The 72,089-nt window shown below is 34.7% G+C and overlaps 1 protein-coding gene across 1 annotated transcript; it reads right to left on the bottom strand.

The window, feature by feature from the left end:
* Positions 1 to 19,661: 19,661 nt before the first annotated feature.
* On the bottom strand, positions 19,662 to 65,499 carry LOC128559266 (uncharacterized). The gene is made up of 5 exons (XM_053550522.1): positions 65,452 to 65,499; positions 64,126 to 64,336; positions 63,520 to 63,764; positions 62,319 to 62,502; positions 19,662 to 20,502 (listed from the first exon to the last, which is right to left on the bottom strand). The coding sequence occupies exons 1-5, from the start codon at positions 65,497 to 65,499 to the stop codon at positions 20,258 to 20,260; spliced, it is 933 nt and encodes a 310-aa protein (XP_053406497.1). The 3' UTR covers positions 19,662 to 20,257.
* Between the last annotated feature and the right edge of the window lie 6,590 nt (positions 65,500 to 72,089).

Here is a 72,089-nt window from a genome sequence, read left to right as displayed (position 1 = left end):
AAAATACATTTCAGTAATCGGAAACAAATGCATTCTTTTAGTATCATTTCGCATTCTTAAAGAAATGATAACTTGACCATGATGGCTCATATTTAACACTCTGTACTTGTTTAAAATTTGAGAAATTTAAACATATCATTACAGCGGTGTACCACACCCTATTACCTGATGTCCACCACGCCGAGGGATGCGGCTGCCACAGAGGTCAGAAATCAATAACGATGAGTAGTGGTGTTAGTTTTTTGAGCTGTATTTTTTCATTTCGACTTTCCATGAAAATATTCTGGTGCAAGCATACGTGTAAATGCCTTAACATATTATATAATTAATCCTGGTCGCCAACTTTGCGAAATAAAGAAGTATTCAGCTGTTTAAATTGGACGTTTATTAAAATTGATGCGAAAATCATATTCAACGGCCCAATTCGAAGTGTTTACAAAATATTTTGATCGAATTTACCTCACAAGTCAAACGATCAATCATCTGGGGATAATCCTGGCAAGTTTCAAGTCTGTCCGTACGTCTACACCGACGTTATTACCCTCCAAGGGACCGGGTATAGTTACGTATGATAAACTTTACCGCAGAGGGCATTTTAAAATGATGCCCATCCCACCGAGGAGTAAAAATATAGGATACCGTTTACGGCAGAGGGAAATTTGGTGTAAAAACGTCTATTTTGGCTGTTTGTTTCGCTTTTAAGTCTTGGGAGGTCATGGAATCATTTGCAGTATGCATTGTTTATATACTTATGTTTAATAATGGGCGATTTTCAATGGCGAACACCGCTGTAACACTGTTAATCAGTCTAGATTGTATTTCTATCTCCGACATTGCATACTATCTGCTACATGTATAGATTGGTTCTGCTGCTGTAAATGTTCATTTTGTAAATTCATTTTTGTTTCAATTTCTTTTATGATGAAATATACAGAAATAATGATATCTTAAGTCCTGATACTTGCGTTCTTGCAGGATTCTGTGTTGAAGTTACGGTTAATATTAGGTATTAAATCGTTTTTGCATTTATTATATACAGCTTTCATTTAAATACACATCAGATCATATAGTTAAACACAGTTTGTCGAGTAGTATATTTAAGCATATATATTTGAAATGGATGAGAATTGTTTTAAAAAAGCTAAGACACTGATTTGCAGCTTACGCTAGAGTGATTGACCATTTAAGTAAATGGAACTGGAATAAGATGAAAACATTTGGAATGCTGGATATAGGACAGAAAACATATACCGACGTGATTCCAAATGAAGGTGAAATATTCATTTCTAGTGACCAGCGTGTGGGCATGTATCGAAGTTACAGGGAAAAATATCAAAATTGAATACATCTTTAAAGTTTTCAAGAGAGATCGATCAGAATGAAATCTTCATTTCAGATAGTAACTCGGTAATAACAGATGGTTTAGTTATTTCCATTGCATTTTGATAGATCTCTCTTGACATGACAATTAACTAAATGGTCAATCACTCCAGTGTTAACTTCAAAATCATTGTTACAGTAATAACACGTGTATGCCTTCATCTTTGGTTCTGAAATTGAATACAAAATAAATTGTTTAGAACATTTCTGTAAACGATTAATGAATAACAGCTTTATTTAGAACCGATCACTTGACTTATGCCACTGACAACAAATATATTTAAATTTTCTAGCCTAACGGATCTTTTATGTAGAACTATGTTACTATCAGTAGCCTCTTAGTACGAAAGCTTGATAATGCAAAACAATTTGATACTTGATATTAACCTATATTCAACACTGAATCCAGCAAGAACGCAAGTACCAGGACTTAGGATTTCATTGCTGGCAGCAAATGTCTGTATATTATGATAAAAAAGAAACAAAAATGATTTTACAAAACGAAGACTTTCAGTGGCAAAACAACTCTATACATGTACAGTATCAGATTGTATGCAATGTAGGAGATATATATATATACAATCTAGACTAGTTGCAAAACGATTTATCATGTAATATAAACCGTAAATTCAACACTGAATCCAGCAAGAACGCAAGGACTTACGATATCATTATTTCTGTATATTTCATGATAAAAGAAATTGAAACAAAATTGAGTTTACAAAACGAAGACTTATAGTAGCAAAACAACGTCGGAGATAGATAGAAGTTCAATCTAGACTGATTACCACCGTGTTACAGCGGTGTTCGCCATTGAAAATCGCCCATTATTAAACACAAGTATAAACAATGCATACTGCAAATAATTCCATGACCTCCCAGGTCTCAAAAGCAAAACAAACAGCCAAAATAGACATTTTTACACAAAATTTCCCTCTGTCGTAAACGATATCCTATATTTTGACTCCTCGGTGGGATGGGCATCATTTAAAAATGCCCTCTGCGGTAAAGTTTATCATAGTGACTGTACCCGGGTCCTTTGGAGGGTCATAACGTCGATGTAGACGTACGGACAGACTGAAACTTGCCAGGATTATCCCCAGATGATTGATCGTTTACGTGTGAGGTAAACCGATCAAATTATTTTGTAAACACTTCGAATTGGGCCGTTGAATATGATTTTCGCATCAATTTTAATAAACGTCAATTTAAACAGCTGAATACTTCTTTATTTCGCAAAGTTGGCGACCAGGATTAATTATATAATATGTTTAGGCATTTACACATATGCCTGCACCAGAATATTTTCATGGAAAGTCGAAATGAAAAAATACAGCTAAAAAAACTAACACCACTTTTCACCGTTATTGATTTCCTACCTCTGTGGCAGCCGCATCCCTCGGCGTGGTGGACATCAGGTAATAGGGTGTGTGTACGTTTTGGTCCAAATTTTGTTTCATAACCTTATCATCTATCAAAAGCATGACATCTTCATTTCAGCACTATCAAATTTAAAGACTTGTTCGTATTGCAGTTAAATACATTTGTAGTTAAAATCCCGTGCCAAAATAACTCCGATTGCTAAAATGCATAGGTTCACTAAAACTCATTATGACAACTCAGCTGATCAAAAGTTTAATTTTGATGCAACCCCGATTATTTACCAGAGTATACTGCTTATCACAGATATATGAACCCAAAGACAGTATTTGCACGTTTGTTAACGACAATTAAAACAGCTTATATTTATTTATTCAGAATTAGGTTCGACAAAATGAAAAAATGATACGAACAAGATTCTAAATAGAAAAATTTCTAATTGTTTTATGTGCGAGGACGATGTGTAAATAACAGAAATCGTGTCACATATTCTTTTCTTCCAAGTCGGAATCACCCTAATGTAGGCTGTTAAAATGCATAAAACTTTCATGAAAACGGTTTTTATTATACATTTTTGTTGTACATTTGTCATTATATTTAAGTGCATATTAAGTTAATATCTGACTTATGGTAATGAATGAATATGTTTGTTCTGCACAAATTGTTTTTGCATGATTTAGAGTCACATCGACATAATTTAGGTCATATAGTAACATTTCCCAGCTTCTGGTGGGGGAGGAAGCACCTATGAGCATTATTTCAGGCAAAGTTAGGCACCGTAGAAATCCACGGACTTTTCGCTAGCTGGTGTATGGTTTTTTAGGTGGCGATATTCGCCAGACTATTATAAACCATAAACAGGTGCTGAGACTGACAACAAAATATAATTTCATGCGCAATTCAAATAGTCCGCCACGTTTATCAGTTTTGCCATAGAATTGTATAAAGATTTTTAAAAATTACCTGATTCAATAGATCTATTTGCTCAAACATGTTGTAATAAGTTTTATTTTCTAACGGTAATATTGAAAGATAACATTAGAAAATATTACATAATGACGGTAAATTATTTCGCCTCTATGAATGAAATGTCCGTATGAATGGAACTTTTTCGTAACTCAACGTTGACCACTTCGTTATAGATTAAGACCCCGGTTTATATGTAGCTAATTAATATGAGTTATACTGCGCATTATTCGACGACCTGACATAACGTGGAAAATAAGTATTATGAAATATCAATAAAAATGAACTATTAGTGATATGAGTTATGTCAGGTCTTATATTTAGGATTTCAGTTTTAAGAATCTATTCTTTCAGATCGATCATTTGCTATAGGTAAATTTATGTTCTCTTATGAAATAAATTGTTTTAATTTTGGTGGGTATCGTCTTGTCAAACTTCACGCCTCACTGCTAATCCGCACCTGTATTTGTATTTATAGTCGTATCAGTTCAAATACTAGTCTGACAAGTTTTAATCCCACGGGATTTTCATGGACAAATTTAGTGCAGTGACAAGTACATTCTTTATCAGAAATCCGTAGAGGACAGATCGTTTACAAAAATTTAAAGAAGATTACGACGGAAAACTGCAGCGCTACTGTTTTGAGAATTCACAATTGAGATGAATATACATTATATATTTTCTTTAGATGTCTGCGCTTATAATTTTGATTGCTGAACTTTCTGTTTATACGGCATTTGAATATGTCCTCTGGAAAGTAATGGAGACACGTGTTCATCGTACAATCAGCAAGATATTGGTTATTCGGTTTTATTCAATCACTGACTGAATCAGTCTGAAGTGAATTTTAGTTATTAAAAAAAATAATAATAATAAATAAATAAAATTAACAGACATAGTGAGCTGACAAACACTCACAGGTAAAACATCGAGCGTTTTTTTTTGTTTGCATGTACATGCGCAAAAATGCAGTACGTTAGTTCCTGTACATTATTCTCGGTCATTATTATTTATGAACTTTAATCATATGTACAATATGCATAGGTTTATGCATTTCTAACGTACATTGTTGCGGAAATATTTTGTAACGTTATTAGTATCGCTGGGATTAATCAAAGAATTTTGCTTTGTAGCCTAATATAATTTCAAAAAAAAAAAAAAAAAAAAAAAAAAAGATTACAAACTATTTTGTCATTAAATCAAATAGAAATATACATTTGGTTGTTTCTTACCAATTGTCAAAATTATACTTTAAATATCTTGCTTCAAATGATAAAAAGCATGCTGCATAGTCTAGTTACAGCTTAACAGATCCGATGAGAAAGGAGCGACATACAATTAATTGGTTCCATGCCGTTTTCAACAGTATTTCAGTCAGATGGTTGAAGTGTTCGTAGAGACTGCACATAAGAAAATTGGTATGTAATAAGAACTGTTAAACAATATAATGCGGACATGTTCGAAGTAAGACTCAGTTCTAGCCTGTACGCTTTGATGCGGATAATCCATTACGTCAGCAACTGTAACACCAGCACTAACACGGTCAATCTCTGGTATAAGGGGCTGCAGAAAACTAATGTCGTCAACCGGCTATTCTCCTATGTCTTTAAAACGTTTAGCTATAGCAGCGGCGTGGCATGGTCGGGATCGGCAGCTATTGGGGCACCTTGTGTTGAAAGGTAACTGCTGTACCTGGTTAATTTATTAGATCCAATTTTATCTAGGTCGTTGCATGCATTACTTAACTGCTGCATGTAAAAGAATAGTTATAAAATGCATTGATATGGAAAACGAAATATAATCAAAGAAAATATCGAAAATAGGTGTTTAAAAACAGAATTGAATCAATTATGAGAATAATGTTAATTATAATAATAATAATTATAATAACAATATTGATTGAGAAATAATTTCAATAATATGAATGCAAAGAAGACGTCACAGGAAACTGTTCAAGCATATTCAGTTTATGACGTAACAAGTCTGTGGCAGTAAAAACTCTTCTAATTGAAAGTCTTATGGCTATTGGTTTCCTATTCGTCGCCCGTCGTCCGTTCGTCTGATGTTCGTTCAAAATAAATAGATAATACATTTTGACTGAAACCTCAGCAAAGGTTTCATGATGACCCTGGCTTATAGTAATCGAACTATTGGATAATATGTACATGTCCCTGAATGACATTGTAACATTTAAAGATATAAAATTTATGTAAAATATGCAGCGAGTTTCATAGATTTTGATACATCTTAAAAATTAAGGTACATAGCAAAAGGTAATTTCTAGCTCTAGACTTTAACTGTTTGTCAATGACCGCGTGTACCTATTGAGTAAACGTGTATTCACTGCATACCTCGTTTTGGCGAATTTTATTTCATAAAATGTTGAGTGGCCCTCAATACACGTAATGTGCATTTCGGTACGGCATATTGTAAATTTTATTAGTACTAAAATCTAAAATGCATTACATTCGTTGAAATCTATAGTTATCATCTTATATCATAGAGATCGGTGAGAGCATCTTTGCCTCGTTTCTCATTAGTGCGAAGTACTAGAACCTACAATTTCCTATTAGGTCTGGTATGTTCTGCTCTTATTATTAGTCCCCTACTGGTTGAAAACCAGTTTTGGGGACTATAGGAATGCTCTTTTCCGTCATTCCGTCTTTCCGTCATTCCGTCATTCTGTCATTCCGTCATTCCGTCCGTCCGCAATTTCGTGTCCGGTCCATAACTCTGTCATCCATGAAGGGATTTTAATATTACTTGGCACAAATGTTCCCCATGATGAGAGGACGTGTCATGCGCAAAACCGGCCCTAGCTCAAAGGTCAAGGTAACAATAGGAGGTCAAAGGTCAACAGGGCTTTTTTCCTGTCGGTCCACAACTCTCCATCCTTGAAGGGATTTTTAGTATTACTTGGCACAAATGTTCCCATGATGAGATGATGTGTCATGTGCAAATCCGGACCCTAGCTCAAAGGTCAAGGTCACAATTGGAGGTCAAATGTCAACAGGGCTTTTTTCCTGTCCGGTCCATAACTCTCCATCCATGAAGAGATTTTAATATTACTTGGCACAAATGTTCCCATGAGGAGACGACGTGTAATGCGCAAAACCTGGACCCCTAGCTTAAAGGTCAAGGTCACAATTGGAGGTCAAAGGCCCAACAAGGCTTTTTTCCTGTCCGGTCCATAACTCTCCATCTATGAAGGGATTTTAATTTTTACTTGGCACAAATGTCCCTCATAATAAGACGATGTGTCATGCACAACTTTCAGCCCCCTAGCTCAAAGGTCAAGGTCACACTTAGCAGTCAAATGTTAACATAGCATGAACAGGGTCTGTTTCGTGTCGGTCCATAACTCTGACATTCATTAAGGGATTTTAATATCACTTAGCACAAGTGTTCCCATGATGAGACGACGTGTCATGCGCAAATCCGGACCCCTAGCTCAAAGGTCAAGGTCACAATTGGGGGTCAAAGGTAACAGAGTTTTTTTTCCTTTCCCGTCCATAACTCTGCCATCCATGAAGGGATTTTAATATTATTGGCACAAATGTTTCCATGTGAGAGACGTGTTGCGCGCAAACACAGTACCTAGTTTAAAACGGTCAAGGTCACACTTTGAGATCAAAGGTCAAGAGGATTTTTTTTTCCCGTCCGGTCTATAACTTTGTCATGCAAAGCAGGATTTAGATATCAGTTGGCACAAATATTCCCTGGATGAGACAACATGTCATGCGCAAGAATCAGGTCCCTAGGTCTAAGGTCAAGGTCATATTTAGAGGTCAAAGGTCAAATTCAAGAATGACTTTGTACGGAACATTTCTTCTTCATGCATGGAGGGATTTTGATGTAACTTGGACCAAATGTTCATCACCATGAGGCACCCTTGTTTTTAGAATAACGTCCCTTTGTTGTTACTATAAATAGATTTTATTGTAACTTTTTTATTACTGGCGGTAGAGAAAAATCGAGACCACTTTTCTGTGGTACAGCATGCATGTTACATCCAATTTTTAGGTGTATTTTGACCTATCTCTACCTGGTAAAGAGTTTCTTGTGGACTTATATTTTTTTTTTTTTTTTAAAGATTAATTTCCCTTTGTTGTTACTATAAATAACTTACATGATAACATTTTTATAATCAGCCAAAAAAAATCAATATGAAAACAACTGTGGGTTTTTATATATGCACATTTTAATCCAAGTGTGTTGTTATAATGTTATAACATATGTATATGTTAGTACAATATTGTTTATACATCATTGACAGATATCAGTTCATTATGTTATATGCAGTAGAAAAAATTAGGTGCCTTCAGTAGGGGACTTTGTATTGCATGGCAATAATTCATTCACTTGTTTTCATAGTTTTCTGCACCTTCGCGCTGCTATGTTGCTTCCAGGCATTTTAGCTGGAGCTTTGTCTTTCATATTTTTTTCATCATTTTCATTTTATACCATGCTATATATTTACAATATGCCATAATTTTCATTTTGAAAATTTACAATAAAGTCACGGCCTTATCCCACATAATTTTGTTTTGTTTTTGCTATATTACTTGGTACATTCACCTTTGTCTTAGAACCGATGAACTCCCCTTTTGCAGTCAGACCCGTACTGTAGACAGCCTCCATAAATATAACCCGCTTACTATGGTCACACGTCACCTGTCTTGAGAAAATATATGTTTTCACAAATACCGGCATTTTTCAGTCCCCAAGGGAGGTTCTGCAGCCGGGTTTGACTGTAATATTATATAATACCCTAGCACCCACCCATAAATTAAGTAAATTTATGTTTCTTATGAAATAATTGTTTTAATTTTGGGGGGGTATCGTCTGTCAACTTCACGCTCACTGCTAATCCGCACCTGTATTTGTATTTATAGCCGTATCAGTTCAAATACTAGTTGACAAGTTTTAATCCCACGGGATTTTCATGGGCAAATTTAGTGCAGTGACAAGTACATTCTTTATCAGAAATCCGTAGAGGACAGATCGTTTACAAAATTCCCTCCCACCTTCCCATTACAGTAACTTTGTTGTTTTTTTAACATATTTCTGCCCTCAAGTTTAATCTGTTTCAGGGTCACAATGGTGAATCATTACTGCTGAACCCTGCCATAAAATGTACTGCTGAACCAAACATGTCACGCCATTCTGTAATCTATGGTATATTAGAGAACAAATCTTTACAGTGTGTGTGTTTTAAACTCAATTTTGCTAGTATGCTTCTGTTGGTACTTTTAATCATCATGGAACAATACGGTGAATGAAACCAGCTTGATTTTTAACTGCATGTTCATTTATAAACATTCCGAATGTTACTATCTTTTCTTTTTGGTCTTTGTTTGTTGTATTTTGTTAAATTTGGTTTGAATTTAAGCACGAAGATATCATGAATTAGTGCGGGTTTACTACACAAAGCGATAGCATGCAGGTTCGCCAAATTCTGACATTGTATTTGCAGAAATATTAGGAGATGGTCTTTATGTCATTTATTCTGTGAAAAACAAAAAACAAACATAATTGAAATATTTTTGTAGGACATCGTTTTGTACATCGATTTATAATTCGATGACAGCCCATGAACATTACCCAGTTTTTCGTGTTGTTTTTGTACTGTTTGGCACATTTATTTTATCACTAGAAACATTGATGATTTGTAAATACACGGACAGCAGGGGGTGGAGAGAGCCTTTTCGCTGGTCAGAGCCTCGGATTCTCCTACCTCCCCCTCTTATATAAAAATATCATAAAAAATAGAAAAGAGTTAGGGTTGGGGCAGCCGGCTCGCAGCATACGATTAACCTGTCTTTCTGGGTAGTTTTTAGATGAAATTTAAAACAAAAAAATAATATTAATAATAATATAATGCGTAATTATTAAGATAACATGACAAGTATTTGTCATATTACATATGAATTGTCTATTCTGTATTCTGTCTTACTGCATATGTTCATAAATAGTCCGGTATATTTATGTTTCTTTCGGCATATTGGTTGCTTAAGTACATACATATTTGGAAAGAATTATGATATTTCTGTCTATATATATTTCAAAGGCGTTCTATTGATGCATTGTGTTATTTGGATATTGATTGTTATATGAACAGTAGTTTACCACCATCTTTAAAACCAGTTTAAGTTGTTTGTTTGGTATTAGTTATATAGTAAAGGAAAGAAATAAAGGGGTGTATGCGTATATAAACTTGATTTTATTAGTAAACTATACATTATTTGCATTGATCTGATTTCATCAATTTAGAATTATTTTATTTTCGTGACTTAAATGGCGCTTACAAATTGTAATCTTTATTCGGGGTACAGTAAAGATATCCTTCTTTATTAAAATGTTTGGGACAAGTCAATTCTAATTTCATTTTAATTTTTATCCGTGTTGTGAGCATATTTTAGTGATCACAAAATATTTTATTCTTGTATACTACGGCAGTATCAAAATAAAAGCTCACTTGTCTAGGTTGACCTTCTCGTATCTGCAACCTCGCGCTCGGTTGGTCATCTCTTATTATTGGTGTTATTGGGGCGGGGGCTCTTTTAACCGTTAGAGGGGGCCTTGTACCATGTGGTCGGCCATTCACCTGGTCCATGGATTGACTGTGTCTTATATAACAGGGTTGTTCAACTTATCGGCCATACGATTATTAGTGATCAGTCGAAAGTTGCATTTGATTATGTACGTGTAGGTCCGTACCTATTTTTTTAATTTGTGGATCACTTTGCTACAAACCTCTAACACGTGGGTTATGTTGAAACAGACATGTAAATCCCCCCTGTTTTCTTACGTTTCCAGTCTGCTGGTTAGCTCAGTCAATCTGCTTGGATGGATTATATTATTATTGTAGCATAGTTTGCTATAACCATTCCCTCGCACCCGGTCCGTTTGTTCATATATGACATTGAAACAATTTTTTCAATATTTAATATTTTTGTGCGTTTGTTTGCTGAAGACTTTCTTGACTTACATCAGATTTTATTTTGATCTTGGTGTTATGTTTCATTTCGCATTTACTTAAACTAGGAAGAATATTTTGTTGATATATCATCTCATGTCATAGAGATCTCTGAGAGCATCTTTGCTCGTTTCTCATTAGTGCGAAGTATTTGAAATAAAATTTTCCCTTTGGGTTTCGGGTTGTTTGCGTTTTTTTCGTAGTTTTCTGCACCTTGCGCGGGTTTATTTTTCCCTTTCCAGGCATTTTAGTGGAGCTTTGCCCTTTCTATTTTTCATATTTTCTTTTTTCCAGTTTATATTTAAAATATGCCAAAATTTTTCTTTTTGAAAATTTTACAGAAAGGGTCACGGCCTTACCCCACTTTAATTTTGTTTTTTTTTTGCTTTATTTTTTTTGGTTTCTTCCCCTTTGTCTTAAAACCCGTTGAACTCCCTTATGCTTTCGGAACCCGTACTTTTGACAGCCTCCAAAAAATAAAACCTGTTTATATGGTCACACGTCCCCGGCCCTTGGGGAAAAATATTGTTTTCCCCAAAAAACGGAAATTTTCCCCCCCAAAGGGAGGTTCTACACCCGGGTTTGTTGTTTTTAAATTTTTTAAAATACCCTGCACCCACCGATTTTTTTTAAGTATTTGGGAGTAATCGTGGGGAAAATTTGGAAATTGTACGTGGAAGAAAAAAATTTGCCCAAATTATCCCTTTTTTTAAAAGGAAATTTTTTTTACTGAATTTTTTTAAAAAACTTTCTGTAAAATTTACTGAAAGATTAGTTTTTAAAATTTGCTTTTTTCACCAATTTGTTTTAAGGGAGTGGGGCGTAGATGTAGCGAGTTTTTTTTTAAACAACGTTTTAAAGTTTTCAGGTTATTTTTAAGTTAGTGGACCAGTATCTTTTTGGTAATGTTTTACAGTTGCACAAATTTTGTTTAGGGCCTAAAGTTAACTTTATTTTGAAACTGTCGTTCACCCTTTAAACGACTTTTACTTTGTAGTTTTTGGGGGTTTGTTTTTTTTTTTTTTTTTTATTTTTTTTTTTTTGGGATTTTTTTTGTTTTTTTTTTCATCCAGCTGAAACAGAGCCAAATTTAAAATGTGATACCCATTGCGCAACGATCGCGAGAATTCTTTTTAAACAAACATTTTTTTCTAAATAAAAACCTAAAAGGGTTCCCGGGCTTTAAAAAATTTAAAAAAACACAAAAAAAAAGTTCGTTAAAAATTTTTTTGGGGGAGCCTGGGTTTTTTTAAAAAGGGGGAATTTAAACGGACGATATTAAGTTTCCAAAACTTTTAAAAATTTTTTGGAATTGCTCTCTGCATTCTTTAAACAACCTTAGGACAAAAGTAAAACCTCCCTTACCTACAAGTATTTTAAAAAGATGTAAATAATGTCTTAACATTAAACCCTTCATTTTTAAATTTTTTTAAAAACGCAAAAAAATGGCTTTATTAACCCAAAAAAAATCATTTCCGCTTTTGTAAAATTTGATCATTGATAATAAGTTTTTGGGGGGAAAAAAAAAAGAAAGAAAAAATTTTTTTACTTGAAAAAAGGAATATAATGAACAAAGTTTGGTCCAAATTGAGGCTTAAAACCTTTCGCCCCCCGAAAAATTAGTTAAAAGTAATCTATGGTGGGAAATTGTTTACTCTTAAAAAAAGGGAAGTACCTTTTTAAACGGAAAAGGGCAATTTCCCCCCTTTTCGTTTTTAAGGGAAGGGAAACCAGGGATGGGAACAATAAAATAACAGCCCGGTTTTTTTAACGGGGTTTGAGAAAAAATTTTTCACCCCCATCCCCCCGACAAAAAAATGCCCCTTTGTTCGGTTTTACATTCTACTTGATGTGTGTTGCTTGTGTGTGTGTGGGTGGGGTGGGGGGGGGGGGGGGGGGGGGGGGGGGGGGTTTTTTGGTTGTGTTTGTTATTTTTTATATTTTTATTTTTGTTATTATGCCCCTAAATTGTTTATCTTCGCTTTTTTAAAGAAACAAATTTTAAAAACGGTTTTGGCACGCAAATTGCCCAATGTTAAACGTGAAAAAAAGGGTTACTTTTTTTTTTTTAAAAAAAAAAAAAACTGGGAAATTTTTTAAAAAATAGATAAACTGGGAAATTTCGAAGGTAAAACCCTTTTTTTTCAAATTTTCCCCCGGTTTAAAAACCAAAAAAAAAAAAAAAAAAAAAAAAAAAAAAAAAAAAAAAAAAAAAAAAAAAAAAAAAAAAAAAAAAAAAAAAAAAAAAAAAAAAAAAAAAAAAAAAAAAAAAAAAAAAAAAAAAAAAAAAAAAAAAAAAAAAAAAAAATTTAAAAAAAAAAAAAAAAAAAAAAAAAAAAAAAAAAAAAAAAAAAAAAAAAAAAAAATGGGGGGGGGTGTAAAAAAAAAAAAAAAACCCCGCTTCGGGGAACCCCGGTTTTTCAAGGGGGGGGGTTTTTCCTTTGGGAACCCTTTGTTTTTTGGGCCCGGGGTTTTTTTGTTCAGGGGTGCGGGGTGAACCTAGGTTGCGGGGGTTTTCCCAGGGTTCCGGGTAAAAAAAATTTGGGTTACGGACGTGAACATTTTTTAAAACGACCCGGGGAACTTTTTTTAATGACCGTAAAAATTTTTTTTACGAGGGTTTTTAAAACTTGGTTTCACGTCTCTTGGAAATTTTAAAATTATGTACCAAAAAGGGACGTTTTGTTCGAAAAAAAAACCAAAAAAAAAAAGGGGGGGGGTTTTTTTTTTTCAAACGTAAGCCTAGGGTTAACTTTTCGTAAAATTTGGGTTCACGCTTTTAAGCCCAAGTTTATGGTCAAAAACTTTGGGTTTTCACGTCCTTGGTTAAATAAATTTTTCGTTTTTTTTTTTTCCCCGGCAATTTTTTTAATTTTTTTTTTCCCAAAAATTAAACCATTTTTGGGTCGAAAAAAATCTTAGTTTATAAAAATTTGCTTTTTTTAAAGTTTCGAGCCGGTAAACGGGAAATTAAGGGGCCCGAAAAATTTATATTTTTACCTTTTTGAACCCTTTTTTTTAGGGCCGAAAAAACTGGTTTCTCGATTAAAATTTTAATTTTTTTTTTTAAATTGCAAAATTTTAATTTAAGATGGTTCTCCAACAATCCCCTATGCTCGCCTTAGTTTGACAGGGAAAAACCGGTAAAAATCAAAAGATTTGGGAAAAACCCCTTTTCCCCGCCAGTTTTCATTATTTGGTTTGGGGGTTTACCCAGCCCTTTCTGTTTTTCTTTTTACTTTGTTTTATTTTTAAAAGGGATTTTTTAAAACCCCAAAGCGGGGTTTTCCCGATTCCATTTCGTTTACAGGAAATTTTGGGAATTCAAAGGGTCACCGCCCTTTTTCCCAAAAGGCCCGCCCCCTATCCCTTTCCCCTTGAAGTATAAAAGAACAAATTAGTTTCGCGGGGTTTTCGGTGCTGAATTTTGGTTTCGACAGGGGACACTCTACCCTTTTTAATGTTTTTTTTTTTTAAACAAAAAGGGAGGAAATTTTTAACAAGGGTTTTTTGAATTTCCCATAGCATAAAAGGAAAGCTTTTTTTTTACTTAAAAGTGAAAAAACATAGGGCTTTTTATATTTTTTAAACCTTTTATTTCAAATTCGAATGCCCTTTTTAAAAGTTCATGCCTTAAATTTTTGGAAAAAAAAAAGTTTTCCATTTTCAATTTTTTTATCGCGGGGGTAAAATACTTTAAAAAAGGGGTTAAGTAAATTTTTAAACCTTTTAAAACCATTTGCCACCCCCTTTCCCTTTGAAAGTAAGAATATTTCGTTTCCAAATTTTCCCAGGAAAAAACCCGTTTTCGTTTTTAATATAAAAGGGGGAGAAAGAAAACACGGCCCTTTTTTAAAACTTAATAGTTCTTGGGGGACATTTTTTTGGTACCATGAAATTTTTAAAAGCAACAATTAAAATTTTTGGTTGGGCCCATATTTTAAAAGTTCATTATTACATCAAGGTTTGCCCCTAATGTTCTTTTTGTGAAGTAACGCATAAAAATTAAAATTTTAAAAGGTTAAAAAGGGCACACTTTTCAGGGCAAGATAAAAAAAAAAATTTTTCCGGGCTGGTCTGCCGTTTTTTAAAAAATCCAAAGAAAGGAAATTTTTTAAAATTACTTGGGGACCTTTTTCCCGTTAAATAAGGTAACATGTTTACGTTGCAACGGTAAAGGCCCCCTAAAATCGAAGGTCAAATTTTTTCCCCCTTGGGGGGCAAAGGTAATTTTGGATTTCGTCCCGCCCCCCCGGGCCATAATTTGTATTTCCCAAAACAGGAATTTTTAAAAAAAAGGGTTTGGGGCCCAAACCCTTTTTCCCAGATAGGGGCGACATTTTAGTGCGCAAACCAAAGGGCCCCGATAATGGGGGGTCATTTTGTATTGGAAAGGGCTAAAGTAACAGGGCCCCTTTTTCCCGTTGGTCGGGTTTTTAACCCTTTATATAAAAACTTTAAAAAAACTTGCAAATAATGTTCCCGATCCCTATCTCACAAAGGGTTTGGGACCCTTTGAGGGCAAAAGTCAAAAGGGGATTTTTTTGGTCCAAAAAAATTTTTCAACCATTTAAAAATTTTAATTTAAATTTTTGGGGTTTAAAAACTTCTTTCTATTAACCCTATTTCTCATCGCAAAGTTTGTGTACTTTATATGTTTTATGTGCGGAGGGATTTCCTGAGAATTTTTTTTCTTAGAAAAGCGTTTGGGGCCCCGTCTAATTTTTCTTCTTTTCGGCCCGGAAGTAAAAATAGGGAAGGGAGGGGCGCCATCTTTAAAAAAATTTTAAAAGTTAAATCTGTTACCGATATTTAAAAAGCTTTTAATCCCGAAAATGTTTTAAAATAAATGTTTAAAGTATAAAAAAAAAAAAAATATTTAATTTAGAATTTTAATTTAAAAATATTATTTAAAATTTCTGGGAATTTAAAAAAAAGTAAAATTTTGGGAATTTTTTGATGGTCTCGTGGGATTGCCCCGGGCCCAAATTTTACAAAACAGGGGAATTTTTTATCAAGGGGGAAAAGGACCCGGCCTGTAAATTTGGGAAAAATTGACGGTATTTTGGAAAAAAAGGAGAATAAAAAAACCCGATGTAATTTTTTTTAGAAAAAATGATGATTTAAAAAAAAATCGGAAAAGGGGGGGCACCCAAAGAACGGGCCCCATGTTACAGAAGAAGAATAAAAGCCCGTCCAGGTTTTTTATTCTAGATTTTGGGTTTGACTTTTGAATGGGGGAAAGGGAAGGGGTTTTAAAATTTTTTTTATACTTTGAATAGGAGTTTTTCAAATAATTTCCTTGTCTAAATTTTTTTTAAATTTACCGTTCGATCAATTATAGATTTATTGTTGTGGTTTTGGGTTTCCCAAAATTGAATGGTTTTAAAATAAACAGTTTTAACATGCTTTTTAAAGCTGAAAATAAAAACCCCCAACATCGCCCCATTTTGTTTTATAGCCGGGTTAAAAAAAAAATGAAATTTTAGTTTTTTTGGAAAGAAAAAACTATTTTAAAACGACAAAAAGGTTTCCCTTTCCTTTTCAAAAATTTTGGAAAAATTGTACAAGACCCACGTGTCAGTACGTCATGCTTGTTTAAGTGCCAGGGGATGACGCCTTTAAAATTTATTCGACACTTCATGTTTACCTTATAAAGGTTCCAAAACCCCCGCTAGCTTCCCCGAATACACTAATTTGTCCAAATTTAAAGGGACCTTTTTTTGGTGTTCATTTCACAGGTAAGCGGGGCAAAAACACAAATTTCTGGGGAAAAACCCCCGGCCCCGGACCCATTTTTGGGGGCCAAGGCAGGGGCCCTAAACAAGTCAATAGCCTTTAAAATGCCCAAAAGTGCGCAATTTTCCGAAGGAATTAGTTTTTCGTTTTTTTTCTTAAAAGGGTTTCCAAAAAGGTTTTTAAATTTTCATTAAAGGGGGTCAGGTGTCCCGTACGCTCCCCCAACTTTTAGTTCTGTTAAAAAATGATCAGATTTTTATTGCCCGTTAAAACTGCCCTTTAAGACCGCCCAAATTGGTTTGAATTTATAGGGCCCTTTCTATTACCCCCCAAAACCCCAATTCTTATGGGTAAAAAACCCGTCGGTGCGCCCAAAAACGAACGGTCCGAATTTTGTTGAAATTTCAAATTTTTGTCGTTTCCCTTGTGAAGTATTTTTCAAACCCATTTAGAAAAACAAGCACGTGACATATTCTTTCCTTTAAAAAATGCTGTAAACATAGTTAAAGTAAAAAGGAAAAAAGTGTATTTATGTTTTTGGCAAAGCCCTTTTTTTCCTCTGCATTTTTTTTTTGCCCCAAAATTTTGGCCCGGCGATTTTTTTATTTGCTATGAAAAAAGTCGGAAAGAAGGGTATTAGAGGGAAAAAAAAAAATTTAACCCATGGGGCTCGTTTTTTTGTTTCACTTCGAAAAATTTTTTAGCGTTCACTGTGTGGTTGGGGCAAGAAGGAAAATTAAAATTTAGAAAGTTTTTGATTTCCCTTTGGGTGATTTTTTATGAAGAAAAATTCGTTTGTTAAATGAGATTTTTTATGTTAAATTTTGCGAAATTTTGGGCCCTCTTGTATTTCCCCTGAGCGGGAGAAATTGGGGGGACCAATTTTAAAAAATTTTTTTTTTTTGGGGTTTTTGGGGATTGACGCGATTTAAAAAAAATGATGTGGGTAACCTTGGGGTGAAAAACGTTTAAGGGAAAAATTTTGGTCCAAAGTCGGGATGAAAGTAAAAAAGGGACGCTTTTAGTACGGCACTTTTCAGGATTGTTAAAAATTTTTTGCAAAAACTTTTTCCGTCCGGTAGGGCGTTTTTACTCTTTGGTTCTTATGACGCTGTCTAAGTTTTGAAAATTTTTTATTAAAAGGGGGTTTTCCAAAAAAAAAAAGAGAGGGCGCACCCTATGTTTTGCTGCTTTAAAAATTTTGTTACAAATTTGGGAATTTCTGAAGGGAAATAACAATTTTTATTGTTGCTAAAAATGTTTTTTGTTTAGAAATTGAAAAAACCCGTAAAATTTATAGATACGAAGGGCTTTTATTGTTTTCGGGAAGTATGTTGCTTTATGGGTTTTTTTAGTAAAAAAAGTTTGTGTTTTAGGATTGCCAGTTGGCTTTATGTAGGGGCCCGGGGTTCCCTTTTTTTAGTTTTTTGCAAATACTGTGATGGCCGGTTTTTTAAACTTCGTTCAATTAAGCAATTTTTAAAAACTGGTTTGGAGATGATTGCCAAAATTCGGGGTGTTTAAATTTCCAATTTAAGGCCACCGAGTTTTCCCATGCAAAATCTTTGGAAGAAGTAGCTGTTTTTTTTCGCAAGCCCTTTCCCAAATTTTTGGGATGTTTAAATTTTTTTTTTGCGGATTGTACTTTTGCAGGAAACACCATAGGGCCCCCATGTTTAAAAGTTTTAAAGGACACTCCTTTTTCAAAACGACGGAATACTTAAACGATGTACAAAAAAGTTCATTTTACTATTTTAAAAACGCGCTCGGTTAGATACCCCCCCCCAAAAACCCTTGGGATTTTATTTATAAAGCAGTTGTGAAATGTGTTACTTTTTAAGAATTTCCCTTGGGCGCTTAATGGGTTTGTCGACTAAATTTATTACAAAATAAATCGAAATTAAATATTTGGGTGTTTACGAATGCTGAAGCTTTCAAGCCTCACTAATTTTTAAGGTTGAATGGGAATTTTAAATTTTGATTCTTTGGCCCCCGTTTATAGTGTTTTTACACATTAAATTTAAAAAAAAAATTTTAACTTCCATGTGATTTCAAATTTACAAAAATTTTTTGATAGCATCTTTTATGTATGGGTTTGTGGTTGTTTGCTTGGGCACGGGGGCAACGAATCGGGTTTTAGAGCGCACCCACGGGCCCCTATTGGTTGGAGAAACCTTGGGGGCCCAAAGGCCCCTTGGCTAGGAATTTAGTGAGGGTGAGGGGGTTTACCATTTAAAAAAAACAATTTTCCCACCACTTACAGTTTAACCCCAAACCAGATATACTAATTTTTTTCATTGTGGCGGAAAGGAAAATAGAAGGCACGTTTGACCTTGGTTTTGAACTCGGTTTTTTTAAGATTGCAAAATGTATCTTTGTGGTAATGTCGACTACGACGTTAATGGCGACAAAAAAAAGTTTTCCCAAGGAAAAATTGCCTAAAATGTAGAATTTTACTTTCACCCAAAAATTGCTCGTTTATCCTGGCGGGATGATGAATTACCTTTATATAGCAAAACCTTTTTGAAAAAGGGTTAATTGCTGTATCGGGAATTGCATAAATTTTTTTAAAAGGGGGGATAATTTTAAATTTTTGAACATCCAGAGGTTTTGGGGGTTGTTTTCTGTTTGGAAAAACTTTTGAGTTCCTTTTGGGTATGATGTAAGTTTTAAATTCCCCCGGGTCGGAAAAAAAATTTTATGTTTTTAAAATTCTTGGAAAGTCTTTAAAAATTTCCTTTTTATAAATTAAAAAATGATATTGTAGTTTTGGGAAAAGGCCCCCCCCCCCCCCGACTTTATATACTCTTTTTTATTTCTAGGGAGGGTTGGGGGTTTTAAAAAGTATGATTTGCGTGGGAAAATTTAAATTTTTGGGAAAAATTTTATTTTTTTAATAAATTTTATTGAAGAATCGGGGTTTGGTGGCTGTTCCCGTTATAGAATATTTCATGGTGGTAAATTTTGCTATACCGCTTTGTGCCGGATGGGTCTCTTGAGAAATGCCCTTTTTGGCATTTTGTAGCATAAAATTTTGTTTTTTGCTGTCGTTATCGGAGCAAAAAAGCACAATGTACTTTATAAAGATAATATTTAATTAATATTTCAAAATTTCATCAAGTAAACTACTTACAAAATATATTCAGCCATGGCAATATTTCACCAATAAAAATAAATTCAATTGAACTGTAATTTATTTGTGTTAAGTCTTGTCGAAGGGTAATGTAACTTGGCACAAATGTCCCATATACAGCGTGTCTGGCGCAATAACCATAGCACAAACTCAAAAGTAAAGGTCACTGTCGGAGTTAGAATGTCAGCAGGTTTTCATTTCCTGTCCATTTCAGAACTCTGTCATCTATCAAGGGATTCTAATATTACTAGATTCAAATAAACTAATTCCGTGCTCTGTACCTATTCCTATGCTTATATGAATTGCAAAAACAAATACACTATGTCACTTTTTTTAAATTAACGCGTATTTCAAATATCCTTTGTGAATCTGTTTTAAGACGAAGACAGATTCATTCAATTCTTGGGTTTACCTAAAAGTGTTTTTTTTTTAATTTTTATTTTGCAGACTATCTGCCAGTAAACTAAATGCTTATCACAAACCATGCAACTTTAACAAGTTAATGTAAAAGCATATTTCAAAACCCCTTCGCTAATCTGTTTTAAGACAAAAATAGATAAATTTATTTCTTGGTTTTACTGATTAATCGAAAAGGGTTCTGTTTCATAGACATTCAGCTTGTCACAAGGTAACACGGGGCTCTTTTCACTTGCAAGTTGTGATGAATGTGCATTTTCCACTTATTCGTCTTTGTCAGCATCTTCCAAACTTTTATCCTTTTTGTATTTTGGTGCTTTTACGGTGTACTTTTTGTTATTGATGTAAGACAATCTTGCGAAGTCAATCAATTTTTGTCCCACATCAAAAGTAATAAAATACCTTTCCTTGTCACATATGTCTATATAAATCTCTTCAAATTCTGTTGTTTTCCTCGCAACATCTGGTTGAGTACAGAGGCCAAGAATAGGATCTGAGGCTTGAGATCCTGCAAAAATAAAACAATTACACACCTGAAGTAAAATAATATTTTGGTAATATATTCAAATATTCAAAATACTCGTAGAACCGTTTATCGTTTACTTATGTGTTCAAGTAAGTTGATACGTCAAAACACATTTTGTCAACAAAATTTTACTTTCATTTATTACGACATAAATTTGTCTCAAGTCACACAAATACCGGTATCTCCGACATTTGTTGGTACTTGTTGATGATATGAGGGTTTCAGAATCTTTTCATTTGCCTAAATAGGTTTAAAATATCTAAATAAAAGAGCATGTTTTACCTCACCTTTTTACCCTAACTGCAGGTCTTGAACATAAATCAATAACTTTATAAACAGACATTAACAAAAGTTTGCTTTTGTTGGCATTCTTAAGTACTCTTTTACGTTGGTTGCCTTATCTGACCAGGATTCGGAGACCAAATCACATTTTCAGAATTTAATTTATTATATCTTCACCGTATCGGATTGTTTTCAGTATTATAGCCATAGTAGTTTAAGGATGTTGGATACATTTCAGGACAGTTTGTTCAACAATTAAGAATTTTTTCATACTTTGCATGTTTGAAGATCTTTAGTATCTATTGCATATAAAAGCAAAAACAAGGGTAGGTCACCGAACTCCTTTACATTATATCGGCCATTTTCTACACACACTGTCAAGACAAAAGTGAAATTTGAAAAACCTGGAAAAGTTGGGGGTACATTTCAAAACACAAACTATCTTTATCAGTTGTAAAATAATTGTATTTCTAACAATTCAGTTTAAATATGCTATGAAGTCAGTATGAAATTTTAATGATTTTAACATAATACTGTAATTCATTTTCACAATTCAATATAAATACCCCACCCACTTTTTCTCATGAGACCAGTACTTGTATCAGTCTAAAGATAGCATAACATTATTTCTACAATAAAGATTTTTGAATTTTTTTTTGTATTTATTGTGTCTCAAAATTGCTTCAAAATAAGGGGGAAAATGGGGGTCACCGAACATATAAGAGAGATATTCTGTATTTTATCATGAAAGTACCAACATTTTAGAATATTGGGGTTGGCTGGCAAATAAGCTATAACAACAAATATTTTCATGAAAAAAAAAAAAAAAAAAAAAAAAAAAAAAAAAACAACGCCTGAACAATATGAACATGTGTGCAAAACATAATTTTAAATAACAAAATAGTTCCAAACCATTTACATCGAAATTTCATCATAAAAAACAGATGTAATATTACCCCACCCACTTTTTTAAGGTTAAATATGAATCATATAGCATTTTTAACACTCCAGCATGAATATTACTACAACAATCTTCACCAAAGTAAAAAAACAGTATGCATGGCTACATAGTCTGGAATGCATTGCATTATGGGGATGCTCCGACCAGTATGTCAAGAGTAATGTGCCCCTGATATAGTAAAAAATAGCAATATTTACCCATTTTTTAAAACTGTATCTTTTTTATTTAAAGAAATCTTGAATAAACTTATAGACAATGTGTACGGCCGTAGTGTCTTGCAAGAGCTAGATTTCGGTCATTTTCAGATTAGTTAGTCCGAGTTATCTGTCCCTGTTATATAAAAATTGCAATATTTGACAATTTTAACGCTCTATCTTGAACATTTTCACAAATATTTTGATCAAATTTAATGGCAATGTATATGAGCACAAGCTCTTGGAATAACTCGATTTTGGGTATGATCAGACCAGCTCCTGATATATCACAAAAGCTTTCTGTTAACAGCACACTTGAAGGGGTTTAGGAGATACAGAGCGGACGCAAAATGGAAGGTTCAAACTTTTAACTTTGAGTTGTGACCTTGGCCTTGAACCGACATGGTTGGCTCATGGGTTCTGCACATCGTCTTGATGAGGTGATCATTTGACTCAAGTTTCATGAAAATCTTTGTAGGGGTTTAGGAGATACAGAGTGGACACAAAATGTTACAGTGGGACGGAAGATGTAAGGACGGAAGGACGGACGGAGACCATTCCTATAACCCCCACCACTTGTGGCGGGGGATTAATAAACACCACGACAATAACCCGGAAATGACCTTCAATTCAGCACCTATAAAATTTCATGTTGTGATAATTGCGTTTAGAGTACTAAAACAAGTCCCAGTACCGTACCGTATTATCATTTTCTCGTTGGTAAGCCCTGCCGAAGATAGTTCTGTCATTTGTCTTTTTTTCCATATTTTGGTCTGATCTGTTTTTTTTCTGATTTTCTGTTCGCAGAACATCAATTCAAGAACAATTTATCAAAATTTACTGCTTTAAAAAAAAAAAAAAATTCAACTACTTTTCAAGAAGTTTTTTGCAGTTTCAGAGTACAACTAGGCATCAAATTCAAGTACTTTTCAAGACTTGTGCGAACCATGGGTGTATATTTCTGCCAAATTATTTTGAAATTGCGCCATGAACAACAAAGTTATAGTCCAGATACTTGAAGGTGTTGACTGACAATTGGAAGGATGTTCAACGACTGACATCATCTTATGTGTACGCCACCTCTCGCAGGAGACAAAAGTAATAGCAATGTTTGATGTTTTCTACATTCTTGATTAAACACTTTTTAAAAATTTTCTAATATATGGCAACCACTACCTAAAATTTCTAATAGATGTTAAACACCTTAAGTATTTCTAACAGATGGTTAATCACCTTAAATATTTCTAACAGATAGTGAACCAGCTCAAGTAATCTTACAGATTTCTAATTGTCACTCAAAAATGTTCTGGTATGTAGGACTCTCAATGAAAATTATCTTAATATATGATATTAAATCACCTTAATGTCCAGAAGTTGTGTTCAGCTACCTTAAATAATTCTTCCTATACTAAGATACTGAATTAATCAACAGGCTACTTCTAATCAGGCCACAAAAATATATAAAGTGTGTAGTAGACCAAATACTTATCCAAGTATCTTTTAAGTTCTGAACTGACTAGTACTGAAGTAAATATATTTCTTTTTAATTCACTACACAAGATATTATATTTGAAAATTTCTATTAATTGACTATTTGAGAAAAGTACCTTGGACCTTTCACCAATGAAATTTACCAAAATTCTCTAATACAAAGAAAACCTGTAATTTGTTCAGGCTAAAATTAAACAGTAATGTTCAAATGAAATAAAAGTACATGAAATTTGTATACTGGGTATCCCACTTTAATGTAAAACACATTGTATAATACACAAACAGATTTTCTGAAAATCTATTAATAGAACAATTTTACTTTATGCTAAAGAATAGATACAGTACGAGTTTTTCCTCAAAAGTGTCCTCTTACAGACGTCCTAGCGAAACGGCTTCTTACGTCTGTAAGAGGACACTTTCGAAGAAAAACGAGTAACTGTATCTGACTTATACGACGATAATTGTACAGAATATATTAATGAATGAATAAATAAATAAATAGAAATATTTCTTTTCGAAAGATAAACATTAAATTATTATCGTGTGCCTTTCTAAATATACTGTATCAGCTAGTGGTATAACCCGAAATATTCGTGCATTCAAATTTCAAACGGGTGGCTGCACATGTGTTTGTACATTGGTATACATCACTACATGATATACGTATAGGATAGACAACGAGTGTCGTTGTCTACGGGATATATACAACGAGCAAAGCGAGTTGTATATATCCCGTAGACAACGGCACGAGTTGTCTATCCGACTTAGACCACGTGACATAAAAACTGCAATTATTGAAAACTCTCCCACGCGTTCTATAGAAATTGGGATTAACGTGTTTTTATAAGAGTAATATCATCCTTGTACCGTTAGCGCTTGACAGTGAGGCACATGAAAGTATGCAGGCTATTTGTATAAATTCAGTTTTACTCAAATACCGGATTTACTAAGATTTAACGTTCATTAACACTTTCACGGTGAGGATGCGTACACCGGATATAGCCATTTAGTGATAAGGTATTTTCCGAAAACGTGTTTATTTTTCGTCAACATGGTAAGTAAAACACCTATTTACTATCGTATTATACTACTATAGAAGAAAAGAGCATTGTTTTTAATAACTAGATACTGTGTATATGCTCTCACAAGCGTAAAATGAGTCAATCTTATGAAGAAACGCTAAAATTTGTGATAAAATGGCAACTTTATCATCTGATAAATGCAGGTCGAGGACACATTTCTCCCGATACCGTCACTTATTGTCTTGTGATAAAAATTCTGAATCGTATGATTTATTTAGTTGCATACAAAGAAAACATGTACAAAATTTCAGCTTTGTAAATGTTCAAATGACGGAGAAATCGATGATAAATGAGCGTCGATGGTGTACTGTGTATTGCAAATATATGTACTGTGTATTGACTTGTATCACATTTTACTGTACTGTGTATTGTTTACATTATCGCTGAGTTTTATAGAATTAATCTTGCAAAATGTACATTATCATTTCCTTTTCAAAGTACAAAACAGTAATTTCTTTAGCCCTGAAGATACATGATGTTTTACATTGATATTTATAGCGTTTACTCTGTTGTAATTCACGTAATAAGCTCTAAACGTAACTCTCAGTCACCATAGTGCAACAGAGGGTAATATTTTTTTTGTTATGCTTACCAGTTGTAAATGTATTTATATTTTCTATTCTTCCATTGAGCATTGTTTAAGTTGATATTACACGAATTATCTCAAAAACAGTTAAAGGTATATTTTAAACTTTTGCATTGGGACGCCACTAAGACTTACTCTCAATATCTAGCAGAAAGCCCGGCCCTACTAATAAATACTATATTGTGATTTTTTTCGTTGCAGATTCAACTTGTTTATGTGTGTTTATGGCTGGCTCGACGAACGAATTTAAGGCCATTGTATGTCATTTTGTTGAACACCACCCAAATGACGAGAATATTATAGTACGCTAACGACCAAAACCGCAAAAAATGTAAATTACAAGATAGCACCAGACATATGCAGAGGAAAAAAAGCAGAAAAAATACTGTTGATTCAGAAAATATTAACATACTTGTTTCAAAAAGGAACCCGGTTACAAAAGGGACCAATTTGCTACAGAAAGAAACCTTTGATTTGGGCAAATGGTGAGGAGCCTGTTCACAGACGGCAGTGGAAATGTATGCTACCTACCACGCCATCTAGCAGAACTCAACATTTACACAATGCTACCAGTACAAAAATATAATCTAGAAACACATACACGGCGGTGTACATGGAACTTTCAATGTTACACAGAGTGCAATTCCATGGACAGACAAGGTTTTCAGAGAGTATTGTTATACAGTCTATGAAAGAATGTGACAAAATAGATGGATGAATAAATAGCCTTTAATCAGTTTGTTTGCCAAGAAACGTTTTCTTTAACTGATTTTATAGTTTCCTATATTTCTTGACGTCGCAAAATGTTTCATCGACAACTTGGTTAATATGAGTTATAGTGAAGACTGCAAGTTGTTTTGAAGAGCAGGCTTATAACTCTTCCAATGATTTTACAACTGCTTGCATAACAGAGACCGCATTTCTGACGCTAAATTAAGAGGAAAGAGAATGCAAGACAGACGAATACTTATTGACATTAAAAGAAGCAGCTAGTTACTGCATAAATGTGATGAGTGTACATTACTTCCACATAAGATTGGGCATTGATACTGAAATAGGTTCTGTTGTGACAGATTTATCTTACCAAACATTATTTCACAAGTAATATTGTAAAAGCCATGTTTTACTTTGATAAAGAACAAAAAGTCATGTACATTGAAATATTTATTAAACAAACTTGAAACGTAAACACAAATTCATAAAATAGCAAAGATAATAATAAGATAGTAGAAGAACTCTATAAGATTTGTTTTTCGTTCTAATCCTTTCCACCAACTGTACTTGTAATGTTAGTATATAAATATAGTTATGTATATTGTTGGGAATAAATATGTTTAAACCAAAGATCATAAACATTTGACATTCAACAGTTTGAATACATGAAAAAAATCGAAATGATCTTCAAGTCAGTTCCCAATCGTTTGTTATAGTTCGAAGTTGACCTTGACAATAAATATACTATTTTGGTCAACAGGGAAGTTGATCACATAAAAGTGATAACGAACTGTTTGCATAGAAATGACATATATCTTGCAAATGAAGTGTGCAAAATATATTTCAAGAATAACACATGGCACTGTTTCCTCCTACTTTTAACACAAATTGCTCAGTGCATATGACACCCACTTTGTTTCGTATGAAGCAAGTGGTGAGCTAATTACCTTTCAGAACAATGCATTTAAACCAATAAAAATAGCTTTAACTATATTATTTTAAGAAAATTTCAAGTGAAACTAGTTCGAAGGTTCTACGTCAAATGAGTCTCAGGTTATTGAGGAGAAACCACATTAAAAGTTCAAAGCCCCTACGATATTGACCTTTGAACTATAGTGAAAACATCATCGATAAAGGTCGTCTATTGACCAAGGTTTATATCTCTTTGTAGTATGAAGGCGAAAGGATAACATATTTTCATGTTTGCTCTTCTTATAAGGGGAGACCTTTTCCACACTTGTCGTCATCATATCCTGTGTAACATTATTATAAAACTTCACGGCTGAACTTGCGACCGGGTCTTTGCTCGGCAATGGCTAGTCTTTAGACAGTTTCTCGGAGTCACTATTGGCATGCCGCTGTAATTGTAAGTTGTAATATCAGTGTTCAAACTGGTTTCTTGTTATTTTCGCTGTGAAGTCTAATGTCATCTGCAAACAGAAAAGACATTCCATCATTTTTGGGCCCAAAGGAATTACATGCCTTGTCTATCTAATGACTATAAATGCTGAAAATATGCACATTTTTTCAATATCAATACTCAGTACACCAAACTGCAATACACAGTACACATATTACTTTGAAAACTCAATACACAGTACACCATCGGCGCTCATTTATCACCGATTTCTCCGTGATTTGAACATTTACAAAGCTGAAATTTTGCACATTTTTTCTTTGTATATAACTAAATAAATCGTACGATTCAGATTTTCCATACAATGCAAATAGGTTATGGTATCGGGACAAATGTGTTTACGGCATGCATTTATCAAATGATAAACTTGTCATTTTATCACAAATTTTAGCATTTCTACTTAAGATTGACTCATTTTACGCTTGTGAGAGCATATACACAGTATCTAGTTATGAAAAGTAATGCTCTTTTCTTCTGTAGTAGTATAATACAATAGTAAATCAGGGTTTTACTTACCTTGTTGACGAAAAATAATCACGTTTTTGGAAAATACCTTATCACTTAATGGCAATATCCGGTGTACGCATCCTCACCGTGACTTTGAGTCACAAAATTAATGCTAAACAGTTAAATATGGATTTCTCAAAAATACTCAAAATTGGACTGCATGCTGAACAATTAGTTTTTGTGAGGAGTTTGCATGTTGGCGAAACACGATGATAGATACGTTGATTCGTTGATTCAAGAAGATAGCCAGGTTATTTATTTATTTATTTATTTATTTAGTTAGTTAGTTAGTTAGTTAGTTACTAATAAACTTTGATAATGTGGCAGTTGACCTCAATACAATCGACAGTTTATTTTCCAAAACAGGTAAATACAATATTTGCTTTACAATAGATCTATGAAGGATTATCTTTAAACACCCCTGGACTTATTGGACACAACAGCCACATTATCAAAGTTTATTAGTAGTTAGTTATTTTTTTATTTGTTTACTTTGTTTATCAGGATATAGTTAGCGCGTAAATACTTTTTACTGTATCGTGCCCTTCTTGTAAGAATGATGTAGTTGTTTAACTTTCTAACTGGGCCAAGTTGTTCGAAACTTTAACGGGCTGTAATTTAGTTTATTTTATTTTATACTAATATGTTTTAGCTCGAATGTGATGAAAGCTTTAACTGTTTAAGCTTATTGTAACCACTCTCGAGGAGTCTGTTTCCTATGAAAACTAGTACTGGGGTCATATGAGAAGTCATTGTCGTGACCCCAATGATGCTCGAACCCACGACCACTTCATTAAGCTGTTAAACTAACCGCCTGTTAAATTTCTATTCAAGATACTAGTCTTGGTGGGTTGGAAACACTAGTATGATGTTTTAATTTTACTGTAAAGATGGTTTAGTGTTTATAATCCTTAACAAGTACATTTGATTTTCTAAATTTTCTAAACTGTCGAAATCTACTGATAAAGTTAATCGACCGTTAACTCAATCGCCTGTTAAAGTTTCGAACAACTGGATCCAGTTGATTGCAAATGTGAGGATCGTGCTGACATGTCTTTTTTATAACAAGTGAACATAAAAAGTTACAACTGTAGGAAACGTTTCAGTGAATGTGTAAATTACGTTTTTACCCAGTTGGTTCTACACTACAAATATGTAGTTTATTGTAATTCAATTTTATTGATATCTAATAACATGGGGTCATTTTTACAATATTAATATTTAGACGTTGTCAACTGAATTTACCTCCATGTCAGTCTTATTTTTTATCCCATTGATAACTGGTGAGAATATTGCAAGGTCATTTAACTCCGGCGTTAGCCTCTATTGTTAGATGGTAAATTGACACAAAATTCACGCGTTTTTTGCCCAAGTTTCCCCCGATATATATACAACGCTACTGTTGTATATGGAATATAGACGGGTAAAAGTCTGCTTTGCGATTGGCTATTTACGGATTATCGTGGTCTAAAAGATGACAGACGCTTTTTGACGTGGAAACGAACGGACAGGACGAAATCCTAGACCTCTTAGTACCATCACTTACTGTTTATATTGAGGCATCGAAGCACCGTTGCTGGATGTGCCATTTTGTAATGTAGGTACGATATATTTGATCTATTTATAAATATTACTTTTTAACAGTTTAATAGAGGTTTCTTGTGAATTTAATCTTGGACTTCGTAAAAGGGGTCTACAATGTCTGTTAGCAATACACTTGCCTTAAATGTTTTAAAAACAGACCGTTAAACGGGAAAAAAGCCACAAGAGGTAAAGTGAGCTATGTAGGCTCACAAAAAGAATGGTTAGTAAGCTCACCTGAGCACATAATGCTCTTTAAGGATCGATGAATGCCTGCTTCATGTTAACATTGATTACACTCTAATATCACACTTGCTAAATCATTGTGTATCTAACTTGAACACAATACTCAAACGAATATCACCAGGCAGAGTGTTATTTGTAAACAAATAACAAATTGTTTACTCTTCTCGTGAGAAATTAAAAATATTTAGGGCCTAATATAAATAATATTTGATTAGGTCTAGAAAACAGTTGTTTGTTTTCGCTAATCTTTTGGTAATATGTGTTCCTTCAATAAAGTTCGGTTATGTTCTGTTCTGTTCAATAAGACTGGATTTTCCTTGTAAATTTACGTTACACAAGATTATTAGTAATTCTAATATGTCCCTGTTAAAACAAGCTTACGCTAGAATGACATCACGTTAACGTGCAGTGACGTCAAAGATTTTGTTGCCACCTAAAAAGAGCGCTACTACATTTTATCTATTGTTTTAGATAAGGGCATATTAGAATCGAAATAATATATAGCAAACCGTGTTTTAACACTATTTATACACTCGGGCGGTAATACGTCGTACAAATAAGTTTTGTGCATGATTGACAGGAAGGCAACAGTAAGATGGTGAAGAACGAAGATGCGATGGCGAAGCGCGACAGTACGATGGACTGTCACCATCATACCGTCGCGCTCCGCCATCGGACTGTCGTGTTATCGTCATCGTACTGTCGCGCTTCGTCATCGTACACTCGTACCTTCGCCTTCATAGGGAGCAGTCGCTGGCCTTAACAGAACACCGTAGTTTTCACATGTCGCGGCCCACTTTATTTTTGATTTGTCAGGTATTGCAGATGTTCTATGCTGACTGCGGTCTAAAGCTATAATTGCCTTTCTGTTTATAAGCTGAAATTAATAATTCTTTCTTGTGTTGTTTAAAAAGCTTTATTTGCATTGCAATTCTAAAATATTGATATAGTGCATTTTATTTGACCTGACGGGGCGTGGTTTCGCGACGGTCCACTACATTACTTTGTAGGATATGTAGTACATGTAACCAACGTAGCGTTGAATTTAGTAGTTGGTTACCAAAGATTACGGAATAAAACAATTATATTGCTCTACATATTTTGCTCGTTTTTTTAGATTACCATTATTTGCATAAGTCAGAGATTAACTCCGTCCCGCCAGGTCGAATAAAACGCACTATACCTTCAACTGAAGATAGCCAAAAATTAATTCACCTTGAAAAGAGACATTCTTACATCAGGCACAGTTTATGACTTCGTTCACGATTTTCACGTGCAGGTAGTTAACTGATAGGGTGCGTTCGTACAAGACAGTTCTGTTTATAAAATGTCCGCTTACAATCGTAAGAAGACACTTTTACAATAGCTCTGCTGGGGGTATAGTCGTATAATGAGGATGTGGAAAATTGCTGGAATCCCAAAATGTGTACTGTAACTAATAAATGGGGATCCAGAAACTGAATAAAAAAATAGGACAAGTCTAAAAATAAATACCACTGACTATGAATAGTATCAAAGTACTGGCTTGTTGAATATACCTTTTAATTGTTAAATATATTGTTTTTAAAAGAAATATTTATTTGATGGCAATTTCAATAGATTTAAGATATAAAAATTGGTTTGAAAAGAGATAGATAGAAGATACATCCAAAGAACTACAAAATAAATTATAGCTTTTGATATAACATGCAGAATCCTTCACCAATTAGTTTAATTTTGTTAAAATCCCTTTTACCAAGTTAATGTGACTTGTGAATTTTCTTTCTATCTTTTACAATAGCACATCATCTTGGCTGATAGTGATTCTTTTTATTTTCATTTGTACTTTATTGAAATCACTCAAAAATCCTAACTGATTACTGAAATACTAAACAGTTGTAAAGTTTCAACATCCAATTTTTAAAAAATTTTGATTGATTTAAATACACATTAATTTTACATTTCACTCAAAACCTGTATGATATAATGAACACAATTCTATCAGACCACTGTTTACTAAAGGAATCACTGTGTAAAAGTCAAATCAAAATAAGTGTAGACTAGTCTCTAAATACTGTCTCTTCTGTCAATGGTAAACCTGTTTCCAAACTTTTCCATACACTAAAAGTTTTCATTTTACTAGTATAATCTTTCTATGTATGTCGTGTCGTCAGAATCACCGGATTTTTTCTGTATCCTAAACTCACTGTTGTCGACCTCTGTACTTGACTTTGTACTTCTGTTCTGTCACTCACTAACATTATTCCTAAAATTTCATCACTTGACAAATTAATCACCACATATGTATAAACATCAACGTATGTGTGAAGTCTGGAGTACATCTGACATTGTACTTATAATATAAAATTCTGGGTCATGTGTTTTTTAAGAGTATCCTGCACAAAGCTAAGCAAAAAGTTCTCTCAGAACTGATTTATGAATTAATGTTACTTGTCAATCTGACTGCACAACATTTAACGACCACACATTTACAGTTGACACCTCATCACGAACTCTCACTGGGGCTGCATTGTTGTACTCGCTATTACTTGGAACTTTACCAGTTATAAGAAGGAGAAATGTGGTCTGTTCTGTTCTTTATTATTTTCCCCCGACTAAAGTCGGAGGGATATAGTTTTGGCGTTGTCCGTCCGTCCGTCCGTCCGTCCATCCTTCCGTCCGTCTTTCCGTCCGTCCGTCCGTCCATCCGTCCTTCCGCCCGTCCGTCCGGAGCCATATCTAGGAAATGGTTGGGAGTATTTATTTAAAACTTCATATACTTGTTCACAACTATGAGTTCTTGCGGCCCGTCAAGTTTCAGTCAGATTGCCCAAGTAACACCAGAGTTATGGCCCTTAGAAGTTTCTAGTGTTAACTATATAGGGTACTATAAATATGGCAATTTCTGCATCATAACTTTTGATATATTTGACCTTGAACTATGAAACTTTAACAGAATTTAGGGCACTATAATGTGGTTGTGCACACACAATTTCGTATGGATTTCTTTTGTAACTGCAGAGTTATTGCCCTTTAATTGTCTAAAAATCCACATATTTGTACATAACAAACTTGCCATTTGGCAGAATTTCATTAAATTTCTTTCATTCTTTTCTGTGAACATTTATTATAAACATGGGAAGTTGCGCACCCACACCTGGTCGCCCACTTGCCTTGGTCACCCGGGGTGACCCCAGGGTCAAAGTTGACCCCGCCCCAGGGGTCACTTGATTTTACATAGGAAAATCTTTAAAAATCTTCTTCTCAAAAACCAGAAGCCCTAGAGCTAAGATATTTGACTTGTAGCATTGCCTAGTGGACCTCTACTAAAGTTGTTCAAATCATGACCCCGGGGTCAAGATTGACCCCGCCCCATGGGTCACTTGATTTTACATAGGAAAATCTTCAAAATTTTTCTAAAAATAAACCAGAAGGCCTAGAGCTTAGATATTTCACATATAGCATTGCCTAGTAGACCTCTACAAATTTTTTTCAAATCATGACCCTGGGGTCAAAATTGACCCCGCTTCAGCGGTCACTTGAATTTACATGGGAAAATCTTCAAAAATTTTCTAAAAATAAACCAGAAGGCCTAGATCTTAGGTATTTGACATGTAGCATTGCCTAATAGACTTCTACAAAATTTGTTCAAATCATGACCCCCAGGATCAAAATGACCCCGCCCCATGGGGTTACTTCATTGTACATAGAAAAATCTTCAAAATTTTCTAAAAATAAACCAGAAGGCCTAGAGCTTAGATATTTCACAGGTAGCATTACCTAGTAGACCTCTACAAAATTTATTCAAATCATGACCCCAGGGTCAAAATTGAACCTGCCCCAGGGGTCACTTGGTTTTACTTAGGAAAATCATTAAAAAATTTCTTAAAATAAACCAGGAGGCCTAGAGCTTAGATATTTCACATGTAGCATTGCCTAGTGGACCTCTACAAAATTTTTTCAAATCATGACCCCCGGGGTCAAAATTGACCCCGCTTCAGGGGTCACTTGAATTTACATAGGAAAATCTTTAAAAAATTTCTAAAAATAAACCAGACTTCTACAAAATTTGTTCAAATCATGACCCCCAGGATCAAAATGACCCCGCCCCATGGGGTTACTTCATTGTACAAAGAAAAATCTTCAAAATTTTCTAAAAATAAACCAGAAGGCCTTGAGCATAGATATTTCACATGTAGCATTGCCTAGTGGACCTCTACAAAACTGGTTCAAATCTTGACCCCCCAGGGTCAAATTTACCCAGCCCCAGGGGTTACTTGATTATACATAGGGAAATCTTCATAAATTTGCTAAAAATAAACCAGAAGGCCTAGATCTTAGATATGTGATATGTAACATTTCCTAGTAGACTTCTACAAACTTTGTTCAAATCATGACCTCTGGGGTAAAATTAGCCCCGCCCTAGGGGTTACTTGATTGTATATCGGAAAATCTTCCAAAAAATTTCTAAAAATCGTCAGTTTGACATTAGAAACATGTAGCTCATATTACTCCGGTGAGCGATCCAGGGTCATCATGACCCTCTTTCCATCAATATTTATAATCAACATGTGAAATTTTGTTTCCTCTCCCGTTCCCCCGCACCCCCACACCCTTAAAAAATAAATATATAAACATATATATATTTCCATTCCTTTTTTTTTTTTTAAATGTTCAAACCTTCAACATGTTAAGTTGTGACTGCACAAGCCTTGCCCTCAGTCATGTTCAAGATATCTTACCAGTGTTCTCATAAGGACATCTGTTTTTTTAAGTTCAAATGTACATGTTAAACAACAACACCTGGTGCCAAACCACTCAAAGACAATATTTCGTTCCAGTTAAACTTCAAGCTCATATTTCAATTAACTGCATTTAATTTTAAAAGCCAAGCTTATTACAGTAAGCATATCCCATTCAAAATAAATTCTTTAGTCAGGATCAAAGTATCATACATTTATTATGTACTCTTTAATTAAACATTTGTTTTCTGTTAAATTGATTTTGACTAATGAAATTATTTGCTTCTTATTAACATCCTTAACTTTTTGCCGGATATATTTTTTTGCCATTTCTCACCACAAACCCTTTCGGCGGGGGATACCAATTCATCGAATTTGCTTGTTTCCTTAGTATCTGTTCTACCAAGACATTTCTCAAACTGTACTCTACTCATATCTGGTTCTGAAAATAGACATAATCATACCTGGTTCTGAAAATTGACAAGCAATACAATTCGCATTGTTACAGAATACTAACTTGATTACTTATTAAATATTTTAAAATTATGTATACTAGGTCTTTATTAATTTATTCATAAATCATCATGATAAAACATATTTAAGCACAGTGGTCCATTACTCCAGAAAAGATAAAAAACCTTAAGGCCTCAACAGACGTCAGGTTCTACTTGTACAACACTAATTATCACAGACACTTGGGGTCTGGAACCCCACCCACTACAGCCCAAACTACTATGCACCTGTATATATTTTTATCATCATCATTGTATATCCAGACCAAGACACTAATCACACAAACATTGTTAAACTTATTTGAGCTAATTAAAAAAATATATAATACCTCATTAGCTTTAATACACACAAGATAGAAATGTTTGACAGAAATATTTCGTACACCTACCTTGAGAATCCGCTCGTGTTTTACTCTTTTTGCAACTTTCCCGTATATTTCTGGTGTCCTTCGTTCAAGTACAAATTACTCTTTACGACGATGCTAGTGACAATACTCAATCTTTGCTCATGCCTGCACAATATGCGAGACATTTTGCAATTGTCAACTCATTTCGTTCCATTTACAAATCTTTCGACGATTTGAACGCTGGCTCCCAGCCTGATACGGTAAGTATGCGTCGCGCAGTGAACGTTAGAACCAGCATAATGATTAATAGAAACCAGTCTATGTTTACAATTTTAGGCGGTCAATTCAAACTGAATAAGATCCTAGATCAATACTTAAATTCATAATTAATACACGATTATATTTCGATTTCAAGATGTGGAATGCAAAGTTTTGTGTATCTTGGTGAGTATTTACACAGATTATTATGTTTCGATTGGCCCTTGATTGGCAAATGGACGCGGCGCTATCAACAAATCTACCCGAGGTAGCACTCCGTTCCTTGATTTTTTTATCTGTTTTTTTTTTTATCATTTCACATCAGTTTTGAATTGATATCATATAATTAAGCACGCAGACACCCTGAAGTCCCTTTTTCCGGGGACAATTCAATACGGGTGATCATCAAGGGACCCAATTATCAATGACCTAACCACCGCGACTGTTCCCATAGTGCAGGCCCCGTCTAGAAAAAGTGTAAAAAATTGTTATTAAACCGTATTTTCTTATTGTTGGGGCACAGCGCATCTATAATGTTTTGAAATAGCATTTTGTTTTAAATAAACAGTCAATATCAAGAGTGCAATCAAACTGAAAATGAATTTTTAGTAGGGTTTAGATTAACGAATGTTTTCCAGAACGGATAAAAATACATTCCTTAGATTTGTAATATTATGTTTGTTTGCGTCATGCCTAGATATTGTGCGATACCTTGCCTTTCTTTTTACAGAATTAGTATAGCAGTCGGTTTAATTTGATCGCAACATTGCATATATGCGAACCGGCTATTTTGATTTTTTTCTTGCATAAATGATTAAAACACTGAAAAAGAATACTTACTTTGTTTATAAAATAAAGTATTTTTTATTTTTCTGATATTTTCTTGGTGAATATTGGGAGAACTCTCCTTTTGTTTACAACAGCCATTGCTTATAAAAAGTGGTTTGCTGAAGACAAGAAAGAGTCATCTGTATATAAAGGACTGAAGGAAAAAATACACAATCTTGAAATAGAATTAAATGAACTTTCTACAATTCATCAATGGTTCATATCGCCATTTTTCGTTTGCAAAAATGATCCAGGCCACGTTCAGTATGCAATGTTTTGTGAAGTAGTTAATGGAAATCACTTAGTAAAGAAAATAACATTCTACAACAATGGAAAATGGCAGCTCCATGTTGGAGAAAATCAAATAAACGTGGAAGACTTTACAATAGAAGATACTTATTTAATTACAAGGGAGTCAGTACATAATGTTTGCAGCATTGTTTTCAAGTTAGTCACATGTAAGGGTAAGCAAAAAGACAATTGTGATGTCCAAAAAATAAGGCCCTTTTTACTGAAGTCATAGGAGAAGAAAAAACAAAAATATACAGGTCACTCAGATGTAACAGGCTAGTACCTTTAACTGCTTCTGCAGCAACCTGCAGAAATTGTCAACATTATGTGAAATTTAATGAAAATTAACAATCCAAGTCCAAAAATATGGAGCCTGGTATTTCTACAAATGAAGAAAATGATGTAATACTTACTGACAACAATGACGCTGATATGAGGGAAATCCTTGAAAGAATTCTACCCGAGGAAAGTGGGGAAATGTTAGATTTGCTGCTTATACAAAAGCAGAATTTATCACGAAACCCAAAAGGGAGAAGATGGGATAAAAAATCCCTCAGCGTCTGTTTGTCGTTATAGTGCAGGAGTAAGAAAAACTATCAGCAACTTCGAGACAGCAAGGTGCTTATTCTGCCCTCCGGAGTAACATTGGGGTTGTATAAACGAGCAGTAGACCAGAACGCAGGTTCCCTAAATGATGTGTTCCGTTGGATGAAAGAAGTGGCCAGTAAATATAGGGTTGCAAGGGACTAAACGCTCGGGGGTATCTGTATAGATGAAATGAGTATTCAGGAGGATTTATGTATGGTAAAAACAAATGGTGAAGTTGGATTGATCGGTTTTATAGACATGGGCATAGAATCGGATAATTTACAAATGTTATGCACCGGAAAGAGAGAGAGAGAGAGAGAGAGAGAGAGAGAGAGAGAGAGAGAGAGAGAGTGACCACTTGCAACCCATGTGTTGCAGTTCTTATTTTTAGGATTGAATGGATTTAGATTCCCATTCGCGTGTTTCCCCGTAACACAAACTAAAGCTGCTAACCTGCATTTTTCATTTTGGCAAGCTGTTAAATATTTAAATATGTACAATTTCAAGGTATTTTTCGTTTCTATGGATGGCGCTCAGGCAAATAGAGATTTAATGCGAATGTTTTTCTCTTGAACAACCCAGTTACAGCAAAACCTTTCAACCAAAAATATCTGGTCTCCAAATGATCCCGACATAATTTTCATATTGGACTATTCACATGTTATAAAAAGAGTCCAGAATAATTTACTAAAAAGAGGTGACGGAAAAAGTTACATCAACAGTCTCTCCTATAACCAAAACATCTACTGGGAGCACTGGGTGAATGCTTTTAAATGGGTCAAGGAAACAAATGCGTTTTACAAATGATCACATGTTTCTCACCCAGGAATCTAAAATGCGGAACAAACTTGCTGAAAATGTTTTAGACGGGGACATGTTGCACCTAATGGAATGTTTCCAAAAGGCAATGGGGCAATGGGCGAGAATGCTTACCTGCTAGATGACACCATTGCACTGTTAAAGGCCACAAGCACCATGGTTAAAACGTTCCGAGACAGAAGGCTGATCTATGACATCAAAGATATTCGCCTTGAAGGTCTTTCCGAAGCTCTGGGATGGTTTAACCAGTGGGAAACCTACGTGAATGACAAAACTGGTTTGACTGCAAGTGAGAAAGAAAAGATGCTTCTTTCAGCACAGACGCGCGAAGACTTAAATTCATGCGTGACAGGCTTCACTAAGCTATGTAAAGACACACTGAAATATGACAGAAATTACATTGTCCCTGCACGGGTTAATAGTGACGTCATTGAGAACATTTTCCGTCAACAAATGGGGGGGTGGGGGGGGGAATTATCAACGGCAACAACACAAATCCGACATTTTACCAGTATTCAAAGAACACAAAGAACATAAATACCGTCATCATAGGTCAGAACACGCTATCAAAAAATTCTGTGAAACCCTTTGCTTTAACGCTGACAGACCTGTTAAAGACAAGAGGGCCATGATGGCCCTATATCGCTCACCTGTTATCATTGCACTAGAGACAAGAAGGTCCTCAGAAAAAATATCTAAGTCCAAAGGACAGGAACAACAAAGGGAAGAAAATAAACCAAAAAGAAAAAATTCTTACAAGGTACAGATATGTCAAAATACACCTAAAAAGTGGAGGTACCATCCATGTTGTACCACAGGAAAGTGGTCTCGGTTTTTCCCTACGGCCAATAATAAAAAAGTTACTATAAATAAGCTATTTATAGTAACGTAAAAGGGAAGTAATTAAAAAAAATGATTGTAAGTGAACAAAAGAAGGATCTGCCAAATAAATCTGTTGACATAAATGAAATTTCAGATAAGCATCTTCATTAGTTACGGAGATATACCCATTTTAATTTGAAATAAAGGGAGGTAATTTGACATAAAATCAGTCCATAGTTATCTACCCTCATTGGCTCAGTCCAACTAATGACAATAATGAAATTTCAAATAATAAGTACTTACTTATATAAATTCATTTTGATTACAATCAGGGGAGGTAATCAGGTATAAGATAAAATAACTCTAGAACCTACGAATGGATCTGATTTGTCATGGAATCCAAGATGTATTGTTGTTGAAGATATTTTGGAAGTTTGTATCAAATAAAACCATAAATGAAGTCTCTATATGGCTGCAAAAGCCAAAATAGCCAATTTTGGACCTTTAAGGGGCCATAACTCTGGAACCCATGATGGAATCTGGCCAGTTCAAGAAAGGAAGCAAGATCTTGTGGTGATACAAGTTTTGTGCAAGTTTGGTTAAAATCAAATCATAAATGAAGCTGCTATTGTGCAGACAAGGTCAAAATAGCTAATTTTGGCCCTATCAGGGGCCATAACTCTGGAACCCATTATTGGATCTGGCCGGTTCAAGAAAGGAACCGAGATCTTATGGTGACACAAGTTTTGTGCAAGTTTGATTAAATTCAAATCATAAATGAAGCTACTATTGTGCAGACAAGGTCAGAATAGCTAATTCTGGCCCTTTCAGGGGCCATAACTCTGGAACCCATAATGGGATCTGACCAGTTTAAGAAAGGAACCAAGATCTTATGGTGATACAAGTTGTGTGCAAGTTTGGTTAAAGTAAAATCATAAATGAAGCTGCTATTGTGCAGACAAGGTCAAAATAGCTAATTTTGGCCCTTTCAGGGGCCATAACTCTGGAACCCATAATGGAATCTGGCCAGTTCAAGAAAGCAACCAAGAACTTATGGTGATACAAGTTGTGTGCCAGTTTGGTAAAAATCAAATCATAAATAAAGCTGCTATTGTGCAGACAAGGTCAAAATAGCTAAGTTTGGCCATTTCAGGGGCCATAACTCTGTAACCCATAATGGGATCTGGCCGGTTCAAGAAAGGAACCATGATCTTATGGTGATACAAGTTGTGTGCAAGTTTGGTTAAAATAAAATCATAAACGAAACCACTATCGTGCAGACACAAAATTGTTGACGCACGGACGCACGAGACGCACGGACGCACGGACGCACAGACGACGGACGAAGGGTGATCACAAAAGCTCACCTTGTCACTATGTGACAGGTGAGCTAAAAAACGAAAAAATTCACATTGAGGAAACCTCTGTCTGTTTTAAACAGGTAACAAAATGGATGAATGTGCAAGCAGAAGGAGTCAAGCGCGTTTGGACTGGCCAGACAGCTGGCGAACTCTGCTTGCATTTCTAGGTTAGTTACTGTAAACTGACAAAGTGTTGAGAAACTTTTCACAATATTCATGACCATTTGTTAAATATGCAAATTCGATGTTTCAAATTTCATATTTTAACAGAAAGCAATAACTTTTGATTGCAAATTTGTTATTCTAGAATCAATTCCATGTTGAATTAATTACCTTTTCCACGGCGCAATTGAATTTGTTTGAACAGCTTTGTTGTAATGCACCATTCGGGGTCACCTGAAATGAAGAATAAACGCAATGACTATTGAAGCTTGTTTTTTTACAAGTACAGGATCGAATTGCATTATTTATATATTTATTTTTATTCAATTGGTTTTATAATATATATTTACATAACACACATTTATAAATAAAGAATTTATACTTACAAACAGTCTGCTTATATTTCAAGTATGTTGTCCATAATATCGTTTCTCGGATTCCTAAAGCCACCACGTTTTAACTGACGGAGTGTTCATGAATTTATACGAGAAAAAACAACAACACAGAACAGTAATATATGTAATTTTTCTACCTTCCAGAAATCCTTTTAACATATATCTTAAACAATGAAAAAAGAAACAAAAAAACACGAGGACAGCGATTATGTCACACAAGTCCAGTCCACAATATTTATAAAGCTGTATGGCCAGTCCACACGCGCTTTTAAATAACTGACTAGAATTGTAAATCTTTAACATATATCTTTACATTTGAAATAAAAAACACACATTTCTGAGGACAGTGATTGTTATGACACACAAGTCCAGTCCACAATATTTATAAAGCCGTATGGCCAGTCCACACGCGCTTTTAAATAACTGACTAGAATTGTAAATCTTTAACATATATCTTTACATTTGAAATAAAAAACACACATTTCTGAGGACAGTGATTGTTATGTCACACAAGTCCAGTCCACAATATTTATAAAGCTGTATGGCCAGTCCACACGCGCATTTATATAACTGACTAGCATTGTAAATCTTTAACATATATCTTTACATTTGAAATAAAAAACACACATTTCTGAGGACAGTGATTGTTATGTCACACAAGTCCAGTCCATAATATTTATAAAGCTGTATGGCCAGTCCACACACGCATTTATATAGCTGACTAGCATTGTAATTTGTTTACAATCCAAATAAAAAACATCTAAGGGAATAGTGAATTTTATGTCACACAAGTCCAGTCCAGAATATAAAGCTGTATGGCCAGTCCACACGCGCATTTATATATCTGACTAGCATTGTAAATCTTTTACAATCGAAATAAAAAACATTTATGAGAACAGCGAGTGTCATGTCCAGTCCAATATATAAAGCTGTATGGCCATTCCACACTCACATTCATGTAACTGACTAACATTGTTAATACCAAGAACAAGAGGGCCATGAAGGCCCTGTATCACTCACCTGCCCTATTGACCTAAAGATTATCAAGATCAACATTCTGACCAAGTTTCATTACGATATGGTAATAAATGTAGCATCTAAAGTGTTAACTAGCTTTTCCTTTGATTTGACCCGGTGCCCTAGTTTTGGACCCTACATGACTCAGATTCAAACTTGACCAAAAGATCATCAAGATTAACATTCTGACTAAGTTTCATGAAGATACATTCATAAATATGACCTCTAGAGTGTTAACAGACTTTTCCTTTGATCTGACCTTATGGCCTAGTTTTTGACACCAGATAACCCAATGTCGAACTCATCCAAGATTTTATTGAGGGTAACATTTTGACCAAGTTTCATTAAGATTGGGCCAAAATTGTGACCTCTTGAGTGTTAACAGTCAAATTGTTGATGACGTACGAACGGACGGACGACGGACACAGGGCGATCACAAAAGCTCACCTTGAGCACTTCGTGAGCTAAATAATCATAACAAAATGAATTAGTAGCAATTATCTGAACTTACAGACCACAATGATAGTTTTCATATTTATGAATAGTTTACTTACTAGTAAATGAATTTAGACCTAAACTCAATACATACAAGTTTTCACTTACAAGTACATCATACGAACAGTATGATGGTAAACATTTCAGTATAAAGATATTTGTTAAATGCATACATTAGAAAAGTCATTCTTAATAGGTGCAGACAGGCTTGAAATTTGATACAACCACTTCTGAGACACAACACTGACTGGGTTGACACCATCGCTGAATAGAACGCTTGTAAGTGATGTTCTGTGTGTAGACGAAGACTTTTTTCCCCTAAATTCCATGCAATCCGGTATGAATTTTGGTGACAAGTAATTCAGTTCCTTGTTTTTTTCTCGTATGTACTCATTAACTAGATCGATCTGTTCGTGCATCTTGCCATCTTCAAAACTTTGCCAACCAGGGTGTTGTCTCATTCTGCTCCACTGACTCCAAAAAACGGCGGTGTTTCTAGAATTCCAATGTCAATTCCACTATTAACTTTGTGCATATCAACAAGTTTATGAATGCTTGGCCTTAAGTGATCCAAACATTCACCTGGTGTACTGAATTTTGGCATCAAATAGCGTTCAATTCATTTAAATCACAAGTAATGTGCCAAAAAAATACAATACTGCGATCCCGTTTAATGCGGCTTGCAGTAATTTCCTGTTCAAGGTATTGTATACCATCTGCAGTGTTACGACCACCGAGATATAAAAAAGTCACGTTTCGTGTATCTACAAAATCCAGGATATGGTACATTTCATTTTTAGGTATCTGCCCTTACTGTCTGAAACAATGTAAATATTCCTGTAATTTGGTATCAGTTCTTGCTTTTGTACCCGTCTTGCTTCAATGAAGTTGCTTATTTTTCTAAGTTCTAGTGGGTTTGCCATAGCCATTTTGTAAGGAAATCTGGAAGATACAGTGTTTGCATGCAAGATTATTTAATTGTCGGTAAAAAATATGTGTGTAAAATGGGGTATTAGAAAGACCTTTGTTTTGCAGTTACACCATGCCTTTACATCTAATGATCATGCATAAAACAGGTAAAAACATTGTACATCAAGAAAGAAGTCGGATTATAACATGATGTATGGCCAGTTCACACGCGCAGTAACAAACCGACTACACTGTTATATTTATTCTATGTTCCTGAACACTCCAGAGACTTTACAATATATGTCCCAATATTTTACATTATAATTTCAAATGACATACATAGAAAAAAAATCTTTACATAAAATGAAGTTTAGACAGTAGCATTTGATATAAATCATTTAGACCGTCTATAATAACAACGTTTAGAAGCTTTGCCAAACATATGAAATACTGTCTTTACATCAACTAGAAAGGTATATATATTTTGACAAATGCCACAAAAAATTTCTCAAAAATTAAACAGCCATTTTGACAACTTTGTCTTCAGATCATTTTCAATGGTTAAGAGTCATTAAAGTCGTAGCTTCTTTAGACTACTCACAAAACGGACAGAAGAATTTTACAGATTCATTCTCAAGCTCTTCCCACTGCGCCTGTGTAGTGATATCGACACAATGACCGTGTACCCACTTATCGCATCTATCGCAACAAATCCAGTCCGGAGAGTCATCATAAGGTTGCAAACAAATCGAACAACCACCTAAATCTTCTGCTTCAGTATCATCTGACTTCCTTTTCTTTTGTTTACCTTTGTTCAAACTTTTTGATCGTTTTCCTTTCCCTTTCCCTTTGCCTGAACCCTTTCCACTTGCGCATGCTCCGTCCTCTCGTTCCACAGCAGTGCTTTTATCACCAGCTGAAGATGGCGAGATTTCTCTCGCTTCTTGTCGTGATTCAGCAGATTCAAATACATGTGGTGTTAATATGAAATCTGTCTGTTTTATTGTATTAACCAACTGGTCATTTAAATATTGTTTATTGTGATTGGAGTGTACTGGGATTTCATATGCTTCACAAAGCTTCTGAAGGTCTTTCTTAGTATAAAATCTATCATTGAAATAATTTACATTGTCCATTACACCTGACTTCAGCTTAAAATGTGAAACAACTTTACCTTTTGATTTATCTGACTGAATTTTGTTCAGAAAGACCATTTTGGTCGTCTTTTTTTTCTTTTTTTTTCCCATCACTTTTTTCCTGTGAGCCTTGCCTTTTTCGCGTTTAATATGCAACAGATAATCTTCCCTAAAATGTAATGCGGAATTATTTACAAATTTGAACACGGTCTTGTTGAAAAGTTCGGTGATATGACAAACCATAATTTCTAGTCCCTCCTCTGATTCTTTGTCTTCGACGAGTTCAGTGTCTCTTTCATTAAACAAATTCATCCACTGCTGAAATCATCAAAAATATTCGACCTTATCATTTCCACTACATGTTGGCCATACTTATGGAGGTTACTAAAAGTTTCCAATTTACGAATTACATTTGTAAGCGCTTGAAAAAAAAACAAGTAAGTAGAATCAGTAATATTGGTGAGACCTTGTCTTATATTCTGTTTTCGAGCTGTACTGGTAAGCGTTTCACTGAATTCAGTTGTAATGGACAATTAGAGAAAGCAATGACAAGTTTAGAAAGCAATTTTTTCTCTCTCTACACATGGCAAGTTGATTTCCTTTTTTAGGATCAAACAGGGAAGACTGGATTTTTTTTTCTGATACCGATACCTTAACTTGCTTACACAGTACCCACCGATGTAACGGATGTTACCTTTGCCTTCTTCAAAATTCTCAGTAGGAATATTTCGTTCACTGACATCAGATGGTTTTAACATCTCAGTTTTTTGTTGCATAATTCAATTTTGGAGAATGAAACTAACAGAGTTGCAGAAAAATTGACCCTCAGTTTTAATATTAGCCCCGTAGTTCGCGACAGAACTTTCACATGAAGAAAAATACTAATCACTTTTCAAGAATGCATTAATATCTGTACAAAATTTTGTTATATATTTTGGTTCTGCTTGTTCTGCATCCGTAAAATTGTCATTAGATATCATGTTCGATTAAACAAAACTGTTGTTCTCTGTTCTGGTGTCTTATATCACTTTTGACCTAGATATTTGGCCAATCAAACATTTTATAGGAACTTATATTTGGCCATTCAAATGCTAAATAGGTAGGGAGCAAATGTAACCGATTTTTCCATTGGTTAAATAAACAAATGCAATCAATTTCCTCTTCAGTAGATATACTACAAGAGTTTGATTTCCAATTCAGAAGCTTTTCACGATAGATAAACAACAACGCCTCTTCTGGAAATTAAAAATCGGTCAGGTCTCTTGGTAGACTTTTATGATTAATTCACGATGGCCAAGAACCGTTGCTTTTCATATTTCACATTCTCATTTGCAAATTTAAAGTGAAACTCTGATCATCTTACTGTAATTCCTGTAGTTTTATAATACTAGTAGCAATTTTCAGCTGCTGTGCATTTCCATTGTAAAATGAATATTTCCGCATAAGTATTTGGTTGTCGTGCTTTTGAAATATAGAAAACAGGACAATGCTCTATTCTGTATGCTAAAACAATTACGGCAATCCAATCTCACTTGAAAGACTTCCAAGTAGGATGTCTCGTTATAAGCCTGAAATAAGTGAAAATGTAAACATTTTCATATACATGGCTATAATTATGGGGACTCGGATTCAGTTTTCATTTAAAAATGCAAAAGGAATTATTCACCCTAAATCACTAGTGAGGCGCATATGTACGTCACTGCTTACTATCTTATTCACAAATCAATAGAAGAGTAATTCGTCACCATGTCATATAGCACTAACCTTGTTTGATTTTTATTCCGAACCTTTGCTTGTTACTTTTGTCTGTTAGTACTTTATGAAGCTTCAAATTACCGTAAACAATACATACGTTACTGTCGCCAGCTCATTTTTATGTTAATGAGCGTTCTTGTGGTTAAAATGCATCAGTAGTGAACGAAATCACATATTTTTATGAAGTTACATAGGAAGTTATTTTATTATCAAACATAGATACAGTTTTGTCCAGTCTCCTTTGGTATCAGTCATCATTTAAAATGATGTCTCGACCATAGTGATACATATGTTATGCCAAAGAATATGGTAATGTTTCTGCCGTTTCTGTGTAAAATAAACATTCACACATGCCTGTTCGTAAATTATATAACTATTATGCTTGCTCACAAGATTATTCATGCTGTTAATTCGGGTTGCATTTTATACCATATCAGCGTGGAAAACCTTACCCTAGAGCGTATATAACAGATTGATACATCCGTTATCGTATTGTAGAAATATCACAATTTAAGTTCATTTTTTTTTAATGTTCTGATTACCCTCTAGATAAAAAATATCTATCTATGCATATTCTTTATGAGCATCATAGAAGGAAATGATACATACGTGATCGATACATACGTTACTGAAATATTTAAAACTAACTCCTACATCAGCATACGTCATCAGTGACGTAGGTTTTCAAGTTTACAAGCCTTTTAGGTCGCCAACTTTTAATTTTGATAACCTTTTATCACGCTACACATTGTAAACAAATTCAGTTTTGAGAATCGTATGCTATAGATATGATGAGAGAATAATATCACAACATAATAGATTTTCATATCTAATAATTTTTAAATATATTGAAATATGCTTATTATTTTCAAATGAAATAATTACATATATATTAATGTATATAAAAGTAAAGATACAGCTGACGAATACGAGTGGTACATACGTAACCAATAGTAACGTATGTATAATTTCAAATAAAAATTAAAGACTTTCATTTTTTTGTGGCATTTGACAATGTAATTCAAGTTCCATTAGATCTGTTATTCATTTACATCAATCTTAATGCTTCAGTTCATTCGTACAGGATGGATTTTATATCGTTTCGTAGAATTTTGATGATTACATAACGTAGATTCTTATTTTTGTACTGCAGGATGTTACATGCCACTGTAATTGTGCAGTAACGTATGTATTTGCTTTAAGAAAAAAAGTATTTGTTGTCGCGATATTGTTTATTCTTCTTTTCTGCAATTCACATGATATGCATAACTGCCTCGATAGTGTTTATCTTAAAACATTTTCTTTATTATAGTTTTTGACCAATGTACTAGAAATTTAGGACGTACATAAATTTCAGGGCAGTGTCATAGATGATTGAATTCAAATGACAATACACTATCGCCCATTAACAGTAATACGAAATTTAATGTTATCGAAACATATTCAAAGGACACATAGAAGATTTTATTAAATTAACGAAAAATGCTATCGGTAAATACATTGTATGCATAATTTACTTAACTGGTACATACGTTACCTTGAGCATGCTCATCGTTTTTGTGTTATGTATGATGAAAATATGATAGAATGTTCTCAAAGTTGTGAGAATGACTGTAAATATTCCAGGACTCTTCCTTCAGACAAAACTATTGTTTGCATTACGTTTAAATTCATAGAAAAAAGAAAAACTGGTTAAGTTCACTCTGAATGTTTAAATAAAATTTGGTTTCAATTTATCTTGTTAGTTTGATACACGAAGTCGGAAAAATAAATGCAGTTTGTATAATCAGTATGTTTTTTAAATGCTGGTATATTTTCAGCAATTTACAAAACATAATGACACAGTCAACCGCGCAACTGCTCCCGAAAACACTTTGTTTTTTAAACACTGAAGTAGTCGCGTATGTTTTTTGAAAACCCTCAAGGAAAAAGTGGTGATATGTTTAGCTCACCTGAGCACGAAGTGCTCAAAGGTGAGCTTTTAGTGATCGCCCTGTGTCCGTCGTCCGTCCGTCCGTCGTCAACAATTTGACTGTTAACACTCTAGAGGTCACATTTCTGGCCCAATCTTAATGAAACTTGGTCAGAATATTACCCTCAATAAAATCTTGGACGAGTTTGATATTGGGTTATCAGGGGTCAAAAACTAGGTCACCGGGTCAAATCAAAGGAAAAGCTTGTTAACATTCTAGAGGTCACAATTTTGGTCCAATCTTAATGAAACTTGGTCAGAATGTTACCCTCAATCAAATCTTGTACGACTTCAATATTGGATCATCTGGGATCAATAACTAGGTCACCAGGTCAAATCAAATGAAAAGCTTGCTAACACTGTAGAGTCACATTTTTGGCTCAGTCTTAATGAAGCTTGGTCAGAATATTACCCTTAATAAAATCTTGGACAAGTTCGATATTGGGTCATCTGGGGTCAAAAAGTAGGTCACCAGGTCAAATCAAAGGAAAAGCTTGTTATCACTCTAGAGGTCACATTTTTTGGCCCAATCTTAATGAAACTTGATCAGAGTGTTATCCTTAATAAAGTCTTGGAAGAATTTGATATTGGACCATCTGGGGTCAAAAACTAGGTCCCCAGGTCAAATCAAAAGAAAAGCTTGTTAACATTTTAGAGGCCACATTTATGACCATATCTTAATGGAACTTGGTCAGAATGTTAATCTTGGTAGTCTTTAGGTCAAGTTTATATCTGGGTCAGGTGGGGTCAAAAACTAGGTCACTAGGTCATATCAAAGGAAAAGTTTGTTAACACTCTAGAGGCCACAATTATGAATGAATCTTCATGAAACTTAGTCAGAATGTTAAACTTGCTGATCTTTAGGTCAAGTTAAAATCTGGTTCAGGTGGGGTCAAAAACTAGGTCACTGGGTCAAATCAAAGGAAAAGCTATTTAACACTTTAGAGGCCACATTTATGACCATATCTTAATGGAACTTGGTCAGAATGTTAATCTTGGTAGTCTTTAGGTCAAGTTTAAATCTAGGTCAGGTGGGGTCAAAAACTGGGTCACGGGGTCAAATCAAAGAAATAGCTAGGAGTAGATCGAATACCCCCCTTGACTAAGATTTGAAACTAGCATAACTGGACAGTTCACTTTGAGATCTAAAAGAGCAGGTGATTGAAAGGACCTCGGACATTTTCCTATTCAGATTGCCTATCCGATTAAGGAAAACGTGACATAGGGGTAGACTTCTGAAATTGCATAGTTATGATAGTTGAAGACCATTTCTTGATAAATGCGACTTCATTTTACAAGTTTATGAACAAAAAAAGAAGACTTTGAAGACATTTCTCATTCTCTTTTCCATTAAAATATGAACATAAATCATTTTTACGTTTTAAACATCTTTCCCACCAGTGACGCAACAAAATAGTTCACATGCCTTTGTAAATAATTATTATATACGTATGCTGCAAAAATGACACTTGGTCACGGGTGGGAAAGTGTTTAAAATTGAAAAAAACTACGTACAGGGTGTCAGCAAATAAATTTTTACATAAATATTTGACAATTATTGCATGTTTTTCCTAAACTTTACATATATACAGCTTTATTCATTTTGGTAAATATTTCAAGCACAGAAAACACTAAATCAAATAAATAGGGGACATAGAAAGTGAAGCTAGAAAGCAGACAGATCCTTATAAGTATATCTTATGAATTTTTCAATCAGATCTGTTACCTCTTGACAGTCTAAGTCCGTCGATTGAGTGTTATCAGGATTGATACAACTGCATCTGTCATAAGTCAAGAACCAAGCAAGTGGCATCGACATATTACATAATTATATGTCTTCAACGTAAAATGACAAAGAAATACAGACAAACTTTTATGGGAATATTGCCACTTAGGTGCCATTTTTTTTACCTTTTGTAGGACACAGTTGAAGCGAACATAGAATGCATTTTAAGATACATTTTCTTTTATTCGATCATGCAACCTATACCCTAACAAAAACTACACCAGACACCATCTCATTAACTAACCTAATTGCTTCCAGAACTTACACTGACACCCATAGAACTAATACTGACTGCCCATAACTAACACTGACACCCCCAGAATTAACATCAATTCGCTCACACGTCTAAAACTTATTTCGAAGCCAACCGAAATACTAGTAAGGACCTCAAAGAACTAACACAGACACACCAAGAATATCTATATAAATGTTGATACTAGCTAGTGAAGTTCCACTGATATAAAATGCTATAAGTAAGGCATCCCTGAACCCGCAGTGGAATAGGCAGTTTCCTGCACCCCTCCGTTTCAACTGAAAAAGGCCAACTATGCCAATGTATGGCCAGCTACACCACTGCATGTATTCAATAATAATCCCTCACATAATGCCCGGTCAGTATTGTACTATTCGACCAGGGATACCTGACAGTGACGTCATATTATGTTTATTTTCCAATGTTTACCTTATATTGTACTGGATTATCATTATATTACTTTACTTATAGTCTTTATGGATACGTAGCCCAGAGGATAACGGCGCTGTTGTATTAACCGAAAGGTACCGAGTTCGAATCCGGTTGGCGGAACTTTTTTCCCGTACGGCATTTTCTTATTCAGCTACAGTCAAACCTGTGAACAAAGACCACTCTTCGGAACAAGCAAAAGTGGTCTTTGTTCACAGGTGTTTATTCCGGGGGGAAGGGTCACTTCTCAGTTAGACATTATCATGCTGATAAAAAGTATTTTTACAGGTTCTTGCTTTCTTTATGTTCTATGTATTAATTCGGCCGGTGCAAACTTGCAAATTTTCATTCAAGCTGTAATTATTATGTTTGCTGTAAGGCGAAAGTCGTGAAAATTCGGCATATTTCAAATATTTTCATGTCGGAACGGTCCAGCTTGGTCGTTATTGGGAGGCAAATATGACCCTTGGGAATGAATTAGGCCGGTCGCTGGTCGCGGTCGCCAGGTGGTCGTTATTCACTGCCTTTTTATGAGCATTTTTCTACGGGAGGACCAGAGACCGGTCGTTGTCGACAGGTGGTCGCTATTCACGGGTAGTCGCTAGCACAAGTTTGACTGTATATAGATATCTTGATTTTCTACTTCTTCACGAATTATGTGTACAAAATTGTGTAGAAAACGTCCGCCATTTCACTCCACATAAAATGGCTATGAACACGTTTTTAACTGTAACGAACCTTTTGAGAATAACGAGAAAGCAATATCTATTCTAAAACACAATGTACTGATGGTGAGACTGGCATACGTTGCATTAACATTTGGTATACTTCATAATAAAATAAATGATTGGTGATTAAAAAAAGCTAATAAGGAAAACAGATAAAAAAACAACAATTTTCCAAATCAAGGAAAGCAAATGTAACTGGTCTTTCAAACAATATATGTTTATGCTACAAAAAATATCTCGTCTATCACTGGTTTCGAACTTACATCGCCTGCGTGACAAGTATCCAACGCATCCACTGGACTATACTTCACTTAAAGTTTCTTTTGTGATAAGGAGATATTTCTATCTATTATAAGAATACATCTGTTTTGGGATATACCTTGGATATTTATAGTTTGTTGACAAAATGACGTCACTGTCAAAAATTGTCGGTGGATTAGTACATGTGTATACATACAGTATAGCAATAGATGTAAAGAAAACAAACAATAGGATATGATCAATGCATAAGTGTTATCATGGGCACTCGGGTGGAAATAACTGAAGTACAGTTAGGGACCAAATGTTTTGTTCCACTCTTATTTTTTCCGTTTCGTTTATTTTGAAAAATGTCAAAAAAACTGATAACCTGCATGGTATCAGTTTATTTATTGTGTTAAAATATTTCATAGTAGACATACCTTAAATACCAATGCTTATTTTAACTAAAAATACACATTTTTAATTTTTCAAAAATATGACCCTTAGTTACAAACTGTTCGAATTTCAAGAAAACAAATATAAAATAAAACTATCTTTTGTGACAGTTTGATAGGAATATAACGTATTTATCAGTATTTGAAGCTGTTATATAAAACTATCAGCTACTGAAGTCAAGAAATAGCATTGAACTTTGGGCAAAATCCCTAGCATAATGTCCGATGTCCTTTATTCAAATAATATGTATCACCCTAATCTTTAGCAAGACACAGTTTTACTTATTTTAGTTAAGTTGGTCTGCAGTTCGCAGTTCGCAGTTCGCGTTTCGAATTGCGAACTGCAAACTGGTCTGCAGTTCGCAGTTCGCGATTCGAATTGCGAACTGCAAACTGGTCTGCAGTTCGCGATTCGAATTGCGAACTATAAACTGGTCTGCACTTTACGATTCAAATGTCAACGTGCAGTCTGATCAACAATGTCTTGCACATTGCAGACAAGAATGCATTTCACAGTTGGTCTGCAGTTCTCGTTTCGAATTGCGAACTGCAAACTGGTCTGCAGTTTGCGATTCGTGTTGCGAACTGCAAACTAGTCTGCAGTTTACGATTCAAATTTCAAAGTGTGCAGTCTAATCAGCACTGCCCGGCAAATTGTAGACAAGAATGCATTTCACATTTGGCCTGAAGTTAGCAGTTCGCGTTTCGAATTGCGAACTGCAAACTGGTCTGCAGTTCGCGATTCGAATTGCAAACTGTAAACTGGTCTGCGCTTTACGATTCAAATGTCAACGTGCAGTCTGATCAACACTGTCCTGCGCATTGCAGACAAGAATGCATTTCACAGTTGGTCTGCAGTTCGCGTTTCGAATTGCGAACTGCAAACTGGTCTGCAATTCGCGATTCGAATTCGAACTGCAAACTGGTCTGCAGTTTGAGATTCATATTGCGAACTGTAAACTGGGCTGCAGTTTACAATTCAAATTTCAAAGTGCCGTCTGATCAGCACTGTCCAGCGCATAGCAGACAAGAATGCATTTCATAATTAGTCTGCAGTTTGCATTTCGCGTTTCCAACTGCGAACTGCAAACTGGTCCGCAGTTCGCTTTCTAAATTGCGAACTGCAATCTTGTCTGCTGATTACAATAAAAATTTCAAAGTGCAGTCTGATCAGCACTTTCTTGCGCATTGCAGACAAGAATGCATTTCACAGTTGGTCTATAGTTCGCAGGTTGTGTTTCCAATAGCGAACTGCAAACTGGTCTGCAGTTCGCAGTTCGCGTTTCGAATTGCGAACTGCAAACTGGTCTGCAGTTCGCAGTTCGCGATTCGAATTGCGAACTGCAAACTGGTCTGCAGTTCGCGATTTGAATTCGAACTGCAAACTGGTCTGCAGTTCGGGATTCGTATTGCAAACTGTAAACTTGGCTACAATTTACGATTCAAATTTCAAAGTGCAGTCTGATCAGCTAACTAATACGGATGGATAACTCTAGCTACCCTAAACGGTGTTATTTTATGCTAAAATCTTTAGATAACGTAGGTAGAATCACCTGGGCTACTCAGGTCAAACACTTGTTATTTTTGTATGGTTTGGGTTATGTTTGGGTTTCACATGATGTTGGAAATATTGACTACTTCGTTAGTATTTTTCGTCAAAGACTCATAGATTGTCATAAACAAAACTGGAAAGAGTCTATCGAAGAATCAAGTAGATGTCACCATTATAAACATTTTAAAACTTTATTAAATACAGAACGTTACCTTACAATAAATTTGCCATTTAAATACAGACTAGCAATGTCAAAACTTCGTTGTTCAAGCCATAAGCTGCATGTTGAAACTGGTAGGCACAACAATACACCTTTTGAATCTCGTATCTTCGTATCTGCCAATTTTGTTATAATAGAAGTAACACTAGTATTGTTGAATGTGAATATCATGCTTTTTTTCAATGTGAGAAATTTAGTGAGATCCGTAATCGTATCTTCTTAATTGGTATTCATCTGACAGAAGTATACAAAGTTTTTATAACATACTTAGCTCTGATAATGAAAAGGTGTTATATCTAACAGCATTGTATCTTGAGAAACTCTTAAATAATGTTTGACCTGTTAAATATGATATTCAGCAGCCTATGTTTACTAGTCGACTGTGTGCTGAACCTATGAATATGTATTTTAACTTATCCGATTGTATATGTATACATTTTGTGGGATCACAACTGTTTATATATTTACTTACTATATATTATGTAGTGTATTTTGGGCCGGAGGCCTTTGTTACATTTCATAAACTTTTGACTTGACTTGACTTGACTGTCCAGCGCATTGCGGACAAGAATGCATTTCATAATTAGTCTGCAGTTCGCATTTCGCGTTTCCAACTGCGAACTGCAAACTGGTCCGCAGTTCGCGTTCCGAATTGCAAACTGCAATCTTGTCGGCTGATTACAATAAAAATTTCAAAGTGCAGTCTGATCAGCACTTTCTTGCGCATTTCACAGCTAGTCTATAGTTCGCAGTTTGTGTTTCGAATTGCGAACTGCAAACTGGTCTGCAGTTCGCAGTTCGCGTTTCGAATTGCGAACTGCAAACTGGTCTGCAGTTCGCAGTTCGTGATTCGAATTGCGAACTGCAAACTGGTCTGCGGTTCAAGATTCAAAATAAAAATATATTTGAACGTTACTCTTATACTTTTAAAGGTCCATTACTAAGGGAAAGTGAGTTGGCATTTTTTTTTCATAGCCAGTGCATAGACTTCTGCAAGACACTAAATAATGAAGATTGGCAGGTCAAAATTTACGGAAGGTCTTTGAAACTCAAAGAAATGTATGTGTATTATGTTGAAATTTCAATGAATCGACAGAATGACCCCCCAGGTCTTTTTAACTTTCTTCATACTTCATAGAAAAATAATTGTACATATACTGCGATTTATTTCGAATTTCTACATACCAACTTTCATTTTCCAATAAAATGAAACAGTTTCTGTGCTTTTTAAAAGAAATTAAAATGTTCACTTTCCTTTGTATTGGACCTTTAAGTAACAGGTCAGTATTTGCTAAATATAAAATTTTGAAACGTGCCATGAGAAAATCAACATAGTGGGTTTGCGACCAGCATGGATCCAGACCAGCTTGCGCATCCGCTCAGTCTGGTCAGGATCCATGCTGTTCGCTAATGGTTTCTCTAATTGCAGTAGGCTTTAAAAGTGAACAGCATGGATCCTGACCAGACTGCGCGGATGCGCAAGCTGGTCTGGATCCATGCTGGTCGCAAACCCACTATTTTTGTTTTCTCATGGCACGGCTCATTAATGTTAATGGTCTGCACTTCCTCCCTCTTCAGTAGAACTGCAAAGTGCCGGCAAATCTGCGGCTCCTAGTTTTCGATTCGAACTACGAACTGCAAACTGGTCTGCAGTTCAAGATTTAAAATGAAAATGAATTTGAAGGTTACTCTTATACTTTAAAGTAATAGGCAAGTGTTTGCTAAACATAAATGTAAAAAGTCTGCACTTCCTCCCTCTCCATTAGAACTGCAGACAAGAATGCATTTCACAGTTGGTCTACAGTTCGCAGTTTGCGTTTCGAATTGTGAACTGCAAACTGGTCCGCAGTTCGCAGTTCGCCTTTCGAATTGCGAACTGCAAACTGGCCTGCAGTTCGCAGTTCGCGATTCGAATTGCGAACTGCAAACTGGTCCGCTGTTTGCAGTTCGCCTTTCGAATTGCGATCTGCAAACTGGCCTGCAGTTCGCAGTTCGCAGTTCGCGATTCGAATTGCGAACTGCAAAATGGTCTGCAGTTCGCGATTCAAATTCGAACTGAAAACTGGTCTGCAGTTCGAGATTCGTATTGAGAACTGTACACTGTGCTGCAGTTTACGATTCAAATTTCAAAGTGCAGTCTGATCAGCACTGTCCAGCAAAATGTAGACAAGAATGCATTTAACAGTTGGTCTGCAGTTTGCAGTTCTCAGTTCACGTTTTCAAATGCGATCTGCAAAAGGAAAAGTAAAGAAGAAATGAAAAATCTTGAAATGGAGCTTCTCTATCTTGCAGGATTTTTTCCAATGAATTTAGTAACATTTTTATGGAGGAGCCGCCCATATCAATTACCGGTGACGAATATACTAATAAACTTTGATAATGTGGCAGTTGAGTCTAATAAGTCCAGGGGTGTTCAAAGATAATCCGTCATAGATCTATTGCAAAGCAATTATTGGATTTACCTGTATTGGACAATAAACAATGTCGATTGTATTCAGGTCAACTGCCACATTATCAAAGTTTATTACTAATCCACCGACAATTTTTGACAGTGACGTCATTTTGTCAACAAACTATAAATACCAAAGGTATATCCCCAAACAGATGTATTCTTATAATAGATAGAAATATGTCCTTATCATATGAGAAACTCTAAGTGAAGTATGGCCTAATGGATACGTTGGCTGCTTGTCACGCAGGCGATGGAAGTTCGAGACCAGTGATAGACGCGGTATATTTTATGGAAATTTTTGTTTTTATTAGTTTTCCTTGTTAGTTTTTTTTTAAAAATCACCAATTATTTATTTTATTATGAAGTATACCAAATGTTAATGCAACATATGCATGTCTCACCGTCAGTACATTGTGTTTTAGAATAGATATTGCTTTCTCGTTATTCTCCAAAGGCTCGTTACAGTTAAAACGTGTTCATAGCCATTTTATGTGGAGTGAAATGGCGGACGTTTTCTACACAATTCTGTACACATAATTCGTGAAGCACTAGAAAATCAACATAACTGTATAGTTGAATAAGAAAATGCCGTGCGGGAAAAAAGTTCCAACGACCGGATTCGAACTCGGTACCTTTCGGTTACTACGACAGCGCCGTTATCCTCTGGGCTACGTATCCATAAAGGCTATAAGTAAAGAAATATAATGATAATCCAGTACAATATAAGGTAAACATTGGAAAGTAAACACAATATGACGTCACTGTCAGGTATCCCTGGTCGGATAGTAGTAGATAAGCTTAAATATAAACAATGAAAACATGTAGAAGTTATAGCATGTTTGTCACGGGATGTAACATTTCATGTTCTTTAAACTTAATAGTGACGTGCGCCGCGCATAGCGGGGAATATAATACTTTTCCCTGGCGGTATCGTCTGCTGTTTAATTGAATTGAATATCCTCGGCAATGAACGTGTTATTACGAATATTAACGGAGATATCCGAGGCACTTCATCCTTGCCCGTACAGTCTTTGTGAATTCTTGTCATGTAGGTTACATTCTACCAATTCAATTCCTTATTTATTTCATATTAATAACAAAACATTCAGACCTCATTTTCAGCACTTTAGAGCATTTCAATGATATGAAAACCATATGTGGTCATTTAGTATTACATGTCTTCTTATCAAAAATAGAAAAATATTGACATGTTATGTTGTATATAAGAAAAATAATCTGTTCTGAGAAACATCACCCTCTAAAAATGCCCCCATGAAAACAGCCGTTTAGCAATTACGCGTAGGTAGACATTTGTCGCAAAGAATAAAACTTATTCCAGGAAATTTACAATGAAAATGGTCTAGATTTATTCTCAATACAATAAGCAACAAACATAAGCCAAAATTTTAACTGTCACCTCCTCATGTCACTCATTATAAACACAAACTGCGAACTATAGACCGACTGTGAAATGCATTCTTGTCTGCAGTGCGCAAGAACGTGCTGATCAGACTGCACTTTGAAATTTTTATTGTAATCAGCAGACAAGATTGCAGTTTGCAATTTGAAACGCGAATTGTGGACCAGTTTGCAGTTCGCACTTGGAAACGCGAAATGCGAACTGCAGACTAATTATGAAAAGCATTCTTGTCCGCAATACGCTGGACAGTGCTGATCAGACTGCACTTTGAAATTTGAATCGTAAATTGTGTCCCAATTTACAGTTCGAAATACGAATCCCGAACTGCAGACCAGTTTGCAGTTCGCAATTCGAATCGCGAACTGCAGACCAGTTTGCAGTTCGCAATTCAGATCGCGAACTGCGAACTGCAGACCAGTTTGCAGTCCGCAATCCGAAACGCGAACTGCGAACAACAGACCAGTTTGCAGTTCACAATTGGAAACACAAACGGCGAACTATAGACCAACTATGAAATGCATTCTTGTCTGCAATGCGCAAGAAAGTGCTGATCTGACTGCACTTTGAAATGTTTATTGTAATCAGCAGACAAGATTGCAGTTTGCAATTTGGAACCCGAACCGCGGACCAGTTCGCAGTTGGAAACGCGAAATGAGAACTGCAGACTAATTATTAAATGCATTCTTGTCCGCAATGCGCTGGACAGTGCTGATCAGACTGCACTTTGAAATTTGAATCGTAAACTGCAGATTAGTTTGCAGTTCGCAACACGAATCGCGAACTGCAGACCAGTTTGCAGTTCGCAATTCGAAACGCGAACTGCAGACCAACTGTGAAATGTATTCTTGTCTGCAATGCGCAGGACAGTGTTGATCAGACTGCACGTTGAAATTTGAATCGTAAACTGCAGACTAGTTTGCAGTTCGCAACACGAATCGCGAACTGCAGACCAGTTTGCAGTTCGCAATTCGAAACGCGAACTGCAGACCAACCGTGAAATGCATTCTAATCTGCAATGCGCAGGACAGTGTAGATCAGACTGCACGTTGACATTTGAATCGTAAAGTGCAGACCAGTTTACAGTTCGCAATTCGAATCGCGAACTGCAGACCAGTTTGCAGTTCGCAATTCGAATCGCGAACTGCGAACTGCAGACCAGTTTGCAGTTCACAATTCGAAACGCAAACTGCGAACTGCGAACTGCAGACCAACTTAACTGATATGTTTTACTTTACCTGCTATTGCTTTAAGTTTGTCATGGTTGAAAAGTTTTGTTTTAAAATTTGTTGAAAATAAATACACAGTGTGTCTTCGTTAACACAAATGTTTCTTTCTAAAGTTTTCATGAATTCTAGAGACTGTTTTGAAGTTGTTCCCTTTTTCTTTTTCGTTCACACATGATATTAAGTCTGTGTCATTTTGCCTAAAAATAGTATCTAAACTAATACTATGCGGTAACGCATTAAAAAAATATTTGACTGGAAACAAAATTCTCCAGTTTCTCCGTACAACTGATCTGGAACAGGAGGAAGTTGATAGAAATCTCCAGACAAAATTATTTGGATCCCACCAAAATATTACCCCCCCCACTATCTTACATGCCGGCATAGAAATTCAACAGTATCAAACATTTTCTTACTCAACATTGAACATTCGTCAATAATTAACACATAACAATCAATAATATGATCCCTTGCTTTTCTATAACGCTCGTCATTAATAATCAACCGGCTTAACTCTGATTTCTGTATGCTACCATCACCAACACCACACCAACTGTGCAATGTCTGGCCTTTCTCATACTGAGTCGCGGCGATACCAGTAGTACAAGTGACAGCAACACTTTTACCACGAGAACATAGTTCTTTCGCTATTTCCTGCAAAACAAAGGTCTGACCGCTACACCCTGGCCAGTCAATGTTATATTATGGTTATTTAAGGCCGTAGTAAAAAACAAGCTTTGACTACGACTTAACATACTTAGCAGATTGCTAAAATTTGCGATGTTCGATGACACGGCGATTTGACAGCTCACGAGAAAAGAACAAAAAAAAATTAATCGAGTAATAGACTGGTTTCTATTAATCGTTATGCTGGTTCTAACGTTCACTACGCGACGCATACTTACCGTATCAGGCTGGGAGCCAGCGTTCAAATCGTCGAAAGATTTTGTAAATGGAACGAAATGAGTTGACAATTGCAAAATGTCTCGCATATTGTGCAGGCAGGAGCAAAGATTGAGTATTGTCACTATCATCGTCGTAAAGAGTAATTTGTACTTGAACGAAGGACACCAGAAATATACGGGAAAGTTGCAAAAAGAGTAAAACACGAGCGTATTTTCGAGGTAGGTGTACGAAATATTTCTGTCAAACATTTCTATCTTGTGTGTATTAAAGCTAATGAGGTATTATATATATTTTTTTAATTAGCTCAAATAAGTTTAACAATGTTTGTGTGATTAGTGTCTGGGTCTGGATATACAATGATGATAAAAATATATACAGGTGCGTAGTAGTTTGGGGTGTAGGGGGTGGGATTCCAGACCCCAAGTGTCTGTGATTCAGACAGTATTCCACTCCCATATAAATAACAGAGATTTACCTAGTAAACATAGTGCATCAGGTACTGAAAGGAATGTAACCATTATTAATAAAAAATATATCCCATGAATTTGATTACGCATGACACAAATGACCCACGCCATGAGAAAAGCAACATAATGGCTTTGCGACCAGCATGGATCAAGACCAGCCTGTGCATCGACGCAGTCTGGTCAGGATCAATGATGTTTGCTTTCAAAGCCTATTGCAGTTAGAAAAACTGTTTCATAGCGAACAGCATGGACAAGACTGCGCAGATGCTGGTCGGAAAGGCACTATGTTGGTTTTCTCATGACGCGGCTCAAATCATTTAACTTTTCAGTGTCATCCTTTTTCCATTATGCATTGGAAGCCATTTTATATTCAGATTTGTGTTATTTTTTGAGCAGTTGTTTCTGGAATTTCATTCACTTGCCTGTTATCAACTAATTTTACCAATTTGTTGCTTGTCAACGTAGGTGGTACGTAAGGCAAAACTTACGAAATAGAACATGTCCTTATCTGTAAGTCAAGAAAGATTTACGAAATCAAGGAATAGCATCGTACACACGATAACATTTGGCTGTACATCTTAAATTTAACTGGTGTTGTACAACAAAAAACCTACCGTCTGTTGAGGGCTTTAGAATGAACTAAAATAATGAATAAGCAATTACAGTATCAAATGACAGTACAATATAATTTACATGACTCACCAGACTTTTGGAAACTGTAAACCATAATGAACAGGCACAATGCCACACCACTCTGGACAACTTCCGCACTCATTCTGGTGCTGTTCTATTTTGTGTTGATGTTGTATGTATTTCCATGTTTTTTTCCCAGTATTTATTTTGGAAATTTTATGGAAAATGTAGACAAGCTTACTGTCGCTGAGCGGCTACTTTTTAATTTCTGACTTTTGCAGCCACAGTTTGACCGTCACAATATAAACCAAACTGTATACGACGGATTAGTTCGACTAACAAATTATGCACCAAGACCAAATGTGGTTTTCTTGAGGGTGTTGTGAAGATGCAGCTGCTGATTACATTTATTGCAACGTTTAAGCTGCCTTGACAAGTGGTCCAATTCAATAAGTCTTTCCATCCTGCCATTCTGGAAACTGGACAAAGTCCTCATGGATCACTAGTGTAGGAATGTTCCGAATGCTAGACAAATTGTCCTTTTTCACGAACCATATTTAGATCTATAGAAATAATTCACAGTCTGTTCCGGTACTCTCGAGAAACAGTTACTGCTTAAAACTGATGACAAACGTAAAACAAATGACAGACGTTATGAGATGAAGAATTCGTCAACTTTTCAGCCAAAAAACTGCATCAAGACGACACTTCTGCATTGCGCCAAAACAAACGACCGCTTTACGAAACCGGTGAATGTCGTTAAAAATCTCGCGATAAACTTAGATTTAAAGCCTCAACGAATAGTTTCCTTCTAGCTTTTCCATTAGACGCCGATTATTGAAGATTCTCTTGGAAAGCAAGCAAGAAATAAGTAAAATTCAACACACTTAAATTTTTCGACTTTACGTAAACCGAAATCATTCGCGCATGCGCACAAAATGTACCGAACTACCTTAAGTACTTCATCAACTTTTCTCAAATAAATATGGTTTGAAAATACACGAGTGTGTTTGATGCATACCGTCATGGATAGATATCCAAATTCGCAACTCAGATCGTCAAACTGGTTTTAAAAATGATAAAAAATAATAATTCAACGGAAACCCAAGAACGGAACGACAGTCTATGGTCGTCACACGTCACTATGATAGGTAAGTAAGTATGATAGTAAATTAGTAACTAGGTTAAGCAAATGTATACAAAGAAATTATTAGATGGTTTTTTAAGAAAATATGAAATGAATCTAATAAAAAAAATATATAACTATGTGACAGAGACTCACAGAGTATGCAACATGAGTACTGCCATATACAATAATAATAATAATAATTGCAAATTGTACTACATAGTCTGTGAAAAACACGCTTTGTGTCGCAAGTTGAACGTCTTCGTTTTGATTAGCAATAGCCTTCTTACTGTAAGCGGTTTTTTTGTCTATACGAGTTGTATTTGCATTTCGAAGCTGGTGCATTTTTTTCTGAATAATGTACGGATTTATTGTTGATAACATAAAATACAATACAATGCACCTAAACAATTATTCAGAAAACTCATCCTGAAAAGCCGCTGTAAAATAAAAAAATACCTTTAACACCTTCCAATAGTGAAACGTAATCTGCTTGCTGATCGTAGATTACAGCTAGTGGCGCCTTATCGTTTAGATCTTCGGTTTTCTCTACATCCAGTCGCCCGTGCATGAACTTCTTTAATTCCTCGAGTATCGTCTCTGATTGTCTTGTTCGCATTGCGTCATAAACAAACAATTTGTTCTGTAATATCATGTTATCTAACAGTGTCAAATATTCTTATCGAGAACCCGGTTGCAAAAAGTTTAAAAGCGCAGATACGATTTATCAATTATACACTATAATTTTTTTGTCCAAAATTTTGCCTCAATAGCCAAGTAATTACTGTTGTGACTCAGAACCACTTGTCCTGTGCCCATTTTAGTTTCAGCCATAATGGAGTCGCCATGTTAAGAAACGTGCATTAAGTCGCTGGTTCCAGCCATGCGACATCCTATTCTTTCCAATTTTAAGTTTAAAAGTCGACAGATGACCTAAATTATGCTGGTAAGACAACACAGATATTGAAATGAATGTAATCACAGGAACGTGTAATGATATATGTATATCGAAAAAAGTAGGACAAATTGATATCCAGTATTCGACCCCAGTGTCCATGTTTTATATACAGTCGTCTCATTAATAAAAGGACAGTGTCTGCAGTGATGCAATAGATACAGACAATAATGTTCTAAGACTTTCAAATTTTTCACGATTCTTGAATGATTTGCCAAAAGTCTCATTGTGATTTATACCCGTTTTTACGCACAGTTCCTATCTCAATATCAGTACAGATGTTTGTTGTTTCATTGTTTCAGTGTCAGAAAATCAAAATTAATGTTAGGCTATCGATCATTTTTACATCTAAATAGAGCAAGAAATAGACCCAATCACGTTCAACTGTAATTTGCCTTTTGATGAAAATATTAGATAAAATATCCTTAAATCTAGTAAAACTCAATTTGTCGTGCAGATTCAAGAAGTTTTTATTATAATTTAATGTCCTTTTGGAAATCATTTCTGATTTTAGAAAATATATTTTTAACGTTGCCATTTTGTAAATATTTTTCTTCCGATCGACGTAACACCCAGCGGAAGACAAAATATAACACATATCCAAAAAAAAAAGAACTAAAATAAATCATTTTACAGTCATAATCTCTTTTATCTAACAGTAATATTATCAGAATTGGAGATTCATATTATTTTAATAATATTTACCTCAAAGTTTGCCATTGTTCTCATGTGTTCATTTAATCTTTCATACGCACGCTTATTAACATCTTTCAAGGGAGAATATCCCAAAAGCTTAAAAGCCAATCTGTTTTCTGGGGAAAATTCCATATCGATGATCGTTATCTTTGAATACTTATTCTTTTCTGCTGCTAGTTTAGCTGTTTCCGTACAGTCATCTTGACATTTCATATGGAAGTAAATTATTATCTCAGGGTGCTTTGATACTTTTTCTGCAAAACAAACGAAAAGGTACAAAGAAAATAATACGTGCATTTATTGAATTAAACATCAGTAGCAAACCATGCGTCTCCCGATGGCCGAACTCTTATATATTATTCCGTGTAGTCACAGTTTTAAGACTTAAAATAGAATAATGGTTCTGTTATATAAGTCTATGTACGTTTTTTTCAGGAAACACCCTCGAATCTAGCATACCCATTCCACTGTTATTTTCGATGACTTAAGCAATATATGAGTTTATATCCAGGAGAAATCTATATTTAATGTAGCTGAAATAGCATTGACTTAATATTATAGATATACAATTAAGCAAATAAAAAACAATATCTTTTAAAACGTTTCTATCGTTACTTTTGGTCACAGCTATCGCAGCATCTAGATCATCTTCAAATCTTTGTGTCGTACTTCTGACGACGAGGACAAGCGGAATATCCATGTGTGTCTCGGGACTGCTTGAATTGACGAGCGTTAATCCATATTTTACTGGAACATTAGTCTTCAGGGCCGTGATAAATTTGTTCGTTGTATCTCCATTTTCAGGATCAAACAACAATACCTTAGTCTGGAATTGAAAAGGGAAAATAGCTTTGTAAACAGCAATCAGTCTAAAATAATTAACTGATAAATCATGGAGTTTAATTATAAACATTTTTCAGTAGTGTTTGAATCAATTTACAAACCTAGAACTTTATAACAACGACAGTCAATATACGTAGAGGATATTTATTTGTTTTGTGTGAATATGGAATACATCTCACCTCGAAGTGAGAAAATTTCGAATATTTACACGAGCGCGTTGCGCTCGTGAAATGTGAAAATTTTCTCACTTCGAGGTGAGATATATTCTATATTCAAGGAAAACAAACAAATTTTCTTTTTGTTTTATGCTTTACGTTGAGATGTGCATTTTGCAATAAATTTTAATCTCAGCGCGGGAAACAGACGCGCGTAAACAGACATGACGTCAGACGTGTTGTGACGTTAGAAAGACGCACACAAGATAAATTTACATTTTATTTTATTTTTTTGCTGCATAACGTTATGAAATTCTCATTAAGTAAAATAATTTGAATTGAGAAATATACTATAAAGAACAAAGTGCGACTACAAATTTCATTTTGTTTTAAACAAATAATTTAAAATTCATACATAATGTACAAGTAGATCGGCATTTACAGTGAGTAATATCAGTGAGTGATATAGAGGATATTACATGAGTGTCTTTTCATACTGAATGTATTAAACGAGTTGAATAAAATGATGAAATGCGAGGCTATGCCGAGCATTTTATCAATTTTATTTAACGAGTTTAATAAATTCAGTGTGGAAAGTCACAAATGTAATATTCTTTTTATCACATGTTAGCTTTTCCTGTCGAAACATCAAAACTTCTACTTTCTTTTACTATAAAAACAAGTCAATTTGACCAACGTCTTCTATACTGTAAATGACGTCGACGTCAAAGCTTTATTACACTAGTGTATTATCATTTTTAAGTAATGGCTTTAATACACTCCAGCGACGTCAAACATGTGATTATATAAATGGATTTTATTTTATGCTTATTGGTGAAATACTGGAAAGTAGCAGTGAGATATAAATCGATATCACTCACAGTGCCGAACTTCTTTTTTTTTCCATATAAATTATCTCCCTTGAAATATATTCTTTAATTACCTCCCTTTGCTGCCTTTTCTGGATTATATTAATACTCAAACCATACATGAGTCATGAACTGTTAGACAATCCTATATAGAACAGGCTAGCTATAATTAAATTTGCAAAAGAAATAATGTTACCTAAATGTCAGCTTGGTTGCTAGGCCTTGCCATTCATGTAGCTACAGATACATGTGTGTTTCCTCTACTTTTTTCCATTGGTTCACTATCGTGTGGTAGATTTTACTGGCGACAGCACATTTAGTTGGTTGTTGTCTTAGTTAATTATCACAAGACATCAACTCAACCTTACGTAATATGCCAGCATTTTCGTCGAAGTATACTTTCCCACTCCAAGCTCAGCCAGTTGTGTTCCAACTTCCATCCATTTTGTTATGCTATGCAGCTCCTAGATCAATATTTCCTAACTATTTCTATTGAATCCATGATGATATTTAATTCTGCAGCTTGATTGTCCAAGGACTTACGCATATTCCACAGTTGTTAAGATTTTTCGTGTTGTTTTTTAAATCTGACCTTCGGCGTGTGTTTGGTAAACAAAGCAAGCTTCCGGTTATTCAACGAACTGACGGATTGACCCGAAAAGTTTTAAATATGCTTCTACTTAACTACCGGCATTTGTCAATGTCTCTGCTAGCCGCGGACTGTGTATTTTTTACACAAAATATTTAAATGCAGTTTTTGTTTTTAAAAACAAAATGGCGTCGTGTTGATTTAATGAACCTAATCACCAATATTCGATATTAATGTGCCTAAGTGTCCATGGTAATTTAGCGGATGTATCATATGTAACACGGTAGCTTAAATAAATCCGAATTTCATCATGAAATATTGGATTTATATGAACATTTATGCACGTAATAAACAGAAAAGTCGTTGATCTTCACAAACTAGCATAAAATAAAAAGAAAATTTGTTTGTTTGCAGTGAGATATCGAAATATATCATCACCGATAAGGGAGACAATTCTGATATTTTCACTCAGGCTCCGCCTTCGTGAAAATATTCAATTGTCTCCCTTATCGGTGATGATATATTTCGATATCTCACTGCAAACAAACAAATATCCTCTATATATCTCACTAATAAAACACAGTATTACATCAGTTAGAATAAAATAAATCATTGTACCATTAAGCATGATACTATAATTGCTGATATTAACCAGCTTCACAGTTTAGTACTGACCTGAATAGATAAATCATTATTTACAGTTTCAGATAACTTAACAGTTTTGCAATTATTAAGACTAAGAGAGAACTTTTCTAAATATTTTTAAAGTATCTCTGATAAATGAACATGATTGAAGGAAACTTATCAGCCACTGAATCAAATAAATAATAGTAACTCATATTCAGAAGTGAACGACTTCAGTGTTAAACATTTTAAGTTTAAGTTACCATTTGACATTTGTTTACTTTCGCAATTGAAATTACGAAATTTCGTGTCTGAGTTACATATATTGTTTTTCTTATATCTGTTCATGAACAAAAAGATGCCTTAGACATGTAATAATTTTTTTTTAAATGAATGTTCTACCGACGATAATAAATTACATTAACGCAACTTACGTTTCTGTCCGCCCTGAAATGATCAAACAATAAAACAACAGGTTATATACTTTTTAATATTCCTTGCTCATTTAGATGAAATCGAACTGTCAAAGGAATGTTTCAAGTTACGTTTTATCAAACATAGAAATAACAGAGTATTATACATTAAAAAAATATTTGGCACGTTCATAATTGTTTTCCTGGTGCATTTGTTACAATTAGAAACAGAGAAACTTAAAGCAGTCCCAGAAAAATGCTATGTTTAATCAATGAATACTCTTCTTAACAAACACCAGGAAGGGGCTCTTAACCAACCATAAAAGTGTAATATGATAACTTTGATACAGATTTTGGCTTAAGTTGAACGATCGAAACCCTTTTAAGTAGACTGTCTGCCAATAAGCAACGTTCAAAACGATATAAGGACTTCTGTAGTTCTCCATATCTCAGTGGTTAGCGCGTAGAAAACCGGAAAGAATGGTTCCAAGCTCCATCGTAATTTACACTACATACAAATGTTCTCAGGGGCAGTATCGTTGGCCGTGTATCAGTTTCAACTAAGTGCTAAAGTATCGAGGCTTGTTAAAAATTCTTTTTACGCTACATTTTCAACAGAAATTTGAAAGCCTTGCCCCAATTTCACGAAATAACTTAAGTAATTGCTTAGCTAAGTCGTTTATTTCAAATGCTTGCTTTTGCCCTGAATGCGTCTTCAATGTTGAATGTTTCATCTATATTAGACCCGTACATGACTATTTAATAGATCGAAGCACAACAATTCTGAATTTTACAGAAAATGAAGTATAAAAATAAGAAATATACTTAAGCAAATACTTAAGTTCGTTATATCGTGCTTAAATAGAAATATCATATTTGCGTGACTGAAATAAGTACTGCAGACAAATACTACTAACCATAATTTAATTTAGCTATAAATACGTTGGTTTAGAAAAAATCAACATTAACTAACAATAGCTTAAGCAATAACATGGTTTTAAAATGACAGACTTAACTAAGTAATTACTTCAGTTTTTTTCGTGAAATTGGGGCCTGAACTTAAAAACACGATGTCTTGTTGAATTTCATATCAGTATGGCTGCTCGATGAAAAATTAGATGTTCTATTCCTTTGATCTTTAAAAGATAGTATCTGAGTAATGTTTCTATTTTCTATTGTAAACCTCGTTGATTTGATAGTATAATTGCTGTCGCTACCATTAAGACAAATGAGACAGAATTATTTCACTTAATACTTCAAGATACTTTTGACTATACATGTATGAATTTCTATTGAAGAAAATAATTCATAGAGGTATTGTTTCTGTGCATATTCAAAATGTATTTACATTTAAGTAAAGATACAAGATACGATATCGAGATAAAACAATCACAAAAGTTGAAACCAATAACTTTCCGTTATATATCTAAAACACATGAATGATTTTGCAACAGAGGCAGCTTGGAAAGGACTTAAAATATAATAATTTGAAAGTCATTAAATTCGCTCGCACTGAGTGTAAACATTGTAAAGGAACATGAATATTTCTATTCCTACTTCTAACGTTAATTAAGAAATAAGTATCAAAATCAGGTTTATCGTGGAATAACCGAGTTTGGTGATAGATTTCTACGCAAAGAAACCGCGATAAACGCGAGCGTTATTTTACATTAAAGCTAATCTAGATACATATTCTTCCGATTCTTACACGACTCATGAACAGACTCAATCAAACCGAGTCTGCAATTTTCACTTTTTGCCTTGTTCTCGGTGCTTCCGAAGGATCTACTTTCCAGATTTTATTTACAATAAATAAAGTTAGACGAGAAACAGAGGAGTATTTTGATCAAACATGAATTACAACTGCGTGGTACGCCGCAGCATTCAGCAATTTCCAAAACACAGTGCGCGCGCAATCATAGCTCAAGATCTGTTTAATGCGATATAACCCGAGATAGATTTTGCTCTACAAGTATGTAGGTCGTTAGCTGATCGTGTTAGAATTCATGTAATTGTGTTAGCTGGAACTAATTACGCAGAATAAGTATTACCTTTGCACAGCTGCACATTTGAAATAAAACTGAGAATACTCTAAATGACAATTAATTGTTTCGTAAATAAAAGTTTCATACATGCTTTTCAAACTGTATGGACTAGCCGTTTTCTTGGAATCTGCGTTTTCCTTCTTATTCCTGTTGGTATTTCCTGGTAAGGGCGACGGGAAGAGGCTCATGACAATAACGAGTATTCATTTACAGCGAACAAAGTGAACTGGTTTGGTTTTACTCCGTTTATCCATCCATTCGTCTATAAAGAGAGTCCTATTTAAAAAGTAAATTTAAAATGTCTTCATAAATCGTTTTAAATTTACACTATACAGCTATATTTCACATGCCAATTCAGCTTGTTCAAGTTATTTTAAATCTCAATGTCTAGTCCATATATTCCAAATTTATATAGTTCTTGTTGTGTGTACAACATTAGAAGCGCGGTATTTTGTTCAGACCAATGCGTCACGCTACTGCCAGATAGCGAATTCCAAATATTAAGTGTAACTTTTACAACAATAAGCAAAAATGTGTAGAATTTATAGCAAGATAATTTCATTATAATGCATTGAAAAAATAACTTCTTTTTTGTCATAACTTTGGAACAATTTTAAACAGATATTTGACCGTATATAAAGTAAAATTTAGCATATACACAGATGTGACGGTTTTAATGAGATATCGCTAGTTGTAAAAAAAAAAAAAAAAACAAAAACAACAACAACAAAACATTAATCATCATTTGTGTGACTTTAAACCTGCGTGGAATGAAATGATATATTTACATATTTTACATATTTGGTTGAAATGAAATTCATAAAATTAATGTACTAAAATATCATTAACGATATTGCAGATAGTGTCGAGGCACGTTCACTGGCACCAGAACAGAAAGAAAGTGCCTCTGTACATGTTATACCTTACCCCTAGGTATTCTATAAGAACCATGGTCATGAACGAGAAAATATACTGACCCGTTTCAATCGTACATTTCTCAACTTAAACGCGCAGTTCGGTGAATGGGTACCTAGTATAATGAACAAGCGATAATTTATCTTCCATCGTGCACCAGTCACATTGTCTCAATAGATTATCAACATATTTTAGGCTTTCGTCAACGTTACAGAAACAATTTGCTTGACCTTCCCTAATGAACATCCGGTCTATAGGTCACGGCAGTGTGCACATGTTTGGCGATATGTAAACAAACAAAATCAGAATTTAAAAAAATCACAATTTTACACTAAAACTCGAAATGATGAATGAAATTCATCTTGTATATGATCTTTAATTTGAAAACGTACATTGGTCTGCATCTGTTCTGTTTATTTTATTCATTTTACACATTTATGCTGCATTTTCACATTTTAGCAAACACGTGTAGTAAAATGACGATTGACATACATTTTTACAACAGCCAATCAGAATGGTTTCGTAATCTAGAACGAAACTTCACCAGGGAAGTTCAAGCAAGTTTTTTGTGTAACGTTGAAATAACTATAAACTACGCGTTGCTTTTCTAAGACAAGATGTATCGAAGAAATGTGACCGGTACACAATGGAAGATAAATTACCACTTGTTTGATATCCATAGTACACATTTACCGAACTGCGTGTTTAATAGGTATGAAATGCGCGATTGAAACGGGTTAGTATATTTTCCCGTTCATGCCCATGGTTCTTTTAGAATACCTAGGGGTAAGGTGTAACATGTACAGAGGCATTCTCTTTCTGTTCTGGTGCCAGTGGGCACGTTAAGATATTAGGCCCATAATAGAGTACCTCCTTTTTAAAGAGTATTCAATTCCTACCATAATCCTACTTTTACTGCAATTTTCAGGGGGGCGTAGGTTCAATCCCCACTTGGACCAATTTTTTTCCCTTATTTTCCTTTTTTTCTAGTAAAGTTTTTACTTCTATCAATATTTGTTATTGATTTATTGTACAAAAATGGAAAAAAACTGATTTGATAAGCCATTTCTTGCTGTTCAAAGTGATTTTACCTCTGAAACAGAAGGGGTAGAGTTAGACATCTTTAAAAATACTTAGTTACATTTGGTAAAAGTTCTCAATTTTGCCTTCATTCTTTAGATTACATATTGTGGGAGAAATTTAGGTAGGTTTTACTTCTGCCCCAAGGTTATTCAAAATAGACCCGCAGGATTCAACTTTAATTTTTCAATGTTGGAGTTAGAATTTTATCTCCTTAAATCCGTTTACTCGAGGCACCCTAGCAAAAATGATATTGACAGTTTTATTTCAAGTTCTATAATTGTTTACCAATAGTTTGATGTTTCTTTCATAAAAAATAATGGTATAATGAATTCTCTGCAAACGTTTTGGATAAAGGCCACCACTTTGAAATTTGTCTCTACTTGAACTTGACGAAATACCATAAATTACAAAAAATTTACAATCAAAGGCCTGAAGGGCCTGAGTCGGCTAATGATTGATGTACTGACAATATAGTCTACCAGTTTCAGTTTGTTTTTAGTTTTTTTTCTTAAAATTTCATAACGCAGCTCGATATTTACCCAAAATATTATATCCGGATACGATTACACTCCAGTTTCAACAATATATTTTACAAATTGTGATGATACGGAGACATTTAGCAGCAATTGGCAGTATTTGACATTGAAGTTTACGGTTAAATTACCTCTTATTTAAATTTTTTCATAAAAAAGTTGTTTCGTTTCGTGAAAGCAGCCAAACATAGACGATCTACTTTCGATTTCAAAAACTACAAGAAAATACAATTTAATGTTTCGCCGATTTGTATATTTCTCAAGAAATAAGAATTAAAATCATTTTTAAGATCAATAGTAACTAAACAAACCAGTAAGAGCTTCTTCTTCCGATAATTTATCCGTTTACTGACTGCAAAATTCAACCCACGCAAAGTTTATAGAAATCATACGATGCGTGTATACGTTCAATGTGCATGGGCGAATTAAGGCTGATCGGCTATGTTACCTAACGCATCCAGACGATTCAGATTTTGTTTTTAAAAAGCATTGTGTGCGTTTCTGTGATTT

This window comes from Mercenaria mercenaria, chromosome 9 (assembly GCF_021730395.1).
Source record: "Mercenaria mercenaria strain notata chromosome 9, MADL_Memer_1, whole genome shotgun sequence".
Classification (NCBI taxonomy): domain Eukaryota; kingdom Metazoa; phylum Mollusca; class Bivalvia; order Venerida; family Veneridae; genus Mercenaria; species Mercenaria mercenaria.
The sequence above is the reverse complement of the archived record's forward strand: the minus strand, read 5'-3'. Positions and strand labels throughout refer to the sequence as shown.

Coding starts and splice junctions, on each gene's coding strand:
- LOC128559266 (XM_053550522.1), bottom strand. CDS start 65,499: ATGTATGGTTTGAGTATTAATATAATCCAGAAAAGGCAGCAAAGGGAG. Junction 64,337..65,451: donor AGAAAAGGCAGCAAAGGGAG/GTAATTAAAGAA, acceptor TTTCAATTCCAG/ACTAAGGTATTGTTGTTTGA. Junction 63,765..64,125: donor TGCGATAGCTGTGACCAAAA/GTAACGATAGAA, acceptor TTTGTTTTGCAG/AAAAAGTATCAAAGCACCCT.